The 72089-nt window shown below is 45.7% G+C and overlaps 1 protein-coding gene across 1 annotated transcript; it reads left to right on the forward strand.

The window, feature by feature from the left end:
- Window positions 1–20536: 20536 nt before the first annotated feature.
- On the forward strand, window positions 20537–36466 carry LOC141082406 (uncharacterized). Its single transcript, XM_073566346.1, has 3 exons — window positions 20537–20824; window positions 29032–29122; window positions 35812–36466. The coding sequence occupies exons 1-3, from the start codon at window positions 20537–20539 to the stop codon at window positions 36411–36413; spliced, it is 981 nt and encodes a 326-aa protein (XP_073422447.1). The 3' UTR covers window positions 36414–36466.
- Window positions 36467–72089: the final 35623 nt, after the last annotated feature.

Here is a 72089-nt window from a genome sequence, read left to right on the forward strand (position 1 = left end):
GTCTCTGTCCATATCCATCCTTGATGGGTAAATCAGGAAAATTCTCTTCTGTAGAAGATCTTCACTGAGAGGATCCGATATTGTAGAGACCTGAATGAGAAGAAGATGATCCGATGTAACATCATAAGAATCCTGTGTAATAATACAATTACTGGAGATAATAATGGAAACATATGAGGAGATTTATTATCTTACAGGGTTTAGTTTTCTTCCCTGACATCTACTAATAAAACCTATATATTTAGGCCACAGACAACAAGCAGTTTCCTCCTCGGAGTCGGCAGCTGAACACGTTCCTCATAGACTCATCTTCCATAACGCTAATTCTCGTCTCATTACCGACACTGGAATCGGCATTAGCAATACTGCAGGAGATATTCATTACACGCGACATGAGAAATAACTCCTTCATGATGAGGACGACATCTTCATCTTCTACTGCGGCTCTAGAGACAGATGTGGCCAGAGTCGGTCACTGCCTCCATCCCCACCGGCCGTCTATATGAAGGTTTCCCGTCTTCCCCGCACTGGAGTCTTCTATCATGTTAGATCTCAGCTCTGAGTCACACACAGAAGTTTGAGGCTTTTAGAAAAGATTTTTTGTTTCCACAAACACAATGGACAGAAATGATCTGATCCCAAAGTCTCCATGTACAGTGATTTATGGGGTTTATTTCTGGCCTTAGGCTTTCCTATATTACAAGAAAAACTCCAGAAAAAGCCGATATTAAAATGTTTCTAAAGAAAAATTGGCTCCAACAATTCTTGTAAGAAGAAAACAATATGCAAAAAGCAGAAGACACATTTTACAATAATTAACATGTTGAACATCTATTAAAAAGAAATTAAGCTTTTTGTGCCCCAGAACATAGATGTACTTTATTATACTCTATTATCCTGTACACAGTGGAATAGATAGAAATCACAGATCACACAGCAATAGCTGGAATTGGACCCTCCAACGTAAAGAAAAAAAATCTCTCTATCTTTATTGTAACGGCCGTCTGCGAATCTGGGCTGCAGTAGGAACAGCACCCCGAGTAACCCCAAGACCCTTAACCCCTATACAGGGATCTGGAATTGTAGCAAGGCCCAGGGGTAGCTGTTTGGTGGAGCAGTGGACCAGAGCAGGACAGCCACCAAGGTGTTAAAACTAAAACCCGTAATTGAGGTCAGGAGGCAGGAGTCTGAGGCCGGAGGGCAGCAGAGGTGCAAAATCAGCAGGCAGAGGAAGAGTCAAAAATCTGGGCCAAGGTCAGTAAAACCAGAAGGGCAGCAAAGGTACAGAATCAGCAGGCAGCAGAAGGGTCAGAAATCCAAGCGAAGGTCAGCGTCAAAATATCGGAAGAGAGGCAGAGGTAGAAAAAAGGCAGGCAATAGAATGGTCAGAAATCCAGGCTGAGGTCAGAGTTAACTATAGCAATTCACACAGTAACACGCAGGGGAACCAAGAATATATCCGGCGGCTTGAAGGACGAGTCCCAAGGTATTTGAGGGATCAGGTCATCCCTCACAGGATCCCGGACTGATGATGTAATTACAACCGCCCCCAGGACCAGGCCAGTTGGTGATGCAGTAAGCCCTACATGACTGACAGAGGGGCGGAGCCTGCGCCCACCAGATGCCTGCGCAGGAGCCTCTTCTCTGTCACCACCCTCACCCAGGGGTGAACCACGTTTCCTCCCAGTGGCCGAGGCAGGAACAGCCATCCCCGAATCCGACGGCGAACCGACGGTCCGGCTCCTCCTAGTGGCCGAGACCGGAACATCAGGCCCCGGTCTGGCGGCGACGTATCAGTCCGGCGCCTCCTAGTGGCCGAAGCCGGACCAGCAGGCCCCGAATCTGGCGGCGACGTGACATATATACACGGTTCAAAAAATAAAGGGAACACTTAAACAACAGAGTATAACTCCAAGTAAATCAAACTTCTGTGAAATCAAATGGTCCACTTAGGAAGCAACACTGACTGACAATCAATTTCACATGCTCTTGTGCAAATGGAATAGACAACAGATGTAAATTATTGGCAATTATCAAGACACCCTCAATAAAGGAGTGGTTCTGCAGGTGGGGACCACAGACCACATCTCAGTACCAATGCTTTCTGGCTGATGTTTTGGTCATTTTTGAATGTTGGTTGTGCTTTCATACTCGTGGTAACATGAGACGGACTCTACAACCCACACAAGTGGCTCAGGTAGTGCAGCTCATCCAGGATGGCACATCAATGCGAGCTGTGGCAAGAAAGTTCAAGGGAAGAGTCTTGAGGAGATCATTTGCATATTCCCAGTGCCTTCTGGGATAAGTGAAGAGTCTCCGCGAGCTCAACGATCACTGGGTTTTGGCCGTTGCAGCTGAAAAGAGGAAATCGGAAAACCAGGGGAAGAGTCTTGAGGAGATCATTTGCATATTCCCAGTGTCTTCTGGGATAAGTGAAAAATCTCTGCGAGCTCAACGATCACTGGGTTTTGGCCGTTGCAGCTGAAAAGAGGAAATCGGAAAACCAGGGGAAGAGTCTTGAGGAGATCATTTGCATATTGCCAGTGCCTTCTGGGATAAGTGAAGAGTCTCCGCGAGCTCAACGATCACTGGGTTTTGGCCGTTGCAGCTGAAAAGAGGAAATCGGAAAAACCGTCTCAAGATGGAAGAGGCCAGGAGCCATTTGGTGAGCTGCATTTCTTGCTACATGTTCACAGACTTACCAGTGGAAAAGCCAAACTTCACATGCCACAAATGCAAGCTTGTGACCCTGTTGGAGGAAAAGTTGCAAAATCTCGAAGAGAGGTTAGCTACGTTGAAGATCATTAAGGAAGGTGAAGAGATCTTGGACAGAGCAGAATTATCTCTTCATGTTACAGAAAGAGAAGACATTCGAAGTGCACCTGAATAAACAGAGGAATGGAGACATGTGACCCAGAGAAGCAGGAGGATCAGGAGGCAGTCAGCACCCACACTGCTCAGTAACCAGTACCAGGCTCTCACGCAGGAAAACGATGAAGAAATACATCAGGATAAGACTTTGCCAACAAACAGCAACCTTGTACGCCTTCAGAGTCCTCCTGGATGGAGAAAGAAAAATGTTGTGAAGAAGAAACGGAGCGTGGTGGTCATGGGGGATTCCCTGTTGAGAGGAACAGAGGCCGCTATCTGCAGACCGGATATATCTTCAAGAGAAATGTGCTGTCTTCCAGGTGAAAAAATATCAGGACTCTTCAGACCTACAGATGACTACCCATTCCTGCTACTACATGTGGGGACAAATGACACCGCAAGAAACGACCTGGAAACCATCTGCAGAGACTTTGAAGACTTAGGCAAGAAAGTGAAAGAACTGGGAGCGCAGGTGGTCTTCTCTTCCATCCTCCCAGTGGATGGCCATGGAACAAGGAGGTGGAATAAGATTCTGCAGGTGAACAACTGGCTACGTCGATGGTGCCGTCAGCAACGATTTGGATTTCTGGATCACGGAGTGAACTACTTATACGATGGACTACTTGCTAGAGATGGGGTGCACCTTACGAAGACAGGAAAGCATGTATTTGGAAGTCGCCTTGCTACACTTGTAAGGAGAGCTTTAAACTAGAACCACATGGGAAGGGAAGCAAAAGACCAGAAAAAGCCATACACCTGACAAATGCTATTGAGAACTCTGCTATTAGAAGTGGAAAGGAAGAACAAAGACGAAAGAATCTAATTAATAAAAATATTGGAGAAAGAGAAACCTATCACAAACTAAAATGTTTCTATACTAATGCACAAAGCATGGGCAACAAACAAGGAGAATTGGAACTACTAACACAGGAAAAGAAAAATGATGTCATTGGAATCACTGAAACTTGGTGGGACAATACACATGATTGGAATACAAGACTAGAAGGATACAACTTACTTGCAAGAAACAGACTTGATAAACGAGGAGGGGGTGTCGCATTGTATGTTAGAAACGCGTATATCTGCACAGAGATTGAAGCTTCAGAGACTGGGAGTTCTGTGGAAACTGTTTGGGTAAGAATACAAGGACAGAACAATGGAAAGGACACCATTGTAGGCATTTACTACAGGCCGCCTGTGCAAGCTGAAGATATGGATGAACTCTTTATGCATCAAATGGCCAAGTTCTCCAAAAAATATGACATAGTTGTCATGGGAGATTTCAACTATCCAGACATTTGTTGGGAATCTCTCTCAGGCAAAACTAACAGGTCAAGGAAATTCTTATCCTCTCTTGCTGACAACTTTATCTTCCAAAAGGTAAGGGAGAAAACAAGGGGAACTGCTACCTTGGATCTAATCCTTATAAACAGGGAGGAAATGGTTGAGGAGGTAAAAGTGGCTGGTACTCTAGGAGGTAGCGACCATGCTATTTTAGAATTTTGGATAACTAGAGGCGGAAGACCTGTGAAGACTCAGACGTTAAGGTTAGATTTCAGAAAGGCAGATTTTAAGGGATTCAGAAAGAGAATTGGAGGGATCCAATGGCTGGATATCCTTAAAGACAAAAATGTCCAGGAAGGATGGGAAATCTTGAAAAATGAAATTCTCAAAGCACAGTTGTTAACAATTCTGAAAAGAGGGAAGAATAGGAAGCATTTAAGGAAACCAGGATGGATGGACACAGAACTTAAGCACATGCTAAAAAGGAAGAAAAAAATGTTTATAAAATGGAAAGAGGGAGGCATATCTAAAGAAGAATATAATGCTGTCTGCAGAACCTGCAGGGCACAAATCAGATTATCTAAAGCTGAAAATGAATTGAGGCTTGCAAGAGATGTCAAAAGCAATAATAAAGGATTTTGGGGATATGTCAAAAGTAAAAGAAAAGTCAAAGATGCTATAGGATTTTTACAGGATGAAAATGATGAAATGGTAAGACAGGATGTTGAGAAGGCCGAACTTTTAAATTCCTATTTTGCATCTGTTTTCTCTCAGAAAGGAAATGTAACATCAACTGTTCTTCACTGTCCTATTAAGGGAATAGAAGAATCCAGGATATCTATAAACAGAAAGATAGTGAGGAAACACTTAGCTAACCTAAATGAATTCAAGTCTCCAGGTCCAGATGAATTACACCCCAGAGTACTGAAGGAGATAGCAGAAGAAATTTTTGAACCCCTCTCCATAATCTTTGAAAATTCTTGGAGAACAGGAGAAGTGCCAGAAGACTGGAGAAGAGCAAATGTTGCTCCTATCTTCAAAAAGGGGAAGAAGGTGGACCCAGGCAACTATAGGCCGGTGAGTCTGACTTCTATACCAGGAAAGATCTTTGAACAAATTATTAAACAACATGTATGTCAATACCTGGATAAGAATGAAGTGATTAAACAGAGTCAGCATGGGTTTGTAACTAATAAGTCATGTCAGACTAATTTAATTTCCTTCTATGACGGTATTACTGATTGGGTGGATCAAGGAAATGCTGTAGATATAGTATATCTTGACTTCAGCAAAGCATTTGACAAAGTCTCTCATACAATCCTTATTGAAAAAATGATTAAGTATGGAATGGACAAGGCAACTGTTAGGTGGATTCATAACTGGCTTAGTGATCGGACCCAAAGAGTGGTCGTAAATGGCTGCACATCCAGTTGGAAGAATGTCTCAAGTGGGGTACCACAGGGCTCTGTCCTGGGCCCTGTATTGTTCAACATCTTTATCAACGATTTAGATGAAGGAATTGAGGGTAAACTGATTAAATTTGCTGATGACACAAAGCTAGGAGGGATAGCTAATACTAGAGAAGAGAGAGAGAGGATTCAAAAAGATATAAATAAACTGGAGCAGTGGGCAGCAACTAACAGAATGGTTTTTAACAGGGAGAAATGCAAAGTACTACATCTGGACAATAAAAATGAAAAAAGCATATATAGAATGGGAGGAATAGGGCTAAGTGACAGCACATGTGAAAAAGACTTGGGTATACTAATAGATCACAGACTGAATATGAGTCAACAGTGTGATGCAGCAACAAAAAAGGCAAATGCAATTCTAGGATGTATGGGAAGTATTAACAGAAGCATACAGTCTAGATCACGTGAAGTAATTATTTCCCTCTACTCCTCTTTGGTCAGACCTCATCTGGAATATTGTGTCCAGTTTTGGGCACCACATTTTAAAAAAGACATCAACAAACTGGAGCAAGTTCAGAAAAGAGCGACCAGAATGGTGACCGGTCTGCAAACCCTGTCTTATGAGGAAAGGTTGCAGGATTTGGGAATGTTTAGTTTGCAAAAGAGAAGACTGAGAGGAGACTTAATAGCTGTCTACAAATATCTAAAGGGCTGTCACATTGTGGAAGGATCAACTTTATTCTCATTTGCACAAGGAAAGACTAGAAGCAATGGGATGAAACTGAATGGGAGGAGACACAGATTAGATATTAGAAAAAACTTTTTGACAGTTAGAGTGATCAATGAGTGGAACAGGCTGCCACGAGAAGTGGTGAGTTCTACTTCAATGGAAGTCTTCAAACAGAGGCTGGACAGACATCTGACTGGGATGATTTAGCGAATCATGCTTTGAGCAGGGGGTTGGACAAGATGACCCAGGAGGTCCCTTCCAACTCTACGATTCTATGATTCTATTCTATGTGTCTGTCAGCGTAGTGTCCAGAGGCTGGAGGCGCTACCAGGAGACAGGCCAGTACACTAGGAGATGTGGAGGGGGTCGTATGAAGGCATCAACCCAGCAGCAGGACCGCTACCTCCACCTTTATGCAAGGAGGAACAGGAGGAGCACTGCCAGAGCCCTGCAAAATGATCTTCAGCAGGCCACAAATGTGCATGTGTCTGCAGAAATGGTTAGAAATTGTCTCCATGAGGATGGTCTGAGGTCCGGACGTCCACAGATGGGGGTTGTGCTCACAGCCCAACACCATACAGGACGCTTGGCATTTGCCATAGAACACCAGGATTGGCAAATTCACCACTGGCGCCCTGTGCTCTTCACAGATGGAAGCAGGTTCACACTGAGCACATGTGACAGCCGTGACAGAGTCTGGAGACGCCGTGGAGAGCGATCTGCTGCCTGCAACATCCTTCAGCATGACCGGTTTGGCAGTGGTCAGTAATGGTGTGGGGTGGCATTTCTTTGGAGGCCACACGATGTTGGGCTGTGAGCACAACCCCCATGGAGACACAATTGTGCCTTTACCTGGAGATAAATTCCCAGTGGGGGCAATTTCCAAAATGCAATAACTTAAGTGGGGAATTCAGCTCTTTTCACACTTAAGGGATCTGTATATGGAGACTACAAACTACAGTGGGAAAATAAGGATTTGTTACGCTGCTAATTTTGGGGCTAAAGTCACATTTTTGTGAGGAAATAAAGTAAAATTGTCATTTTTTCCTTCCACATTGCTTAAATTCCTGTCACACTGTCTGAATTCAGAGATTGTCCTGTCAGAAAGGAGAATACAGGGAGTGAAAGGGTTAATAGGACTCACAGGAGGAACCGGCCCAGAAAGCAGAAGGTCCAGGAGTGTCCGCCACATATATGACTGCTCTGTGTGCACAGGACCTGTGATGAGGTCACAGGAGGGGAGGAGTCAGGGGTCACATGATCAGGGGCCTCAGTGTGTGCAGGACTCAGTGTGCTGGAGCGCTCCCGATAATCAGCTGCGTGTGTCACGCTGTGTGATAGTCACAGCACCTGCATGGAGGGCGACACATGCAGCTGATTGTCGGGAGCGCTCCAGGGAACCGGGGTCCCGATGCAGCTATTCGGTAAGTGATATTAGCCAATAACAACTTCTCCGACGATATTCGATCATCTCTAGTAATAACAGCTCAAAGAAATTCACCAAACTTTTCATTAAGTTTAATAGTAAGACCCTATTAAATATTGAGCACCAGCGGGATGAAGCATTGACAGCGGTATGTAAAAGTGTGGGCGCCCCGGGTCAAAATGACTGCTATTGTGAGTAGTAAGATGAAGATGAAATGATCTCTAAGAGGCCGAACCTCTAAGATCACACATGGCCTTTGTATTTTAGGCAAAAATAATAATAAAATATATATATATAGACTTTTTTACAATTTCATAATTGCAAAAAGGAAAAAGGGCGATGCAAAACTTTGGGCACCTTTAGGGATTTGTGTACTCAGATAATTTTGATCAAGATTTCACACCTTAATTAGCTTGTTAGGGTTATGGTGAGATCACATGGTGACCAGGAGCTACAGTCTGAGGAAAGGGTTAAAAAGCCTTCACTAGACCCCTGTACAGCTGTATAATGGGGCCCAGGCTTTATAGTGAAGGGACAGGAGTGAGGGCCTGTTCCCAGGAGCTACAGTCTGAGGAAAGGGCTAAAAAGCCTTCACTAGACCCCTGTACAGCTGTATAATGAGGCCCAGGCTTTATAGTGAAGGGACAGGAGTGAGGGCCTGTGCCCAGAAGCTACAGTCTGAGGAAAGGGCTAAAAAGCCTTCACTAGACCCCTGTACAGCTGTATAATGAGGCCTAGGCTTTATAGTGAAGAGACAGGAGTGAGGGCCTGTTCCCAGGAGCTACAGTCTGAGGAAAGGACTAAAAAGCCTTCACTAGACCCCTGTACAGCTGTATAATGAGGCCCAGGCTTTATAGTGAAGGGACAGGAGTGAGGGCCTGTTCCCAGGAGCTACAGACTGAGGAAAGGGCTAAAAAGCCTTCACTAGACCCCTGTACAGCTGTATAATGAGGCCCAGGCTTTATAGTGAAGGGACAGGAGTGAGGGCCTGTTCCCAGGAGCTACAGTCTGAGGAAAGGGCTAAAAAGCCTTCACTAGACCCCTGTACAGCTGTATAATGAGGCCCAGGCTTTATAGTGAAGGGACAGGAGTGAGGGCCTGTTCCCAGGAGCTACAGACTGAGGAAAGGGCTAAAAAGCCTTCACTAGACCCCTGTACAGCTGTATAATGAGGCCCAGGCTTTATAGTGAAGGGACAGGAGTGAGGGCCTGTTCCCAGGAGCTACAGACTGAGGAAAGGGCTAAAAAGCCTTCACTAGACCCCTGTACAGCTGTATAATGAGGCCCAGGCTTTATAGTGAAGGGACAGGAGTGAGGGCCTGTTCCCAGGAGCTACAGTCTGAGGAAAGGGCTAAAAAGCCTTCACTAGACCCCTGTACAGCTGTATAATGAGGCCCAGGCTTTATAGTGAAGGGACAGGAGTGAGGGCCTGTTCCCAGGAGCTACAGTCTGAGGAAAGGGCTAAAAAGCCTTCACTAGACCCCTGTACAGCTGTATAATGAGGCCTAGGCTTTATAGTGAAGAGACAGGAGTGAGGGCCTGTTCCCAGGAGCTACAGTCTGAGGAAAGGACTAAAAAGCCTTCACTAGACCCCTGTACAGCTGTATAATGAGGCCCAGGCTTTATAGTGAAGGGACAGGAGTGAGGGCCTGTTCCCAGGAGCTACAGACTGAGGAAAGGGCTAAAAAGCCTTCACTAGACCCCTGTACAGCTGTATAATGAGGCCCAGGCTTTATAGTGAAGGGACAGGAGTGAGGGCCTGTTCCCAGGAGCTACAGTCTGAGGAAAGGGCTAAAAAGCCTTCACTAGACCCCTGTACAGCTGTATAATGAGGCCCAGGCTTTATAGTGAAGGGACAGGAGTGAGGGCCTGTTCCCAGGAGCTACAGTCTGAGGAAAGGGCTAAAAAGCCTTCACTAGACCCCTGTACAGCTGTATAATGAGGCCCAGGCTTTATAGTGAAGGGACAGGAGTGAGGGCCTGTTCCCAGGAGCTACAGTCTGAGGAAAGGGCTAAAAAGCCTTCACTAGACCCCTGTACAGCTGTATAATGAGGCCTAGGCTTTATAGTGAAGAGACAGGAGTGAGGGCCTGTTCCCAGGAGCTACAGTCTGAGGAAAGGACTAAAAAGCCTTCACTAGACCCCTGTACAGCTGTATAATGAGGCCCAGGCTTTATAGTGAAGGGACAGGAGTGAGGGCCTGTTCCCAGGAGCTACAGACTGAGGAAAGGGCTAAAAAGCCTTCACTAGACCCCTGTACAGCTGTATAATGAGGCCCAGGCTTTATAGTGAAGGGACAGGAGTGAGGGCCTGTTCCCAGGAGCTACAGTCTGAGGAAAGGGCTAAAAAGCCTTCACTAGACCCCTGTACAGCTGTATAATGAGGCCCAGGCTTTATAGTGAAGGGACAGGAGGGAGAACAGTGGAGAAAGGAGCCAGAAGAGTCGGACTGCCCATCACTAACCTGCAGAGCCGCACTCCACATATATGACTGCTCTGTGCGCACAGGACCTGTGATGAGGTCACAGGAGGGGAGGAGTCAGGAGTCACATGATCAGGGGCCTCAGTGTGTGCAGAACTCTGCTGTGCTGGTTGTCATGGTGCTGGATGAGGGGAAGTTTCTGTGTGGGGTCAGGAGGGGTTTACAGGGTGGATGTCGCAGAGCCATGTGTGTACGAGGTGTACGGAGCGGAGCGGAGCCGTGTGTGTACGAGGTGTAGGGAGCGGAGCCGCGTGTGTACGAGGTGTACGGAGCGGAGCCCTGTGTGTACGAGGTGTACGGAGCGGAGCCGTGTGTGTACGAGGTGAGCGGAGCCGTGTGTGTACGAGGTGTACAGAGCGGAGCCGTGTGTACGAGGTGTACGGAGTGGAGCCGTGTGTGTATGAGGTGTACAGAGCAGAGCCGTGTGTGTACGAGATGTACGGTGCGGAGCCGTGTGTGTACGAGGTGTACGGAGCGATGCCGTGTGTGTACGAGGTGTACGGAGCGATGCCGTGTGTGTACGAGGTGTACGGAGCGGAGTCCTGTGTGTACGAGGTGTACGGACCGGAGCCGTGTGTGTACGAGGTGTACGGAGCGGAGCCATGTGTGTACGAGGTGTACGGAGCGGAGTCCTGTGTGTACGAGGTGTACGGACCGGAGCCGTGTGTGTACGAGGTGTACGGAGCGGAGCCGTGTGTGTACGAGGTGTACGGACCGGAGCCGTGTGTGTACGAGGTGTACGGAGCGGAGTCCTGTGTGTACGAGGTGTACGGACCGGAGCCGTGTGTGTACGAGGTGTACGGAGCGGAGCCGTGTGTGTACGAGGTGTACTGAGCGGAGCCCTGTGTGTATGAGGTGTACGGAGCGGAGTCCTGTGTGTACGAGGTGTACGGAGCCGAGCCGTGTGTGTACGAGGTGTACGGAGCGGAGTCCTGTGTGTACGAGGTGTACGGACCGGAGCCACGTGTGTACGAGGTGTACGGAGCGGAGTCCTGTGTGTATGAGGTGTACGGACCGGAGCCACGTGTGTACGAGGTATACGGAGCAGAGCCGCATGTGTACAGTACGAGGTGTACGGAGCGGAGCCGCATGTGATCGACGTGTTCACAATTCTGCATGTCATATTTGTGTTTTTAATCCGTTTTTTCCTTGCTTTGCATGGTTTGGGAGACCCTACCCCTCTCTTGCATGACGTGCACATAAGAGCTGTCTCAGACCACAAGCCCATACTAGGGAGCGGCCTGTCTGAATCCTGTTCATATTAGACACTGTTAACATGTTCAGGTTTTTAATATATTAGATAGGGACTGCTTCGATAGGGGTTACCTTGACGTGGTGGAGCAGCTTGATGTACATTTTTTTGCGCAAAAAAAGTTTCAACTAAATACCCTGTATTTGTTATCCAGCACTTGCTGATTACTGCCATTTTTTTTTGCAGAGTATTTTTGCAAATCTGTCATTCTGTGTTTTCTTGTTGTATCTCAGTTAGTGGGTGGTGTGAGCATTGTCTGATTGACGTGTTCACAATTGTGCATGTCACATGCTATGGAGCGGCCTGTCTGAATCTTGTTCATATTAGACACTGTTCACATGTTCAGGTTTTTAATACATTAGATAGGGACTGCTTCAATAGGAGTTACTGTTGTGAGCTCATTTTCTCGTTCACCTTTGATGTCCGATGAACTCCCTCTGCTGGTGAAAGGAGGTGGTGAAACTGATTTGGATGGGAGAAACCTATCACCTGAAGAGGTGGATTGCGATTGGACATCCGGAATCTCTGAGTGGACATGAGGCAGCCGACGCCCTGTAGGGTTGCTGGTGATTTCTCTGCTCTGAGCTCTGGCCTCCAGTTCATTTCCTGTCTTCTAAAGCTAAGTTTTGCTCTGTTATTGTTCCATGAGGTTTTGTCTGATTTGCTTAGTTTTGTGTTCTGCCAGCCCCGGCTGGGGCTCTACTGAATTTCCATTTTTGTCCCTGATCGGTTAAATCTCTTTTGCTCTGTCTTCAGAATATATCGGAGTGCTGATATAGGGATTTTGAAGTCTAGTGACTTCAGGGCCGTTTTTCCTATCAGACGTGTTGGGACATTTTTGGTAGGGTTTTTTCTGTCCTTTCCTATTTAGTTAGTTGGGCCCCATCGTTTACTTTCCTGTCTTTCTGTCTGTGTTTGTGTTTTCATCTGTTTTCACCGACAATACATGTTGGTGGCTGTCTATTGCTTTGGGGTCTGCTCTGGGGCAGTTTAGATTTCCCCTTTCTTTCTTTAGGCTTATTTAGTTCTCCGGCTGTGAAGAGGCATCTAGGACCACCGTAGGATCACTCCATGGCTACTGTTAGTTGTTGTGAATAGGATCAGGGGTCTGCAATCCGCTAGCTACCAACCTCTCTGGTTTTCTGGACTTAGCTTGCATTTTTGTTTTTTCCTCCTCCGGTGACTCAAAATAACAGAATCACCAGCCATACCACAGATCCTAGGGTACTCAATAGCAGGAAAGAATTGTAAAAAAAAAAAAAAAAAAGTGTCAGAATTTTTATTTTTTTTTAATGTATATTTTTTCCTCTTTTTCTCTGGGGCCGTAGGACGAATATTTTCTTGATGGAGATTAAGCAATTGTCTGATCGTGTGGAGCAGCTCGCTGCTCAAGTGCGGGGAATTTCCGCCTATCTTGCTCATTCACATGCTGCTGAACCAAAGATTCCTACACCTGATGTATTTTTTGGGGATCGGTCTAAATTTTTGAATTTCAAAAATAATTGTAAATTATTTTTTGCCTTGAAGCCTAACTCGTCAGGGAGCTCCGCGCAGCAGGTTAAAATTGTCATCTCTTTGCTGCGTGGCGATCCCCAGGATTGGGCGTTTTCTTTGAAACCAGATGATCCTATTCTGACTAATGTGAACGCATTCTTTCAAGCTTTGGGGTTGTTGTATGATGAACCTAATGCCATTGATCAGGCTGAAAAGACCCTGCTGGCATTGAGCCAGGGTCGTGATTCTGCAGAATTGTACTGTCAAAAATTCCGAAAGTGGGCAGTACTTACTACCTGGAATGATAATGCCTTGGCTGCTCTCTTTCGGAAGGGGTTGTCAGAAGCCGTAAAAGATACTATGGTGGGATTTCCTGTTCCCTCTGGTCTTGACGATTCTATGTTATTAGCCATTCAGGTTGATCGGCGTTTGCGCGAACGCAAAGCTGCACGAGAGGTGTTGCCACCTGTTGAACAAATGTCTGAACCTATGCAATGTGATAGAGTTTTTTCCAGAGAGCAGCGTCAGGAGTTCAGAAGGCGTAATAAGTTGTGTTTTTTCTGTGGAGATGCCTCGCATATTATTTCTGTCTGTCCTAAACGAGATAAACGCTTTGCACACATGTTTTCTGTTGGGGGTGTTCAACCTAAGTTTCTTCTGGCTATTACTCTGATATGCTCCCTGTCCACATTTTCCGCCAAGGCTTTTGTGGATTCGGGAGCAGCCCTAAACCTAATGGACTTGGATTTTGCTAAACGTTGTGGATTTCCGATGACACCTCTGCAGAAGCCTATCCCTTTGAGGGGGATTGATGCTACTCCTTTGGCTAAAAATAAACCCCAGTTTTGGACCCAGGTGGTAATGCGGGTCGCCCCAGACCATCAAGAAAATTGCAGATTTTTGGTGTTGCATAATCTGCATGATACTATTGTTCTGGGGTTTCCCTGGTTGCAGATTCATAATCCAGTGTTGGATTGGAAATCTGTGTCTGTGGTGAGTTGGGGTTGTCGATGTGCCTTTAGTGAGGCTCCGGTGTTTTCCACCTCTCCTCAGTCGCATGATGTTCCTGATTATTTGGCGGACTTTTATGATGTATTTAGTGAGAATGAGTCTGCGTCTCTGCCTCCTCATAGGAGTTATGACTGTGCAATTGAACTGAGCCCGGGGTGTAAATTTCCCAAGGTTCGGCTCTTCAATTTATCTGTACCCGAGCACGAGGCTATGCGATCCTATATTAAGGAGGCGTTGGAGACGGGTCATATTAGACCATCCTCGTCACCCTTAGGTGCCGGTTTTTTTTTTGTAGCCAAAAAGGATGGATCATTAAGACCTTGTATTGATTATCGTGCCCTCAACAAAATTACTGTTAAATATCAGTATCCGTTACCCCTGATTTCTGATCTATTTTCCAGAGTTAAAGGTGCTTGCTGGTTTACCAAGCTTGACCTCAGGGGGGCAAAAAAATGTACATCAAGCTGCTCCACCACGTCAAGGTAACCTGTTATGAATGAGTCACCGGAGGAAAAAACAAAAATGCAAGCTAAGTCCAGAAAACAAGAGAGGTTGGTAGCTAGCGGATTGCAGACCCCTGATCCTATTCACAACAACTAACAGTAGCCGTGGAGCATTCCTACGGTGGTCCTAGATGCCTCTTCACAGCCGGAGAACTGAATAAGCCTAAAGAAAGAAAGGGGTAATCTAAACTGCCCCAGAGCAGACCCCAAAGCAATAGACAGCCCAAAACATGTATTGTCGGTGAAAACAGATGAAAACACAAACACAGATAGAAAGACAGGCAGCGCAAACGATGGGGCCCAACTAACTAGACAAGAATCTAGTATCTTCTCAACCTCATATTCCACATTACCTTCAACCAATACAAAGTCAGGAGGTGCCACCACAGGAACTACTGGCTCAACAAACCTCTTCAACAGAGACTTATGAAACACGTTATGGATCTTAAATGTAACAGGAAGAGCCAATCGAAAAGAGACCGGATTAAGAATCTCCAAAATCTTGTAAGGTCCAATAAATCTAGGTTTAAACTTTGGTGAAGCCACCTTCATAGAGATATTCTTTGATGACAACCAAACCATATCACCCACCTTAAACCGGGGACCAATGGTCCTATGCCGGTTGGAAAACCGCTGGGCCTTTTCCTGAGAGAGAGACGGCGTTTAATACTCCGGAGGGACATTTTGAGTACCTGGTGATGCCTTTTGGGCTCACTAATGCCCCTTCTGTCTTCCAGTGCTTCATGAATGATATTTTCCGGAACTTTGTGGATAAATTTTTATCATCTATCTGGATGATATTTTGATCTTTTCCAGGGATTGGGACTCTCATGTGGAACATGTTCGGACTGTGTTCCGGATTTTGAGGGAGAGTTCCCTGTGTGTCAAAGGATCTAAATGCCTTTTTGGAGTACAGAGGATTTCTTTTTTGGGATTTATTTTGTCCCCGTCAACTATTGAAATGTACCCGGCCAAGGTACAGGCCATTCACGATTGGATTCAGCCCACTTCTTTGAAGGCCCTCCAGAAGTTTTTGGGTTTTGCTAATTTTTATCGGAAATTTATAGCAAAATTTTCTAGTATTGCCAAGCCATTGACTGATTTGACTAAAAAGGGTGCTGATGTGTTAAATTGGTCTCCGGAGGCTGTTTCTTCCTTTCAGGAGCTGAAGCGAAGATTCACCTCCGCCCCGGTTTTGCAGCAACCTGATGTCTCACTTCCATTCCAGGTAGAGGTGGATGCTTCTGAGATTGGTGCAGGAGCTGTTTTGTCCCAAAAGGATCCTGTAACTTCTAAAATGAATCCCTGTGCTTTCTTTTCCCGAAAGTTCTCTCCATCTGAACGTAACTATGATGTGGGGAATAGGGAACTGTTAGCCATGAAATGGGCATTTGAGGAGTGGAGACATTGGTTGAAGGGAGCTAAGCATCAAGTCGTGGTCCTCACTGACCACAAGAATTTGATTTACCTAGAGTCGGCTAAGGCTAGTTTCACACTTGCTTTTTTTTGCAGCGCGTTTTTCCCGCAAAAAAACGCATTGAAAAAACGCATACAAAAGCATACAACTGCTGCGTTTTTTTCAAGCATTTTTATGAGCATGCATGAAAAAAACGCAGCGTTTTTAAGCGTTTGTATGCGTTTTTAGTGCGTTTTTACCGCGTTTGCGTTTTTATCCAACATTTTTAGGTGGCCCCTCACACTACCCAAACCATGACTTTACTAACCCTAACCCTGACCCTAACCCTAACCCTGACCCTAACCCTGACCCTAACCCTTAACCAAATCATACTTAACCCTAACCCAAACCCTAAACCCTAACTAACCCTAACCCTGACCCTAACCCTAACCCTGACCCTAACCCTGACCCTAACCCTAACCCTGACCCTAACCCTTAACAAAACCATACTTAACCCTGACCCTAACCCTAACCCTGACCCTAACCCTTAACCAAACCATACTTAACCCTAATCCTGACCCTGACCCTAACCCTAACCCTAACCCTGACCCTAACCCTTAACAAAACCATACTTAACCCTAACCCTGACCCTAACCCTAACCCTGACCCTAACCCTTAACCAAACCATACTTAACCCTAATCCTGACCCTAACCCTGACCCTAATCCTTAACAAAACCATACTTAACCCTAACCCTGACCCTAACCCTAACCCTAACCCTGACCCTAACCCTAACCCTGACCCTAACCCTTAACCAAACCATACTTAACCCTAATCCTGACCCTAACCCTGACCCTAATCCTTAACAAAACCATACCTAACCCTGACCCTAACCCTAACCCTGACCCTAACCCTGACCCTAACCCTAACCCTAACCCTGACCCTAACCCTTAACAAAACCATACTTAACCCTAATCATGACCCTAACCCTGACCCTAACCCTTAACCAAACCATACTTAACCCTAACCCTGACCCAAAACCCAACCCTAACCCTGACCCTGACCCTAACCCTAACCCTAAACCCCCTTAACTAACCCTAACTCTAATCCAAACCCCTAAATTCCATGGTTAAAAAAAAAAACGCATATGCAAAAAAACGCATACATGAGCATGCCAGTGCGCACATATGCGCATCCATAGGCTATAATGGCCATTTTTAGCGCAAAACGTGCGCATATGTGCGCATGCGCTTTTTTGCAGGGCCAAAAAATGCAACATGCTGCGTCTGGAAAATCCAATCGCACACCCCAAAAAAACGCAGCGCATGAAAATCGCATACATGCGCTTACAAGCGCGCAGGTATGCGCACCCATGTTAAATATAGGGGAAAAAACGCATGCGCACATGTGCGCTTTTTTCCAGCGCTAAAAAACGCAAATGTGAAACCAGCCTAAGCGCTTGAATCCTAGACAGGCTAGGTGGGCCTTGTTTTTCACACGTTTTGATTTTGTGGTCTCTTTTCTTCCGGGCACTAAGAATGTCAAGGCAGACGCCCTCTCTAGGAGCTTCTTTGCTGATTCTCCTGTGGTGACCAAGCCTGCTACCATCTTAGGCGAAGGGGTAGTTCTTTCTGCCATCTCGCCCGATTTGAGACGTGCTCTGGAAGAGTTCCAGGAGGACAAACCTGAGCGTTGTCCTAGTTGAAAGTTGTATGTTCCTGACCAGTGGAAGAAGAGAGTGATGTCTGAAGTTCATTGCTCTGCTTTGGCTGGTCATCCAGGTATTTTTGGTACTAGAGATCTGGTGAGTCGGTTTTTTTGGTGGCCCTCCTTGTCTCGTGATGTCAGGAATTTTGTGCAGTCCTGTGGGACGTGCTCCCGGTCTAAATCGTGTTCTCGCTCTAGTGGGTTGTTGATGCCTTTGCCTGTCCCCAAGAGGCCATGGACCCATATTTCAATGGATTTCATCTCTGATATGCCTGTCTCTCAGGGGATGACTGTTATTTGGGTGATTTGTGATAGGTTCTCTAAGATGGTTCATCTTGTACCACTCCCTAAGTTGCCGTCTTCCTCTGAGTTGGTGCCCCTGTTTTTACAACAGGTGGTTCGTTTGCACGGGATTCCTGAGAACATTGTATCTGACAGAGGAGTCCAGTTTGTGTCTAGATTTTGGAGAACTTTCTGTTCCAGGCTGGGAATTCAGTTGTCCTTCTCCTCTGCTTTTTACCCTCAGACCAATGGGCAGACAGAGAGACCAAACCAGACCTTGGAGTCATATTTGAGATGTTTTATTTCTGCTGATCAGGATGATTGGGTTTCATTTTTGCCCTTGGCCGAATTTGCTTTAAATAATAGAGCTAGTTCTGCCACTTTGATGTCACCTTTTTTTTGTAACTTTGGGTTTCATCCTCGATTTTCTTCAGGGCAGGTGGAGCCCTCTGCCTGCCCAGGTGTTGACACTGTGGTGGAGAGAATGCACCAGATCTGGGACCAAGTGGTGGATAAGTTATCTCTCTCCCAGGAAAAGGCCCAGCGGTTTTCCAACCGACATAGGATCACTGGTCCCCAGTTTAAGGTTGGTGATATGGTGTGGTTATCATCAAAAAATATTGTTATGAAGGTGGCTTCTCCTAAGTTTAAGCCTAGATTTATTGGACCTTACAAGATTGTGGAGATTATTAATCCGGTCTCTTTTCGTTTGGCTCTTCCTGTCACATTTAAAATCCATAATGTGTTCCATAAATCTTTGTTGAAGAGGTTTGTTGAACCTGTTGTTCCGGGGGTGGCACCTCCAGTCCCTGTATTGGTTGAAGGTAACATGGAATATGAGGTAGAGAAAGTACTGGATTCTCGTCTGGCTAGACGGAGACTCCAGTATTTGGTTAAGTGGAAGGGTTATGGTCAGGAGGATAATTCCTGGGTCTCTGCCTCTGATATTCATGCCAAAAGATTGGTGCGTGCCTTTCATCGGGCTCACCCTGATCACCCTGGTGGCGTACTTGAGGGTTCGGTGACCCCTCCTCAAGGGGGAGGTACTGTTGTGAGTTCATTTTCCCCTTCATTACTGAGGCCCAAGGAACTCCCTCTTCTGGTAAAGAAAGGTAGTGAGCCTGATTATCAAACATCTGAGGCTGATGATGATGACTGGCTGAGTGGAGTTACTGACTGGATATAAGGCTGCCGACGCCCTTCTGCCCTGCGGGTGATTTCTCTGTGGGATCCTTGGAGACCAGTCTGAATTCCTGCTCCTCTAAAGCTAAGTTTGCTTCTCGGCCTTTGGTGCTTTGACTTTGTTTTTCTGGATTTCTGCCATTTTTGCTGGGGTGTGCTGAATTCATTTAGCTCTGTCTTCTGAAAATACCTGAGTGCTGATTTAGTTTTTGAAGCCTAGCTGCTTCAGGGCCTTTTTCATATCAGCTTGTTGGCTTATGTCTTTGATAGAGTTTTGGCAGATTGCAGACAGCAGCCTTCCTGTCCTTTCCTATCTAGGTAGTTTTGGGCCCCATCTTTGCTCAGTCTATCTTTCTGTCTGTGTTAGTATTTTCATCTTGCTTCACTGTCATTATATGTTGGGGGCTGCCTATTGCTTTGGGGTCTGCTCTGGGGCAGTTTAGATTTCCCCTTTCTTTCTTTAGGCCTATGTAATTCTCCGGCTGTGATCGAGGGGTCTAGGGCATCGTAGGAACCCCCCACGGCTACTGCTAGTTGTGTTGATAGGTTCAGGGGTCTGCAATCTGATAGTTGCCAACTTCTCTGGTTTTCTGGACTTAGCTTGTATTTCTGCTTTTGCCTCCTACGGTGACTCATTCATAACACCCTGTATTTGTTATCCAGCACTTGCTGATTACTGCCATTTTTTATTGCAGAGTATTTTTGCACATCTGTCATTCTGTGTTTTCTTGTTGTATCTCAGTTAGTGGGTGGTGTGAGCATTGTCTGATCGACGTGTTCAGAATTGTGCATGTCACATTTGTGTTTTTAATCCGTTTTTTTCCTTGCTTTGCATGGTTTGGGAGACATGCACATAAGAGCTGTCTCAGACCACAAGCCCATACTAGGGAGTGGCCTGTCTGAATCCTGTTCATATTAGACACTGTTCACATGTTCAGGTTTTTAATACATTAGATAGGGACTGCTTCAATAGGGGTTACCTTGACGTGGTGGAGCAGCTTGATGTACATTTTTTTTGCGCAAAAAAAGTATCACCTGAATACCCTGTATTTGTTATCCATCACTTGCTGATTACTGCCATTTTTTATTGCAGAGTATTTTTGCAAATCTGTCATTCTGTGTTTTCTTGTTATACCTTGCAATGAGCCAACTGTAAGACAAAACCTGGAAAAAATCAACTCCGTGGAACAGAAAAGGGATCTGGTCTGAGCTGGACTTTAGGTTATTTATGAAAGAGGAAGAAATTGAGGATTTAAAGGACCAAGCAAGAATCTCTTGGAGGAAAGACTGCAAACAACAGGCAGCATTCATTGGACATCCAGAGACCTGAGCATCCAAAGCTAGGACCATCCTGCAACCCCAAACAACCTATAGGCTTCTTACAAATTAACCCTCTTAGAAATAAGGATTATAATTACTATATAACCACAAAAATGGAAAAACAAAATTTAGAAGGAGTAAATGAGCAAAGCACAGAGCTGGAGACACAGGACACCTGGGGGTCAGACATGGAGACTACACATGGGCAGAGGAGCAGTAAAGCTAGGAAAGGAATCACAATCAGAGAGAAACCAGAAACTCTTATTGCTGATTACACCAAAGAGGAAGATAAAAGAAAAACCAACCTGCTATTCTACACAGATCAACTCTCGGCCTGGCACACCACCCTGTGCAAACATTATAAATATATATTTAAGTGCAACACTAATAATGGCCGGCAGATTAAAATCAGAAGCCAAGCAGATGATGACACCAACTCACTTACCATAAGCCTATACAACAATGGCACCGTCATGGTGCAAGGGACGAGGACAATCTGCAGCAGTTTGAAAACCATTTTACTCATATCAGAGAACAGGCACAAATCTTTAAAAAACAACCCCTAGAGGCCACTTCTAATGCTCACATCTCTACAGAGATCTCTAGGTTCAGCTCCTCAACCCCCAACACTTCACACCTCTCCCCTGAGGCCATCAGAGACTGTCTATCCCAATTAGAAAGAGAACCACTCCAAATTAGGGAAGAGCTTCAAAGAAACTCGCATAGAAATGCAAATGACCAAGTAACAAGTGAGATCAATAAACTGAAATGTGAATACAAGTCAGCTCTACAGAAGATAAGAGAAGAAATGCGTGAATTACAAAATGACAATGAGAGACTCAGAAAGGAGATCGCAGAACTAAAAACACAGACCCCTCACCATCTGACCCAGCAGGAGGCAAAGGAAGCAAGCCAGAGAGCAGACAACATGGCCTCCACTGACCAGAATGTGAAGATGCCAAATAACAGCACAACAATAACCAATACGACCAATCCTGAAACCAATAAAAGTGAACCAGAAACGAGAGAGATAGAAAAGAGAAGAGAACCAACCACCAGCAAAGCCAGCATCACAGACCCCCATCAGCGGCCACTTAAACCACCCCAGACATCACAAAGTCCTGACATTGTCCTAATAATGGACTCAAATGGGAAGTACCTAAATACACGATGGCTATTCCCAGGAAAACGGGTCAGAAAAGTTCACTGTGCAACTATTGAACAGGTGACAGAGGTCATCAGTAATCCACGGTTTAACAACCCAAACCATATTATCATACAAACAATCTGCCAGACCAGCACCAGCAGATCGCAGGACAACTTATCCAATTAGCAAAGACGGCAAAACTAAAATTCCCAGACAGCAAAATCATTCTGTCATCTCTGCTCCCAACAAAGGATATATCCAGGCAAACCCCCCAAAGTATCAATATGGAACTGACAGAAAGGGTCAAGACTGTCCCAAACGTGACCCTGGCACAACACCTCCAACACCTTTCCATAAACCACCATCACCTGTATGATAATAAACACCTCAACAAACAAGGGGTCAGCCTCCTGGCCAAAGAGCTGAAAGACATTATACTAAACAGAGGACCGAGGCCTGGACTCAACAGTGACCATAATCACACTGAAAGAGCCCCAACAATAAAAAGGCAGAAAACCCCAATCCTATCTCCAGAAGCTGGAAACAAAGCTCTTCACCCAAAATCAGACCATCAGAGGTGGAGACCTCCACGGAGGGGTCCACCGACCCCACACAGATACATGCAGAGCAGAGATATGAATGAGATAAAGACCCTGCTCAGCGCACTATGCAGGAAACTAATGTGACTGGATGGAACCAAGCACATCTACAGAACAGTCAGAAATCCAGTTTGATCTACACAGCTATACTCATTACAAGGTATATACACCCAAGATATATAGAAACATGACTTCACTTACAATCAGCAGCTGGAATATTCAGGGTCTCAACACCTCGACCTTTGGATGTAAAACAAATGACCCTGACATTATACAAAGACTGAGAAATATAGACGTTCAGATCCTCCTGGAAACATGGACCAGAGCCGAAAACGAATCTCTGGTGCCCATCGGATACAGGGAAATCTCTGTCCCTGCCCTGAAAAATAAAAACATCAAACAGGGCCAGAGCTCAGGAGGAATACTGATCTGGTATAAAGAGGAGCTCCACCAGTACATCAAACCGGTGAAGAGAGGAGGCAGCCACATATGGATCAGGATCAGCAGCTCCATCCTCACCTCTCAGTCTGATGTCCACCTCTGCGCCACCTATATACCACCACCAGAGTCACCCTACTTCAATCCAGACTGCTTCGAGATCCTACAAAGAGAAGCCGCCCACTATCAGGGCCTGGGCAAAGTTCTCATCTTTGGAGACCTCAATGCAAGAACAGGGAGAGAAAACTACAGTACAGTCAACAAAAGTGGTAAAAAGCTCCTGAACGTATGTAGAAGTTTAGGACTTCATATTCTTAATGGACAAACCAAAGGGGACTCCTTAGGGAGGTGTACACTAAACTCCCATGTTGGGAGAAGTGTAGTAGATTATGCCATTACAGATATGAACCTGGCAAATATCAGCGCCTTCATAGTCTCCCCACAAACGCACCTGTCAGACCACAGCCAACTTCTTCTGTACCTGAAATCTACAGAGAAACCATCCACTCAAAAGCCACAGCAGAGTGGCCTCTTCACCCGGCCTCCATCCTAAAAAATGGCACAAAATGTCAGCATTAAAGTATAAAGAGGCTCCCAGCAGACCTGAAATACAGCGGATGCTCCACCACTTCTACAACTATGAGTACCAGCCTAACCCAAAGGGAGTGAGTCAAGCTGCCAAAGACCTCAACAATATATTCTATGCAATGGCCAGACTGTCCGACCTTAAAAAATCAACTACAAGAGACCAAAATAAAAACAGATCAATGGATGGTTTACAGAGAATGTAAAGCCGTATGGAAGACCCTGAGAACAGCCTCAAACAAGAAACACAGAGACCCCAACCACCCGGGTCTGAGGGAAGCCTATGAAACTATACAAAGGTAGTACAAAACCATCCTCAGGAGGAAGAAGCAGAGTTACATCTCTACCAAGCTCAACCAACTCCAAGATGCCCTCCAAGACAACTCTTTCTGGGAACTATGGAACCACATGGGCACAAAAGACAAGAAAACGCAACATCCATATCCAAAATGGCAACATCTGGCTCCAGTACTTCAGAGACCTCTATAAAGACATTCCAAAGGAAGAACTAAGCCAAGAACAGGAAAGCATAATGGCAAAACTAAAAGCAATGGAGGAAAAAGTAAAAAATTTCCAAAACCCCGTGGATACACCTATTACATTACAGGAAGTAGCAGAGAGAATCTCTTCCATAAGATGTAGAAAAGCCGGTGGCCTGGATGGAATCCTACCAGAAATGCTGAAGTACAGCCCACCAGAAATACAGGCCGCAATGGTTAAACTCTTCAATATTGTGCTAAGTGCCGGCTACTTCCCTCGTACCTGGAACCAAGGCCTCATCACACCCATCCACAAGAATGGGGACAGGTATGACCATGCCAACTGCAGAGGAATATGTGTCAGCAGCAACCTGGGAAAACTGTTCAACAGCATCCTGAACAAGAGGATCCTCAGTTTTCTCACCGAGCACAACGTCCTCAGCAAGAGCCAAGCAGGGTTCATGCCAAACCACCACACTAACGACCACATCTATACCCTGCACAGCCTCATTCAGAGACACGTCCACAATACAAAGAACGGGAAGATATACGCCTGTTTCGTAGACTTTAAAAAGGCATTTGATTCGGTGTGGCACCCAGGCTTATTCCTGAATCTGCTGGAGAGCGGAATAGGAGGAAAGACCTACGATGTTATCAAAAGCTCCTACACCGAGAACCTCTGCAGTGTGAGTGTGAACGGTAGAAGAACGGCCTATTTCCGGCAGAGCCGTGGAGTCAGACAAGGCTGTAGCCTAAGCCCAATGCTCTTCAACATTTACATCAACGAGCTGGCTACCGCTCTGGAATCTTCCACAGCACCAGATCTAACCCTCCATGATGTGCAGGTGAAATTCCTGCTGTATGCAGATGACCTGCTGCTTCTGTCACCAACCGAGAAAGGTCTCCAAGAAAACCTGAAAATCTTAGAGAAATTCAGCTCCACCTGAGCACTACCGGTCAACGCAAAGAAAACCAACATCATGGTGTTACAGAAGAGAAAGAGAAAATCAGACCAGCACCCTTCATTTTTCCTCAACAACTGCGCCCTTACAGGAATGGACAAATATACCTACCTGGGCCTAGAGATTCACCGGTCAGGGAGCTTCAAACAAGCCATAGAGACCCTGAAAGACAAGGCCTGCAAAACCTTCTATGCCATCCGAAGGAAACTGCTATCTGAAGCCACCAGTGAGGCTCTGGTTAAAAATCTTCGAATCTATCATTGCCCCAATTCTCCTGTATGCCAATGAAGTCTGGGGCCCTCACACCTAAACAGACTGGTCAAGGTGGGATTCCAGCCCAACAGAAATATTCCACCTGGTATTCTGCAATCACCTTCTCCAAGTCCATCGGAGCACCTCCAACAGTGCCTGCCGGGCCGAGCTGGGCAGATTCCCTCTACACCTAACGATTCTAAAGAGGGCACTGTCATTCCGGGCTCACCTACAAAGGAGCAATCCAAGCTCCCATCACCATAAAGCCCTGACACATGTAGGTGAAACAGAAAAACCAGGACCCTCGGAACAGCTCACCCAAACCCAACCTGACCAGAACACCAATCACAGCAACCTAACAAAAGCCGGAATCAGGAAGATGGTAGACGAAGGCCAGGAGAGGTACGTAAGTGACTGGAAGAACGACATTATCAGCTCACAGAAACTGACCATGCACCAGAGTCTACAGAGAGACTACAGACTGGCCCCATATCTGGAGAGACTCCCGAACCCCAGAGACCGCAAGATCCTGAGCCGGTATAGACTCAGTGCCCACAGTCTGGCCATCAAATCCGGCTAACACAGGCAGAGCTACAAGCCCAGGGAGGAAAGACTGTGCCAACACTGTGAACAGGAGGCCCTGGAGGATGAGACCCACTTCCTGCTACACTGCTCCAAATACTCAGCAGTGAGGGACACTCACTTCAGGAGACTCTCACATCTCTTCCCGGATTTCATCACCATGGAGGAAGAGAAAACATATATCCTGCTGGGGGAGAAGAGAGAGCAGTGGAGATAGCAGGGCAGTGTGTGAGCGAATGTCATAGACTGCGAGAAAGAGAACTATGATATGCCATGGACTTCTATAGCCCCTACCCTGAATCTGCCCCATGCCCCCCATTCAACTTCCCTATGCCATGGACTTCTATATCCCCATCCTGGATCTGCCCCCATCCACCTTTCCTACAACCCCTACCCAACATCCCTACAGTCCCTATCCCTATTCCCTTTTGTACACTTGCTTTGGCAAAACTAATGTGTATTTAGTCCTGCCAATAAAGCTTCCTTGAATCTTGAATCGTGTACACAGGGGTCTGCGACCAAAGCTGGGGGTATACGGGTGTATACAGCGTACACAGAGGCGCCTGTGACCGAAGTTGGGGTATACAGGTGTATACAGCGTACACTGAGGGATCTGCGACTGAAGCTGGGGGTACACGGGTGTATACAGCATACACAGAGGCGTCTGCGACTGAGGCTGGGGGTATACGGGTGTATACAGAGCACACCTCGTACACACACTGCTCTGTACACCTTGTACACACGTGGCTCCGCTCCGTACACCTCGTACACACGCGGCTCCGCTCCGTACACCTCGTACACACACGGCTCCGCTCCGTACACCTCGTACACACGCGGCTCCGCTCCGTACACCTCGTACACACGCGGCTCCGCTCCGTACACCTCGTACACACGCGGCTCCGCTCCGTTCACCTCGTACACACGCGGCTCCGCTCCCTACACCTCGTACACACGCGGCTCCGCTCCGTACACCTCCTACACACACGGCTCCGCTCCGTACACCTCGTACACACACGGCTCCGCTCCGTACACCTCGTACACACAGGGCTCCGCTCCGTACACCTTGTACACACACGGCTCCGCTCCGTACACCTCGTACACACACGGCTCCGCTCCGTACACCTCGTACACACAGGGCTCCGCTCCGTACACCTTGTACACACAGGGCTCCGCTCCGTACACCTCGTACACACAGGGCTCCGCTCCGTACACCTCGTACACACACGGCTCCGCTCCGTACACCTCGTACACACACGGCTCCGCTCCGTACACCTCGTATACACACGGCTCCGCTCCGTACACCTCGTATACACACGGCTCCGCTCCGTACACCTCGTACACACACGGCTCCGCTCCGTACACCTCGTACACACACGGCTCCGCTCCGTACACCTCGTACACACACGGCTCCGCTCCGTACACCTCGTACACACACGGCTCCGCTCCGTACACCTCGTACACACGGCTCCGCTCCGTACACCTCGTACACACACGGCTCCGCTCTGTACACCTCGTACACACACGGCTCCGCTCCGTACACCTCGTACACACACGGCTCCGCTCCGTACACCTCGTACACACACGGCTCCGCTCCGTACACCTCATACACACACGGCTCTGCTACATCCACCCTGTAAACCCCTCCTGACCCCACACATAAACTTCCCCTCATCCAGCACCATGACAACCAGCACAGCAGAGTCCTGCACACACTGAGGCCCCTGATCATGTGACCCCTGACTCCTCCCCTCCTGGGACCTCATCACAGGTCCTGTGCACAGAGCAGCTGTAGAAATCTCCGGCCTCGGGGGTCTCACCAGACTTCGCTCTTTTCTTGCAGGGGCCGCAGTGGATTTCATCCTGGATCCATAGAGCTGAATAGAGGAGCGATGTTCCTTCACTCTGATGGTAATTGATGGTGACGTTTGTCCAACGTCCACGTTACCGAGTAAATCCCCACAGGACTGCAGCCGGTAAAGACCCCGATATCCACAGGTGTCCCCTCTAATTGGGGGAAAGGGATAGAAAAACCTCTTATCCCGAGGGGAAACCCTGTACATGGAGACATCGGCCTCAGATCTCTCCTGTCCTGTTCTTCCAGAAAAGCCTCAAACTTCTGTGTGTGACTCAGAGCTGAGATCTAACGTGATAGAAGATTCCAGTGCGGGGAAGACGGGAAACCTTCATATAGACAGCCGGTGGGGATGGAGGCAGTGACCGACTCTGGCCACATCTGTCTCTAGAGCCGCAGTAGAAGATGAAGATGTCGTCCTCATCATGAAGGAGTTATTTCTCATGTCGCGTGTAATGAATATCTCCTGCAGTATTGCTAATGCCGATTCCAGTGTCGGTAATGAGACGAGAATTAGCGTTATGGAAGATGAGTCTATGAGGAACGTGTTCAGCTGCCGACTCCGAGGAGGAAACTGCTTGTTGTCTGTGGCCTAAATATATAGGTTTTATTAGTAGATGTCAGGGGAGAAAACTAAACCCTGTAAGATAATAAATCTCCTCATATGTTTCCCTTATTATCTCCAGTAATTGTATTATTACACGGGATTCTTATGATGTTACAACGGATCATCTTCTTCTCATTCAGGTCTCTACAATATCGGATCCTCTCAGTGAAGATCTTCTACAGAAGAGAATTTTCCTGATTTACCCATCAAGGATGGATATGGACAGAGACAAGATGGCGGAGAGGATATTACACCTCACCCTAGAGATCCTCTTCCGTCTCACTGGAGAGGTGAGAGATTCTGATGATGTCACATTACATCATTCTTATCTATGGGAATAACGGACAGAACTGGAGAGGTGAGGACTCTGGAAATGTCTGTAATGAGATTTATTAATGTGTCCCTCCATAACCAGGATTACACAGTGGTGAAGAAGACCTCTAGTGATCACTGTCAGGACCCTGTGTCTGAGGGATGGGGAAGACCCCTGAGCCCAATCACGGGGCCTCCACCTCACCCCCTGATCCATGAGGACATCAATCACCAGAAGATCCTAGAAATCATCTACAAGATGATTGAGCTGCTGACTGGAGAGGTGACACTGCTGGGAATGCTGGGACATTATACAGTAACACTATGTAGGGATCGGGGGATGACGGTATCATTGTATGTGTCAGGTTCCTATAAGGTGTCAGGATGTCGCTGTCTATTTCTCCATGGAGGAGTGGGAGTATTTAGAAGGACACAGAGATCTGTACAAGGACGTCATAATGGAGGTTCCCCAGCCCCTCACATCACCAGGTAATAGACAGGACTAAATACACACGGCCTATAATTATCTGTATGTAGAGAATGAATTCAGTCCCTGTATGTGTTTCCTCCAGATCTATCCAGTAAGAGGACAACACCAGAGAGATGTCCCCGTCCTCTTCTTCCACAGGACTGTAAACAAGAAGATCCCAGTGCTCCTCAGGATCATCAGGTAGATGGAGAGAAGGTGTCAGGAGATCTCCCCTATGATGTGTAGACGGCTGTGAAGGTCTTGTGCTCAGTCTTGTTTTATCCACCAGTATTATATGTTTTATACTTGTGTAATGAGAACGGTGGAGATGGCAGGATTAGAGCTGATCATAGATGGGACTTCTCCATCTGTCTGTGACTTTTACAATATTTGTTTCAGAGTGAAGATCTGACCCATATTAATACTACAGAGACATATGTGAGGGGTGATGAGCGGTGTAATGAGGAGATTCCCACATATGACTACCCAGGTGAGTAGTAACCACTGAATGCAGAGAAGTCACAGATTCTTCTCAGTCACCGGCTGTGGCTGCTTTATCGGTGGTGTAGTCCGGCCGTATTACCATGATCACCATTTTGCCTCTAGACCACAACATTCTCCTCACCCAAAACTGTTCAAATGACTTTGGGCATTGAAAGCACTTTTCTATAGAACTTACCACCTGGAGGATGCACCTACCCCCTGGTATTAGTGTGAGGGTGATCCCTTAAAGCGAGATCTATATGATTGCTTGTACTGACCCAATATAGGCCGAGTGTGCGCTTAAAGAGTCACACTGAGCACAGAGTTAGATGTCTACTCCTTTCTCAGCAAAGGCTTGCACACAACTGAAGTTTATTCTCAAGACAAAGAGACAGGAAATGGGTGTCACACAATCTTCTGAGGAGCCAGTGTCAGTCTATGATAGGTCCATTTCAGCTTCACCTCCATATATGGTATCCAGTATCTCAGCTTCTGCATTCCAAGGATTCCTTCCAGGGTGTTGTCTGAAGACACAGACGCCATCTTGGTACACCATATCCGAACTGACTTATATAAGGTTTAATAATTGACTTCATTAGCCATTCTCTCCTTCACATTAGGAGACGCGGACCATTACCTGCCCAGATTTGTAACTATAAAGTCAAATGACAGCGTACGTAGAATGTGCTGACAAGATAGAAAATCACTTGAAGAAAAATATTATGCTGGGCCTGTAAGAGAAAGCGGAGGGTAATGATGCTGTTGGCTTCCTAGATCCCTGAGATCTTATCATAGTAACATAGCAACATAGTTTTGAAGGCTGAAGGGTGACCTTATGTCCATCCAGTTCAGCCTATTTTTAGTGCAGCTGTTCTGCATTGTTGATCCTGGGGAAGGCAAAAAACCCACACAGTAGAAGCCAATTTTCTCCATAGGGAAAAAAATTCCTTCCCCTAAGGCCTCTTTCACACATCAGGTTTTCGCCGTCAGGCGCGATCCGGCACTTTTGACAAAAACCGGATCCGGCGAAATGCAATGCCGGATCCGGTTTTCCCCCCCATTGACTTGCATTTGCGCCGGATCGGGCCGGATGGCCATGCATTTCATTCGGTTTTCGCCGGATGTGTCTCCGGCGAATGTCTCCGGCAATGTGTCTCCGGCGAAAACGCCGGACACGCCGGATCCGGCGTGTCCGGCTTTTTCACACAATGAAAGCCTATGAGCGCCGCAATGCGCCGGATCCGGCGATGGCCGGATCCGGTTTTTTGGGTCTGAGCATGCTCAGTAGCTCTGCCCACAAGACACATATATAAAAGCATGACAGTGGGACCCTCAGCCACACCCAACATGCCACCCAAGACAGCAACCAGACGCAGGAGAAGGCAGGAGACCACTGCAGCACCATCAGCACCACCACCACCACCCCAAATGGAGCAGCATGCTGAACAACGGGAGGGGAGTCCAGCAGCAGATGAGAGAAGGTAATTATCAAATCCCCCATTCCTCAAAACTAGGGCCAAGGAATATCAAGATATTCATTGGCCCTTTGTTTCTCTTTATTCAACAGCCGCCCAAGAGATGCAGCAACAGCACCCACAGCCATGGAGTCTGGCCAGCAAGAGGACAGCACATTTTCTTCTGGGAGCCCTCCCTCGCATCGTCAGCGTTTGACGGTAAGTTTTTATTTCCAAAATCTATCATCTCTGTAATATATGTCTATTCATTGCCTTTTATTTCAAAACAGGAATCACAAGCTGAAGAGGAGCTCTGAGAAGAAGGAGGAGGGGTGGACAGACACCTGGAGTGGGCTCACAATTGGTAAGTTTTTTGCATCAAACACAGAAACACAACATCACACTACACACAACACATAGAAAACAATGTACCGCAGACCTCACACAGCAAACAAATGCCAACATCCAAACACATAAATTTTTTTCTTTTCTTCTCTAGTCTTCCCAATCTGGTGCTCGGCCAAGAGGTCCTCGCAGTGCCTCCCAGGGTCGTCGGCGACAGGAACGCGGCGGTCACCAGCGTGTAAGTATAATATTTAAGTGAAATTTTGGTACACTTTTTATTTCATGTCTTAAGTGTGGTGACTAATTTTGCTATTTTTCTCTTTTACTTTAACAGCCTTCACAGTGTGCTCCCGACTCGGACGGTGAGGATGGAGGAATTGATGTGGACCACCTCATCGATCTCGTCAGAGAAAGGGAGCCGCTATGGAATATGGCTGACCACCACCATGCTGACCTGATTGTTACCCGACGACTCTGGGAGGAAATCTGTTCGCTCCTTGTGGCCCGCTGGGAGGACCTCGATGCTCGGGCCCAGATTAAAGAGCGTAAGTATATACAGTACCGGTTGCTTGATGTAAACCAGTGTTTCCCGAACTCCAGTCCTCGTGGTCCCCACGGATCATGTGTTCAGGATTTCTATTTACTATGGAAATCCTGAAAACATGACCCCTGGGGACCATGAGGACTGGAGTTTGGGAAACACTGATGTTGTATACTAACCACTTTGTCCATTCTCGTTTCAGGGGAGAGAATTGTGAAGCGGTGGCGGTCTGTGAGGGATCGTTTCAAGAAGGAGTTCAATAAAGAGATGCGGGCCCCGAGTGGATCTGGAGGACGCAGGAGCAAGTACAAGTACGCACGAGCCCTGTCGTTCCTCCGGGATACAATGGTCACCAGAAGGTAAATATTACACACCACATGTAAAAAAAAAATGTTTAGATGTAAAAAAAAATTTTCAGCCAGGGCCATACCATGTCACTATTTTAATTGTTTTTTTTTCTCTTTATTCCACAGCACGGTGAGCAGCACTCAGGAGCCTGCACGATTGGACCCTTCTTAGGCGATCCCTGAGGAGACCGGCACCGAGGGACACTTCGACCGCCCCAGTAAATCTGCACCTTCCCAGCCTTCCCACACATTCAACCCATCTGTCCCATCCACCAGCACAGGAGCATCGTGGCCGCCTACATTACATGAAGCTGCTGGTGTGGAGATCGCTTTCCCTTTACCCCACCCTTCTGCCCCTGCCACCTCTAGTACACCTGCGGGTACTGTGCGGCAGCGGCAGAGGGGTCAGGAAAAGACTTATGAGCCAGAGTTCTTGCATCTGAATGCATCTTTCCAGAACTGTCTAAAAGTCTTGTCAGAGCAAATCTCCGCAGGCTTTCAGCAGATCAACGCCAGCATTCTGGAGGTGAAGACACTTCTGCAAACCATGCATTCAGAAGCAAGATCTTCGCCAAACCACACCTTTTTCAGGTCTGTTGTGGAGCGCATGGAAACGCTCTCTCCTAGCCAGCAGATGCATGTAATGCATTCATGCCACGGTGCTCTCCAGCAGGTTACCTCCCAACCTCCTCCTCCCACCCCAGTAGTTCCTCCACCTGCACCCCCTCCAGCCACTTTCCATCCTCCCCCTCCTATTACGTACCAGCCACCTCCCCAGTACCAGCAACCTCCCCAGTACCAGCAACCTCCCCAGTACCAGACATCTCCCCACTTCCAGCAACCTGCCCCGTACCAAACTCCTTCCCCGTACCAAACTCCTTCCCCGTACCAAACTCCTTCCCCATACAACTTGCCATCAACATCATCTGCTCCTACAGTCCCTGCCCAACCCTCCACTCCACCGCCCACCACCTCTTCTGCCTCCCACATGTCCACCCATTCTGTAGCTTTTTCCACACCTTCACCTCTAACTGTTCCTTCCCCACCACGATCCCAGTCCTCTCTCCACACTCCCAGTGTCGAAGTGTCCCGCAGCCCCTCCAGCAGTATTTCCACCCCACACTACACAGATTTGTAATGTGTGTTTTGTAATAAAAATGCCCAGTTTTTTTTCAAACCTTTATTAAAAAAGTTTTTTGCACTTTAAAAACATTTTACAAAAAAAAAATATTTTAAATAAAAGTTAAATTATCGTTTCACAATGGTTGTCTGTCATTTCTTTCTGCGGCGAACTATGTTTAAAAAAAAGGTTAAATACAGGGTATTTCAAAGGTAAAAAGGTATTCAAAACCAGGTATATAACTGTGGGTAAATTTTAGCTTTTTGCCACAGTTGTGTTCCTGGTTGCGTTTGAAGCAAAGTATTTCACCTAAAAAGTTGTGTTTATTGTTGGTGATTTCCTAACAATGTACACAACTTTTGTTAAAAGGTGAAATACTTTGCATAAAACACAACCAGGTACATACCTGTGGCCTAAAGCTAAAAATAGAGACCATGACAAGATAGCCAACTTTGGTTGGCAAAGGTATATACTGTTGGTACAGAAGGTACACAAGTTTGGTTAGGGCACAAATCTTTCACACTCTGTCATCCTGCCAGTGTACTCTGCCTTGAGATGACATAAAGTATAGTGCAAAATTGTCCCTCATTACTGAAACCGTCACAGAACTTCTAGTGGTAATGTCATGGTAATCTTGCAAGGTGGTTTCTTCAGAGGTGTCCTCAATGGAAATGGGTTCCTTGCAGATAACAAAATTGTGGAGTACCACGCAAGCTTTGATCACCTCGTCAAAAGTTTCTATCTTGAGGTTGATCGCAGTCAATAGGACCCGCCATTTGGCTGTCAGAATACCAAAGGTACATTCAACCATTCTTCTTGCTCTTGTGAGGCGGTAATTAAAAATGCGTTTTGTTCTTGACAATCCTCTGCTACCGTACGGTTTCAAAAGGTGTTCTGACAGCTGGAAGGCTTCATTCCCTACACAGACAAATGGCATAGGTGGACCAGATGTTTGCGGCAGCGGTCTAGGGGGTGGGAACTGGAAGGTGTTTCCATACAGTTTACGCCCCATGGCAGACAGTTTGAAAACTTGAGAGTCATTGGAGCGGCCATAGGCCCCAATATCAACAGCAATAAATTTGTATTCTGCGTCAGCGATGGCCATGAGGACAATTGAAAAATATTTCTTGTAATTGAAATATTCCGATCCCGATCCGGCTGGCTTTACAATGCGGATATGTTTCCCGTCCACAGCGCCCAAGCAGTTGGGAAACTGACATATCTGTAGAAACTTTTCAGAAATTTCAATCCACCTCTCTGTTGTGGGCTCTGGTAAAAACTCTTCAGCTAAGGAGTCCCACAGTGCACGGCATGTGTACTTCACTATTCCAGATATGGTGGAAATCCCGAGTCTGTACTGGAAATGCAGTGACGAAAGGGATTCTCCAGTTGCAAGAAATCTGTGGGGAATTAAAAAACAATCAATTAGTTTAAAATCACAGCATTACATACCAAAACTCAGCTATAACACTTGGAGATACAAACTACCACCAACAAGATTGCAGTGAAAGTGTGCTCTGAAGCGAGCAGATCCAATAAATGTGGCTTACCTTAAAGTCACCATCAGACGCTCTGCGGGTGAAACAGAGAAGCGGCAATAGGTGTCCGATTTTCTTATGAGGTGTGCAATGCGCTCCACCAAGTAATCAAAATTCTCCATTTTTTCCGAACATATGCGAAAAATTTCTCCGGGTTTCGTCTAAGGTCCATGCAGAGTGTAGAATAGACCCCACGCATCATTCTCTTGGCTCTGATGGGGTGGATCCACAAACGTCGTCTACGATGCCTGATGCGCTGCTGTCTCGCTCTCTCCTTCTCCAGAACAATCACCCTCAAACGATTCGCCTCCGCTGTAAAATCCGCCAAATCCTTCAAAATATTTCCAATCACAACATCCATCTTCGCCAGTAACTTGCTCTTCTCTCCAACCTGCACTTTCTCCTTTACAACCTGTCAAAGAAGGGCTGTAGGAACACGCTATATATAGTTTTCCAGTAGCCAATCCCGTTCGGAAGGCCACAAGGGGCGATTTTAAAAACCGGATCCGGCGTAATCCGTCGAAAAACGGATCGAAAACCGGATGAGACGGATTTGGTTTTGGCTATCAAGCGCAAGACGGATCCGGCAGAAAACCGGATCCGTCACATCCGGTTTTACTAAACATTTGCCGGATCCGGCGCTATGGCACGACGCCGGAACGCGCCTGACGCCGAAAACGTGATGTGTGAAAGTAGCCTTAAACGAGGGGTACCAGCAATTTAGACCACGTGTGTAGGAGAAGTGAATATTTTGATTCTACAGCAACTTTCCGGAAATTAACACGCAGTGGATGTTGGAGTGGAAATTACACATTTGCCATTTTCTTACCCAGCACATAGTGCCCAAATTGTTCTCCAGGAGACATCGCAAATTAAGTGGATTCTTCTCACTATAATATTGCTAAATACAGGGATCCTAAATGTTGTTTGCGCACACTGCAAGACTCCGAAGTGAGAGCGGATTTTGCTGGATTGGTTTATGGAAACCTTGTTGCTTTTCAACAGCCTTTGAGCCACTAATAGTGCGGGAACCTCTGTTTTTCCATTGACAGATGATGGACCTGAGTGGGGACTTGTTTTTGTGAGATGAGAATTGGTATTATTTTCATCTACATATCATTAATTGGTTTCTTTATATTTGACATTTGGGAGGCAGAATGAACAAACAGTTGAACACCACACACTACTGGCTCATCCAACAAGGTTTTCTATTAGACTGTGAACTGTCATTGTCTTGGTAAATAATTAAAGCTTTTACATAGCTTGCCATTTTTATTGACAGTTTATGTAGAAATGTTCAAAAATATAAAACTCAAGGATATTTTATTAAAAATGTTTTTTATCTTAGCAGATGACTGTACCGGGAGATCAGAGGGACAGCTGACATCTTCAATTTTTAAATCTGATCATCTTGAGATCCTTCAAGATACAACTAAAGTGATTGCTGTTACTCCAGATATACCATCATCCATTCACAGCAAAGATCTGTCATCGGATCCTATGAAACAGGTCCCATCTTCTGATTCATTACTGATTACTAAGGAAAATCAAAGTCACAATAGAGGCAATAAAAAACAAACTGCTCCTAAAGCAAATAAATCATTTACATGTTCAGAATGTGGGAAATGTTTTAACAAGAAATTTCATTTTGTTACTCACCAGAGAACTCACACAGGGGAGAAGCCTTTTGCCTGTTCAGAATGTGGGAAATGTTTTGCATATAAATCACTGCTTGTTACTCACCATAGAACTCACACAGGGGAGAAGCCTTTTTCATGTTCAGAATGTGGGAAATGTTTTAACTGTAAAGGGAATCTTACGCAACACCAAATAACCCACATAGGGAAGAAACCTTTTTCATGTTCAGAATGTGGGAAATGTTATAAGCGTAAAGGGAATCTTGAGCAACACGAAACAACCCACATAGGGGAGTTGCCTTTTTCATTTTCTTAATGTGGGAAATATTTTACTTGGAAATCAACTGTGAATAAACATCAGAGACGTCACATAGGGGAGAAGCCTTTTTTATGTTCATAATGTTGGAATAGTTTTAACCAAAATTGAATCTTCTTAAATGGGTTTTCTCTTGTCATTCCTCATGTTTGCTGACAAAAGGATAAAACTAAACATTATTAATTCCAAATGTAAAACTATACCCATAATTCACCCCCTGAAGGTTAGTCAGTAGGTGACTAATAGAAAAAACATATACCCCACATCTCAGTACAGAGGGTGAGGTGACGTATACTCACTCTCCAAGCCTCTCATTTCTATGGGTTTCATTGTTCTCACCAAAGGCGACTCATCAGGAGACTATTTAATATTGACCTATATAACTAAAATCATGTATCATGTTTTCCGAAACAGTCAGAAAACTAGCCACATGTAGGCAGACCCCAGACCTCAGACTATATACTGTGTAAGTTTATAAGCCACTCCAGTGTCAGGAATAGATAGTATGTGACAATACAGCATAATTCTTGTGTTTTTTCTCCTATAGTGACTGCCCTAGTTTGGTAATGTAACTGCTGTTAATTAGTATTGAAAAAACAATCATAGGGTCCCATTAAAATTCAATACTTTATTAAATACAAAAATATAAAGACGGGTACAGTACAATGGTAAGGGCAGGGAATATTGCACACACCTAGTGGTCACACAAGAAATACGGGCATCCGGACCAAGCGCCTCTGCAACTACACATGTATTACATAAACAATGTAAGGTGATGCAGGCTGCATTAACATACAAATAATTAATCATATGGCACGAATAGAATCTAATTGGCACCAAAAGCAACCACCCATCATAATGATGTAAGGACACATGTACTATAGTAAGAGCGAGTGCTCATATAACAAAATGCATTGTATTACAAGGACAGCCGTCCATAGAAAGAGTAGAAGCATGCTAAGCTGACTCCCAGCAGTTGCAGGTGCAACTCGAGCAAATATACTAACACTTCAAGCAGCCAAATAATCAAGCATCATCAATGCAGTACTATTACCTGAAAGTGACAGGAGGTGTTGGCAGAGGAGCTGGACCGTCAGCCCTTCCCCGACGCGCGTTTCGGAGCGAACAAGCTCCTTCCTTGTCCCGGTCCCGCTCCTCTGCCAACACCTCCTGTCACTTTCAGGTAATTGTACTGCATTGATGATGCTTGATTATTTATATGTTAATGCAGCCTGCATCACTTTACATTGTTTATGTAATACATGTGTAGTTGCAGAGGCGCTTGGTCCGGATGCCCATATTTCTTGTGTGACCACTAGGTGTGTGCAATATTCCCTGCCCTTACCGTTGTACCGTACCCGTCTTTACATTTTTGTATTTAATAAAGTATTGAATTTTAATGGGACCCTATGACTGTTTTTCAGTGTTTTCTTAGCATGCTTTTTGCAGTTGGCCCTACACGTATCTATTAATATACACATGTTTGAGTGGCAGGTGGCAATTTGCCTTATAATTAATATTGATTTCCCTCATACATGGGTTATGTTTGCCACTATTTGCTTATATCTTGTTAATTAGTGCTGCAGACAAATTGTTCTAGACGGCCCAATTTGTACCACTCAGGGAAACCTTACCTGCTCCAAAGGTCATTTGCAGCTTCTAACTAATGGCCATGCTGCGGTCTGTCAGGGAATGAGTGTAATATCGTTATAAAGGCTAGGGATATGTGCAGTCATAATGTCTGGGAGATCTGTGCCATTATTTAGTATGAATATGGAAATTATCTCTGAAAGGTAAGTGTTCCCTGATGAATGAATGATGAATCCAATGAATATTCATTTCTCTTAAGTAGCGGCACACGTGACCGCCGGCAGCAGCAGGAAGCCAGTGGCTGACACTGCGTGCTACTGATGAGGAAGGAATACTCACTGCTCTCTGTACGCACAGTCCTGGTGAGTACTCCGGCAGCTGTGCTCTGCTTGTGAGCAACGCATGACGTCCCTGACATGTGCTACTTACAAGTATAAAGCAGTTGCTGGCACCGGAGCAGATGCTGCAAGGGAGCGCAGGATAGGTAAGTGTAATATTTTGTGGGGGGTTTTTTATGTTTTCTGATGGGGCCATACATACCAGGATGGGGGTGGTGGGCAATTATAAGGATTGCGCCATGCATATCAGGACCGAGATGGGGGCCCTCCATACCAGGATTAGATGGGGCCATGCATACTAGTATAGGGATGAGGGCGATAATTCCTGCCACGATAGGAATGAACGTCCATGCATACCAGGATAGGAATTAGGCGCCATGCATATCAGGGTAGAGATGAGGGATCCATGCATACCAGGATACGGATGAGGTGGCCATGCATACCAGGATAGGTATGAGGGGGCCATGCATACCAGGATAGGTATGAGGGGGCCATGCATACCAGGATAGGTATGAGAGGGTCATGCATACCAGGGTAGGGATGAGGGGCCATGCATACCAGGGTAGGGATGAGGGAGCCATGCATACCAGGATAGGGATGAGGGGGCCATACATACCAGGATAGGGATGAGGGGCCATGCATACCAGGATAGGGATGAGGGGGCCATGCATACCAGGGTAGGGATGAGGGGGCCATGCATACCAGGGTAGGGATGAGGGGGCCATGCATACCAGGATAGGGATGAGGGATCCATGCATACCAGGATAGGGATGAAGGAGTCATGTATACCAGGATAGGGATGAGGGGGTCATGCATACCAGGGTAGGGATGAGGGGGCCATGCATACCAGGGTAGGGATGAGGGGGCCATGCATACCAGGGTAGGGATGAGGGGGCCATGTATACCAGGATAGGGATGAGGGGGCCATGTATACCAGGATAGGGATGAGGGGGCCATGTATACCAGGCTAGGGATGAGGGGGGTCATGCATACCAGGGTAGGGATGAGGGATCCATGCATACCAGGATAGGGATGAGGGGGTCATGTATACCAGGATAGGGATGAGGGGGTCATGCATACCAGGGTAGGGATGAGGGGGCCATGCATACCAGGGTAGGGATGAGGGGGCCATGTATACCAGGGTAGGGATGAGGGGGCCATGTATACCAGGATAGGGATGAGGGGGCCATGTATACCAGGATAGGGATGAGGGGGCCATGTATACCAGGCTAGGGATGAGGGGGTCATGCATACCAGGGTAGGGATGAGGGGGCCAGGCATACCAGGGTAGGGATGAGGGGGCCATGCATACCAGGGTAGCGATGAGGGGGCCATGCATACCAGGATAAGGATGAGGGGAACATGCATACCAGAATAGGGATGAGGGAGCCATGCATACCAGGGTAGGGATGAGGGATCCATGCATACCAGGATAGGGATGAGGGGGCCATGCATACCAGGGCAGGGATGAGGGGGCCATGCATACCAGGGTAGCGATGAGGGGGCCATGTATACCAGGATAGGGATGAGGGGGCCATGTATACCAGGGTAGGGATGAGGGGGCATGCATATCGGGGTAGAGATGAGGGGACCATGTATACCAGGATAGGGATGAGGGGGCCATGTATACCAGGATAGGGATGACGTGGCCATGCATACCAGGGTAGGGATGAGGGGGCATGCATATCGGGGTAGAGATGAGGGGACCATGCATACCAGGATAGGGATGAGGGGGTCATGCATACCAGGGTAGGGATGAGGGGGCCATGCATACCAGGGTAGGGATGAGGGGGCCATGTATACCAGGGTAGGGATGAGGGGGCCATGTATACCAGGATAGGGATGAGGGGGCCATGTATACCAGGATAGGGATGAGGGGGCCATGTATACCAGGCTAGGGATGAGGGGGTCATGCATACCAGGGTAGGGATGAGGGATCCATGCATACCAGGATAGGGATGAGGGGGTCATGTATACCAGGATAGGGATGAGGGGGTCATGCATACCAGGGTAGGGATGAGGGGGCCATGCATACCAGGGTAGGGATGAGGGGGCCATGTATACCAGGATAGGGATGAGGGGGCCATGTATACCAGGATAGGGATGAGGGGGCCATGCATACCAGGGTAGGGATGAGGGGGTCATGCATACCAGGGTAGGGATGAGGGGGCCATGTATACCAGGATAGGGATGAGGGGGCCATGCATACCAGGGTAGGGATGAGGGGGCCATGCATACCAGGGTAGGGATGAGGGGGCCATGCATACCAGGGTAGGGATGAGGGGAACATGCATACCAGGATACGGATGAGGTGGCCATGCATACCAGAATAGGGATGAGGGGAGCCATGCATACCAGGGTAGGGATGAGGGGGCATGCATACCAGGGTAGGGATGAGGGATCCATGCATACCAGGATAGGGATAAGGGGGCCATGCATACCAGGGCAGGGATGAGGGGGCCATGCATACCAGGGTAGCGATGAGGGGGCATGTATACCAGGGTAGGGATGACGTGGCCATGCATACCAGGGTAGGGATGAGGGGGCGTGCATATCGGGGTAGAGATGAGGGGGCCATGCATACCAGGGTAGCGATGAGGGGGCATGTATACCAGGGTAGGGATGAGGGATCCATTCATACCAGGATAGGGATGATTGGGCAATGCATACCAGGGCAGGGATGAGGGGGCATGCATACCAGGGTAGGGATGATTGGGCAATGCATACCAGGGCAGGGATGAGGGGGCATGCATACCAGGGTAGGGATGAGGGGGCCATGCATACCAGGGTAGGGATGAGGGGGCCATGCATACCAGGATAGGGATGAGGGGGCCATGCATACCAGGATAGGGATGAGGGGGTCATGCATACCAGGGTAGGGATGAGGGGGCCATGCATACCAGGATAGGGATGAGGGGGCCATGCATACCAGGATAGGGATGAGGGGGTCATGTACACCAGGATAGGTATGAGGGGGTCATGTACACCAGGATAGGGATGAGGGGGTCATGTACACCAGGATAGGGATGAGGGGGTCATGTACTGTACACCAGGATAGGGATGAGGGGGTCATGCATACCAGGGTAGGGATGAGGGGGTTATACATATCATGGTAGGGATGAGGGAGCCATGCATACCAGGGTAGGGATGAGAGGGCATGCATACCAGGGAAGGGATGAGGGATCTGTGCATACCAGGATAGGGATGAGGGGGCCATGCATACCAGGGCAGGGATGAGGGGGCATGCATACCAGGGTAGGGATGAGGGGGCCATGCATACCAGGGTAGCGATGAGGGGGCATGTATACCAGGGTAAGGATGACGTGGCCATGCATACCAGGGTAGGGATGAGGGGGCATGCATATCGGGGTAGAGATGAGGGGGCCATGCATACCAGGGTAGCGATGAGGGGGCATGTATACCAGGGTAGGGATGACGTGGCCATGCATACCAGGGTAGGGATGAGGGGGCATGCATATCGGGGTAGAGATGAGGGGGCCATGCACACCAGGGTAGCGATGAGGGGGCATGTATACCAGGATAGGGATGATTGGGCAATGCATACCAGGGCAGGGATGAGGGGGCCATGCATACCAGGGTAGCGATTAGGGGGCATGTATACCAGGGTAGGGATGAGGTGGCCATGCATACCAGGGTAGGGATGAGAGGGCCATGCATACCAGGGTAGGGATGAGAGGGCCATGCATACCAGGGTAGGGATGAGGGGGCCATGCATACCAGGGTAGCGATGAGGAGGCATGTATACCAGGGTAGGGATGAGGTGGCCATGTATACCAGGGTAGGGATGAGAGGGCCATGCATACCAGGGTAGGGATGAGAGGGCCATGCATACCAGGGTAGCATCTCCATTTTTCATGGTCTCGGGTTAGGTGAGGGCTTATTTTTTGTGTGCTGAGCTGACCTTTTTAGTGATACCATTTTGGTGCAGATACGACCTTTTGATCATCCGTTATTGCATTTAAATGCAATGTTGCAGCGACCAAAAAAAGTCTGTGGCGTTTTGACTTTTTTCTTGTTACGCCATTTAGCGATCGGGTTAATTCTTATTTTATATTGAGAGATCAAACGATTCTGAACGCGGTGTTACGAAATATGTCTATGGTTTTTTTTAATTGTTTTAGTTTGAATGGGGCAAAAAGAGGGTAATTTGAACTTTTATATTTTTTTTTATTTTTTTTTTTACCGCATCGTATCTTAATTAACCAGATGACTATTTTTAGTAGACGAAGAATAATAGAATGTTATCTGTATGTTGGCTTTCAAATTTAAGTGTAGATTTCTGGTTGGTCAAGAAAACAGACTTTTCTTTGTGTCAGCCGGTAATACTGACTTTTATTGTGCACTTATCCTTGATCACTAGTGATGATTGCTGATATGCTAATTATGCATTGTGTTATTGTAAAATAATGCTTCTCCTGTAAAATACTCAGGACTAGTTACCAGATAAAAATATAGTGGTTTATTTGGATTCCATCAAAGTAAAAGATTATTACAGAAAAACATAAAAATAGGTGAAAGAGAGATTGTCCATTAGTTCATAGCAAAGAAAAATGTATTCTTCTTCTCTCCGGGATCCTGAATAGCAAATGGCTGCTGTCTCTCAGTTCGTCTTCTCACATAGCCGTTAAGTGACATACCAGCTGTCTGTCCATTCAATGCTATATCCATGCAGCGATGACATCCTCGCGTCTGTGTCTCATGATGAGGAGGGAGTAAGAGCGACCTCTACAGTTAGCCATGAATTATATACGTCTCCTAAAGCACGTGGTCTCTACATATATGGAGCTGTCTTTCTACCATGAGCCAAGCTTAAAAATAGCCTATGTCATTTCAGCTAGCAATGTACAGAACTGGGTGTAATAAGAAATATTTAACGGATTATTAATATTTAACAATTCCCCCTTTTGAGGGAGACCGACATTAATTGGAACCCTCAAAATATAACAAGATCTTTTTTCTTCTTTTCTTCTTCTTTGACAAAATAATTTAATATCAATAATAATAATAATAATAATAATATCAGATTACTGTTATAAGTACTCAATGACATAATTGATGTGAATTCATGTTATGGTAATCTGTGAACAATATTCATATAGAATATGTATAATTATACTTCCCTAAGTCTAAATTGAAGCATCTCAGGTCCAGTCATCATCATCTGATGTCATCTGGTCTTCATTTTGATGTCTTCTGTCTTCTTCTTGGTTCTTTTAAAAACACAGTTTTTCTCTATCATATAGATGTTGTAGAAATCGTGTTGTGTATAAAATCAAAGTTCATAAATTCAAATGTTAATACGAAAACAAAGTCTATGCAGCTTTAATATCTGTGCAGTGTCATCTTTAAAAACCTGGGCTTACATTGGCTCGCCTTGGATATTCTGGAATCCTCCACCGGTACTGGTCTTTGAACAGGTGTGACGTCTTTGGTCAGCAAAGCAAGGGTTAAATTGACTCTTCCTTGCTAAACATAGCACCATAACCAGTCCTTGTCCTAATGCACAGGACACAGGTCAGGGTTGGGGTTTTCCTGACAATTACCTTATTGTTCACCAGCCTTCATCGAAGCTTTTCAGGTGATTGAAACCTCTGGAACTTGGTAAGAACGTGATAACACAGTTCATCTCAGCATCATAGGATCATCGTCCTCTGGTTGTCAGGTTAGACACTTTAATTGTGGCTGTCAGTGATGGATACTGCACTTGTGGCTGTCAGTGGTGGATACTGCACTTGTGACTGTCAGTGGTGGATACTGCATTTGTAATTAACACAGTCTATTACTCAGTAATCATAGCTTTGTTACCTTCTGGGACTTCTGGATCGCGGCATTCTTCTTCTTGCAACTGGTAAGAATCAATAAAGTTTAGAAATATGAAAAGTCTTTATTAACGTAATTTCAGTATCTTGCTTGAAGTCTTCATTCCCTATTCTATACCAAATCTGGTAATTTTCCTATCCTATAATATCACAGCGTACCATAGCAATCAGTAATATCCATATAATTATTATCAGAATTTGTACTGTATATGGATTTCAATATTTGAAATAATAATCCAATAATAAGTGATAATACACTATTATCCATATTTTTTCCATGTGATACAACATTTTTTTATGTCATAGGTGTAATTACCTTTTTCAACCCATAGGTGTCACTGTGTTTTATGTAACCAGTGTTATCATCTTTATTAATAAGGAATAGATTTATTATACTAATAATATGTAGGAATGTATAGCCATGAACCAAAATAAGAATATATGAGTGAGCGAATGAATGAATAAAAGAATTGTTGCATATAACTCAGAAGTGAAACATTTTTCTTTGTAATGAAACCGTATCATTGTTATATTTAATGAAGCAAAATTCTATAGTAGATATTACTTTACTATTGATGAAAGAAAAAATAAAAATGTAAGAATTAAAAATAAAAATAGAATAAAAAATTGAAAATTAAAAATAAGAATAAGAATAAAATTAAAAATAAGAATAAGGCCTTTATGTTGATGCAGAGTAGTTATGTCTTCAGTAACATATACCCTTAATATTTCCATGATCTGGATTATTTCATAATTGTCATAAACTTGTGTTACCAAAATATTCAAATTATGCAACTTTGCATATAATATTCCTCTTACTGTAAAGAAATGACTCTTTATAATACTTAATGTTATTATACCCAATACTTATACCATTGAACCTTATTTATATTTGTTCTTTATTAAAATGTGTGAAGAAGAGGTATTAATCAAATGTGATGATGTAGTCAGGATCAAAAACATATTTTCCCCCTTAATACCAAAAAATATTGTTTCATAAAATAATTCATTTATCAAAACCAAAATTAAAATAATTAATTTATAAATTATGTGAATTTATACTTGCTTATACCATTATTTGTCTGAAGATGTGTAACCATCAAAATTAATTTGAATATCATAAAATTATCCTTTGGAAAAATTAATTTAAATGTAGATTTCCTTAAACCATTTTGATGTGCGATTGCACTTATCCACAATTAACTAAATCAAGAAATAATAATTACGATAGAAATATAGAAATATATGTTGTATAGATAATATTTCATTATATATCCTAATATTCTAATAATTTATCTGATCTGCATATTTCTCCTAAAGATAAAAGCTTTTGGGGGTTTTTTTTTTCTCTCTCATTCAGAATCCTGAGGCCTCTTACAAACGTATCACATCACTCGCTCAGCAGCTGCTCATACACTCAGTCACTGTCACTCAGACTGTGTCACATATTTAAGTTTAAACCAAATACCTCACATACGAAGGTGTGATGAATACACGTATTTTAACCCAAATTATCCTAATTATCAATGCATTGTAAACTATTTAAATTTAGTCTTAATATTTCTTTGAATATTCCCCAAATACACATGACATAAGTATATATTGTATAGCTATACTTCATTTAGGCCTGGAAAAAAAAATTCCATTGGTTTGCAAAAGTTGAGACCCCCTTAAAAATTATTTTCCTAAGAACAGGGACATAGTATACTGGTATACTTGTATTATTAGAACAAGGTTCAATTTCACATGCTGTGGTTGTCATTCAAGCCATGCAGTTAGTTATATGCATACACACAGAACACATTTTAAAATGCAATTAGTTATTTCCTTTTAAGGGTTAGATATATATAAAATCATGCAATTATTGCAACTTCCTGTGTAAATAAAGGCATAAATCCTTGGAAGAGAATTTTTCCGGATTAAGTCCTGCTTTGAAATGAAAATTCTAAGGAAACATAAAAGAGAAGGTTAATATCATATTCATATTCTAAATATTATTACTGATGTAGATTTTAATTTTCATTAAAAAATACAGTTCTACTATTTCTACTTCTGCAAACACTCTATATATACTGTATGAATATGTATATACAAACTATAGAACTACAGGATTATACTCTATAAAATAATTACATATAACTCACTAATTGTATAACACTTTTACACAATATATATAATTACTTTTTCTAGCCAATTCCTAAACCCATACTTATTTCTCTGCAAAAAATATCCTGAAAAGTTCTTGCCATTTTGAAGCTGATAGATTCTTGGAGCAGAGTATTCAGTTTACAGGCCATGATGTCACTCACCACCTGCTTCTGTCTGTCAAATTCGGCCATCTTTGTTACAGAAAGAAAATTAGAACTCATCATTTTTCTTAACTCAATTTGTGTCTTTTCGGTGATCCTTTGCATCATTCCATATGGCTTATAACAAACATGTGATTTTTTTCGTTCTTCATAGATTTGATTTTGGGGAAAACTCATTTTAGAAGGCTTTGCTAATACCGGCTTCTGATAAGATTTTACTCTGCCTGTCTTCACAAAATTAGCACAATTTACTTTCCTCTCACGATTCTCGTGTTTTCTGGCAAAATCAAGGGATTGCGCACATTCCAATAAAGAATCTTTTTGTGACGCAATAACACGAGATGCAGGATTTAAAAACCAAAATTTGCTTACAAAACTCCTTATGAGGGACTGTGTTTTGACATTCTCCATGACCGTTCTATACAAGCGGTGAAATATAGACATGAATGTGTAGGTACATTCCTTCCGACCAATCCTTAATTTTTGAAGAATATCAATATCTGGATGATTTTCATTTGATGAACAAAAAATAAGAATCTTTAATCTGTCCTTATCATTTAAATTCTCATGTGTTTCACCAGATAACTTTAAAGATAACCTCCTGGAAAAGGTTACAGAGATCCACATTTTGAACAACTGATTCTTCTCCTCGTTAGATAAATCAAATTTATCAACACAACTTTCAAAAACCTCAGAGTTTCTACAAACATGGATTGTATTGTCATATGCAGGAATTATTTTGCATATCTTTAGCAAACTTTTCCTTACTTTACTTCGGATTTGGGCCTGTGAGTCGTCTATTTTTAGTGGTACGTCTTTCCCTTGTACGTCCTCTACTTCAGTTCTGAAGTCTCCTCCTACTTCTCCATCTTGTTCCACGTCTGCAAGGTCACCTTGAATGGCTGCTGCTACTTGTAACTGTTTCTCCACATTACAGTGAATCTCGGGAACATCACTATTTCCCTTCACACAATCATTTTTGGATTTCTCTGACACAGATCTATGAAATATATCTACCATCAGTAAAATATTTTTTAATCTCTTTCTCTATTGAAGAACTTACAATCTAACTTCTGATTCTCGAGTTCACACTCGGCATATAAACTTAACCATAAAACTTCTGAATTAGAATTGTCTACAGACTTAAATTTCAATTTACTCTGCTTAGCATAAGAATTAATGACATCCATTTTATCTTACCTTGAAATGTCTCAGCTTGTTCCTTTGATGGACAACGCTGGGTTCCGGTCTTCACACGTCTGGCACTTTGGCACTTGTAGTACTTCTCAATCTATCTGGCAATTCTTAGTCCTCACGTCTAGGTTCTGTCTGATTCTTGTGAATAGTGGAGTTCCTGACAACTTGCACATATGACGCTAGCAAAGTTCAATCCCCCTTTTGGGCAAGTTGAGGGAAATCCGCAAAAAAAAATACAAAAATTCAGATCTGGCTGGCTCTCCAATGTAAAATAATGCTTCTCCTGTAAAATACTCAGGACTAGTTACAGATAAAAATATAGTGGTTTATTTGGATTCTTCCATCAAAGTAAAAGATTATTACAGAAAAACATAAAAATAGATGAAAGAGAGATTGTCCATTAGTTCATAGCAAAGCAAAATGTATTCTTCTTCTCTCCGGGATCCTGAATAGCAAATGGCTGCTGTCTCTCAGTTCGTCTTCTCACATAGCCGTTAAGTGACATACCAGCTGTCTGTCCATTCAATGCTATATCCATGCAGCGATGACATCCTCGCGTCTGTGTCTCATGATGAGGAGGGAGTGAGAGCGACCTCTACAGTTAGCCATGAATTATTTACGTCTCCTAAAGCACGTGGTCTCTACATATATGGAGCTGTCTTTCTACCATGAGCCAAGCTTAAAAATAGCCTATGTCATTTCAGCTAGCAATGTACAGAACTGGGTGTAATAAGAAATATTTAACGGATTATTAATATTTAACAGTTATGGAGCCAGTTTGTTGATTTCTAAAGCAGAGAGGGAAAAACTATGCAAATATTTTAAATAATCTAATAATGCTACTTGATTTCATCTCCATTCTTACCCTTTATGTAAATACTGAATGGGGGACACTTGTTAAGTCTAAAAATAGGTGACATGCCTCTGTATAAAGAGACTGAGAGAGAGAAACAGCCAGAGAGATTCTGCCAAGACATCTATACATCCAAAGGACAAGAGACAGGACAGCAGCCATTTTACATCATGGCTCCATCACGAGGGACACGGATCTATCATTCTACGGGAAACAACCTAGGGGTTTTCAGCCTCAGTTGGAAGAATACAGATCTGCTCCATTGACCATTGCAGAACCATGGATACGTTTGGAGAAGCGAGGTTGTGATCATTGGATCAACTGGCCTTATCGGGACTGTCATCTTCCTACGCTTGTCGTTACCTCCTCTCTGTGTGTGCCAAAGGTGAGGTAGTGACTCTGGAAGATCTGATGTCACAGCAGCTATTATCCCGGCGGGTCAGTGGAAGGGGGAAACTCTGTAATTTGCCCCATAAGTAGTACTGTGCTGGGACTGTTCTATGTGTTATCTGCCTGTTTTGTGGTACAATAAAGCATTGCCCACACTGTTTTACCGTCACCCTGTGTTGTCTGAGTAGCGTTTTGCCCATGTTAAAAGGAGAGTGGGAGTTCGGCGGGATGATCCCTGGTCCATGCGTTTTCGGCTAGTGGGTGGCGCTCTTAGCATTCCGGCAGTGACAAGCATAGACTTCTGCTGGAGGCCTCAGGTTGTCATGCCAACCCATCGTTGACCCACGATCATGTGACGTGGTCACTAATGGGCGGGATTTCCGGCGCACTTGCTGACATCCGCCAGAAAAGATGTGGGCTCAGCGCTGGAGCCGACAACAAAAGGAGGGAGTCTGACATCGGCATACACTTACACCCGATGTCGGTAAAGGGTTAAAGGGAATTGTTTTTACAGAGACAGAATTGGTAATCAATCATGTGTACATACAAATAATTGCAAAAATACACAGCTTCTAATGATAAATAGTATATAGTTACCACAAGAAAATATAATTTGTGTAAACCATGTGTAGATATAAAAATTCAGGCAAATGTCAAATGTAGCGCCATCTAGTGGCTATGTGCAGAAGTGCCATCATAGAGTAACATGTATCCTACAGTCATGGCCAAAAGTTTTGAGAATGACACAAATATTATATTTTCACATGATCTGCTGGCCTCTGGTTTTTATGTGTGTTTGTCAGATGTTTTTATCACATACAGAAATATAATTGCAACAATATTATGAGTAACAAAAGGTTATATTGACAGTTAGAATGAGTTAATGCGGATACCGCTATGGACGGGATGGTGGGGGAGGTGGAATACCTACAGAGGACTCTCTCGGATCATGGTCCTATGGTGGTCACGCTTCTGGTGAGATCTGCTCGGGGTCAGAGGGGAGGTTGGCGTCTACACCCGACGTGGCTTAAAGTGGTGGACATGGGTGGCATAACCAAAGAGCTAGAGCACTTCTTCCAAATGAACGAAGGGAGTACTGAGGCCACAACGGTATGGGATGCCATGAAGGCATTTATGAGGGGACTTTTTATAAGTGAGATTGCGAGGTGTAAGACCAAAACTAAATTGGCAGATCAACAAATAAAGGATGACCTGACAAGAGCGGAGGCAGACATGATTTTGGCGCCAATGAGTGAAGCTCACAATAGACTAAAATTGGCTCAGGAGGCAGTTGATAAACTGCACATGATGCAAGCTGAGAGGAAAAGGGCATTTCAGCAAGCTCAATTCTTTGAAGAAGGAGAGAGTAGGTCACTTGTTGGCGGTGATATCTGCGGCACAAAGGGAGTCTTCCAGGGTGTATAAACTGAGAGATCAAACAGGGGCGACTCTGACAGACACAAAGGACATACTGGAGGTCTTCAAGGCATATTACATGGCACTGTACACTTCGAGAGCACGGGACACAGAGGGGGATGTGGAGAAATTTTTGGAAGGCATTTCACTACCTAAATTGTCTGAGGAAGATAGGTTGAGGTTGGAAGAACCTGTGAGTGTGAAGGAGGTGGAATGTTCAATACTGTCTATGCCCAATAACAAATCACCGGGAGCTGATGGTCTACCTGGGGAGGTGTACAGGGAGTTAGTGGAACTGCTGGCTCCGAAATTGAGATCTGTGTTTGATGAGGCTTTAGTGACGGGGGCACTGCCGAGATCAATGGAGGAAGCAGTGATAGTGGTTCTGCCGAAGGAGGGAAAAGATCCCATGGATGCGGAGTCGTACAGGCCCATTTCGTTGTTGACAACGGATGTCAAAATACTTGCTAAGATCCTGGCCACCTGGCTCACCGGGGTTGCGCATACCATTATACACGAGGACCAGTCGGGCTTTATGCCTAACCGCTCCACGGCTGTTAACTTAAGAAGATTATTTCTTAATATGCAACTGCCTGCTGATAAAGGTGGCAGGAGAATAGTGATGTCATTGGATGCTAGGAAAGCATTTGATAGCGTGGAATGGCAATACTTATGGAAAATCATGGAACTGATGGGATTCGGCCCCGCGTTCATGGCCTGGGTGAAGTTATTGTACTCATCCCCAAAGGCGGTAGTTAAGGTGAATGGAGAACAGTCCGGGATGTTTGACTTGCATAGGGGCACAAGGCAGGGGTGTCCGCTGTCCCCGCTATTGTTCGCGGTGGCAGTGGAGCCCCTGGCGGCCAAGATTAGAGCTGAGAGGGGAGTGGTCGGATTTAAATTTGGGAAGCTGGAAGAAAAAATATCATTGTATGCCGACGACATCCTGTTGTTTTTGGAAAGTGCAGGAGAGACACTGGGGTGCGCGATGGATGTAATTAAACAATTTGGGAGCATTTCGGGACTGGAGATAAATTGGCACAAGTCTTATGTCATGGCTGTGGATAGAGCAATAGAAGCGGAGGAGATAGATGAGAGGGGGAAACAACTCCAGCTAGTTTCACAGTTTAAATACCTAGGGATATGGGTAGCTCTTCCACTGTCCCGATTCACGGATCTGAATTTGGTTCCTCTGCTAGAGAAATTTAAAGGGAAAATAGGTGCATGGTGCAAATTGGCTTTAACGGTAACGGGTAGAACTAACCTGATTAAGATGGTCCTTATGCCACAACTAATGTACGTTTTGCACAATTCGCCGATATGGCTACCAAAAAAACGGTTTCGGGGCATTGATTCTATCTTCAGATCCTTGATATGGGGCAAGAAGCAGGCACGGATTAAATTTGGAACTCTGCAAAAAGGAAAGGAAGAGGGAGGACTGGCCGCACCAAATCCATGGGTCTATTTCTTGGCAGTACAGGGCCAGCATGTCAGGGGATGGAGAGAGCTCGATTGTGGAGGAGCAGCTCACCGGGTGCTGGTACATGTGACGGGGAGACGCCCACTTATCCAGGGTCTAGAGGATGGTACCTTTAAGAAACTGGGAGCACCATATCCTACCATAGGCATGATTCAGAAGGTATGGGACACCATTAAAAGGATCAGAGGGGTGGATGAGCTGACTAGGTACTCACCGGTGTGGGACAATGAGCATCTGCCGGAACTTAATAAGCTGTGTCAAATGGGCAATTGGAAGGCGAAAGGAGTAAGATATGTGTGCCAGCTGCAGAGTGGAACGGACCTGAAGACCTTTGAGACATTGAGAGAGGAATTTGATTTGCCTTCGGTATGGGGGTTTCAAAACTATATGCTTCGACATGCTTGGAGGGCACAGTGTAGATTGGGAGCCATGACGGTTCAGGGCGACATTGTACTAGAATTTGTGTGTATGAAAGGAGGGACGAGGGGAGTTATATCGAGCATATATCATGATCTACTACACTCCTATCTGGGGGACAATCACCTCACTGCAAAGAGTAAATGGGAGAGGGAGGTGGGTACCCTCACAACAGAACAATGGGAGACTATTCTTGAATATGTCCCGAAGATCTCTCTAAGCGGGCAGGCACGGCTCTCCCAATTATATGTAATACATAGAACATACAAAACACCGCTGGTCCTATTCAAGGCGGGCTTGAGGGGAGACTCTAGCTGCCCTAGATGTGGCACAGACCAGGCCGGACTGTTACATATGTTATGGTCGTGTCCGCGGCTGGTGGCATACTGGCTGGTCGTTATCAACAAAATTGAGAGAGCTTATGCATGTACGCTCGACAGGAATCCGGTGCTGTGTGTTTTGGGGGAGGTGGATGGGATACCTGTCTCAGAACATTACAAAGTGGCAATAGCGAGGTTGCTGTATGTGGCACGCAAACTAATAGCACGAAAATGGAAGGATTCGGAACCCCCCACTAGGAGGGAATTTATTGCTCAGACACGTACGGTAATGCATTTAGAGGAAAGCATTTACAGGCGAAGGCATGGTGAAAGCACTTTCGAAAAAATATGGTCCGCCTGGATGGCGGTGATATGATTGCTAAGACTCTCAAGTATACCCGGCATAAGGAGTATTGGGGGAGGGGGGAGGGGGGATGGCTTTGATTGTATTACTACAAGATATGTGAATTGTTACATGTATATTGATATCCACTGTTTATTGTTTAAAATCTTTTGAAACCTAAATAAAAATAACTGGTTTAAAAAAAAAAAAAGAATGAGTTAATGCAGCAAGTCAATATTTGCAGTGTTGACCCTTCTTCTTCAGGACCTCTGCAATTCTCCCTGGCATGCTCTCAATCAACTTCTGGATCAAATCCTGACTGATAGCAGTCCATTCTTGCAAAATCAATGCTTTTATTTTGTCTGAATTTGAAGGTTTTTGTTTGTCCACCCGTCTCTTGATGATTGACCACAAGTTCTCAATGGGATTAAGATCTGGGGAGTTTCCAGGCCATGGTCCCAAAATCTCTATGTTTTGTTCCCTGAGCCATTTAGTTATCACCTTTGCTTTATGGCAAGGTGCTCCATCATGTTGAAAAAGGCATTGTTGATCGCCAAACTGCTCTTGGACGGTTGGGAGAAGTTGCTCTTGGAGGACATTCTGGTACCATTCTTTATTCATGGCTGTGTTTTTAGGCAAGACTGAGAGAGAGCCCATTCCCTTGGCTGAGAAGCAACCCCACACATGAATGGTTTCAGGATGCTTGACAGTTGGCATGAGACAAGACTGGTGGTAGCGCTCACCTCATCTCCGAATAAGCCATTTTCCAGATGTCCCAAACAATCGAAAAGGGGATTCATCAGAGAAAATGACTTTACCCCAGTCCTCAGCAGTCCACTCCCTGTACCTCTTGCAGAATATCAGTCTGTCCATGATGTTTTTTCTGGAGAGAAGTGGCTTCTTTGCTGCCCTCCTTGAGACCAGGCCTTGCTCCAAGAGTCTCCGCCTCACAGTGCGTGCAGATGCACTCACACCTGCCTGCTGCCATTCCTGAGCAAGCTCTGCACTGCTGGTAGCCCGATCCCACAGCTGAAACACTTTTAAGAGACGGTCCTGGCGCTTGCTGGTCTTTCTTGGGCGCCCTGGAGCCTTTTTGGCAACAAGGGAACCTCTCTCCTTGAAGTTCTTGATGATGCGATAGATTGTTGACTGAGGTGCAATCTTTCTAGCTGCGATACTCTTCCCTGTTAGGACATTTTTGTGCAGTGCAATGATGACTGCACGTGTTTATTTAGAGATAACCATGGTTAACAGAAGAGAAACAATGATGCCAAGCACCAGCTTCCTTTTAAAGTGTCCAGTGGTGTCATTCTTACTTAATCATGACAGATTGATCTCCAGCCCTGTCCTCATCAACACCCACACCTGTGTTAATGGAGCAATCACTGAAACGATGTTAGCTGGTCCTTTTAAGGCAGGGCTGCAATGATGATGAAATGTGTTTTGGGGGATAAAGTTCATTTTCTAGGCAAATATTGACTTTGCAAGTAATTGCTGTTAAGCTGATCACTCTTTATAACATTCTGGAGTATATGCAAATTGCCATTAGAAAAAATGAAGCAGTAGACTTTGTAAAAATTAATATTTGTGTCATTCTCAAAACTTTTGGCCATGACTGTAAGAGAGAGTCACTATCAAGGTGGAAATGAGATTAAAGAGAAGGTGCTATGATTTTTGATAATTTTCATTTTTACAATATATTATCTAAAATGATGGTTTTTTTGCTTGACTCTGTTCTGTTTATGTTTTTTTATACTGTTTTAGTGCAGCCACTGGGCGCTGCCATTTTACCTTGCAGGTCTGTATTGACTGCTGAACATCACTTTCCATCCTCAAATACGGCAGTCCCTGGGCATAGGAGACAGCGATCGGATGCCGACCCTATCTCTAACATTGCAGCCGCATCAGCTGTGATCTGGGTACACCTCTGTGGGCTGCTCAATTCACAGCTGTAGTTGTGGCTAGGCGCCATTTTATTAGAGGCCAGCGCTATCCCCTGAGCTCCATTTACACCTTATCGCTAGCCCTATTATACCTGATGCTGTACTGTTCACTTCCGGCATAACAGGTCTTGGATGGTCACGTTGCGCCTACCAGATGAGCTGGAGGAGATCAGGACAGGATACCGGACGAGCTCCTAGAGGCCTGACGAGCTGCTGCCTGCTGTAGACCCGACGAGCTGCTGCCTGCTGGAGACCCGACGAGCTGCTGCCTGCCGTAGACCCGACGAACTGCTGCCTGCCGTAGACCCGACGAACTGCTGCCTGCCGTAGACCCGACGAGCTGCTGCCTGCTGGAGACCCGACAAGCTGCTGGAGACCAGAGGTACTGCTGGAGACAAGACGACCTGCTGTATACCAGGGGTGCTGCAGCAATGACAGGAGTGGGGTGGTGACATCATCCACTGGTAACTATCATGGCTGCAAAGGTGAAGGGCCATGAATACTGCTTTTTGTACAGAGGCAAAAATATGAGAGGTGGTTGATGGTATGTGTCAGGGGGGAAGAAGCATATGGAGGTTGTGCGTGGCATATACAGGGGTGAGCTTGAGTTTGTGCATGGCATATACAGGGTGAGCTGGCATATGGAGGTTGTGTGTGGCATATATAGGGGTGAGCTGGCATATGAAGGTTGTGCGTGGCATATATAGGGGTGAGCTGGCATATGGAGGTTGTGCATGGCATATACAGGGGTGAGCTGGCATATGGACGTTGTGCATGGGACACTGCTCAGTGCGTGTGATGACAGGAGCTGCTAGTAATACCGCCAGTCAGCCCTTTATTGTTCTCACTCGTACAATACGCCTTCCATGGCCTTCATTGAGTATGATTCCTTCAAAATTTCCACCTCCAACACACACAACAATTCCCCCACAGTGAACTCACACAATGTGCCCCTGCAATACCCAACACGTGCACAGTAGGATGACTCTACAGTGTCCATAACACAGTATGATGCTGCAACCGTGTCCACAACATATTATCATGTCCCCACTAACACCGTATGATGCTGCAACCGTGTCCACAACATAGTACAACATAGTATCAAGCCCCCACAACCTCCAACACAGTATGATGCTGCAACCATGTCCACAACATAGTATCATGCCCCCACAACCACCAATGCAGTATGATGCAGCAACCGTGTCCATCACATAGTATCATGTCCCCACAACCACTAACACAGTATGATGCTGCAACCGTGTCCACAACATAGTATCATGCCCCCACAACCACTAACACAGTATGATGCTGCAACCGTGTCCACAACATAGTATCATGCCCCCACAAACACTAACACAGTATGATGCAGCAACTGTGTCCACAACATAGTATCATGCCCCCACAACCACTAATGCAGTATGATGCAGCAACCGTGTCCATAACATAGTATCATGCCCCAACCACTAACACAGTATGATGCAGCAATCGTGTCCATAACATAGTATCATGCCCCCACAACCACCAACACAGTATGATGCTGCAACTGTGTCCACAACATAGTATCATGCCCCCACAACCACTAACGCAGTATGATGCAGCAACCGTGTCCAAAACATAGTATCATGCCCTCACAACCACTAACACAGTATGATGCAGCAACCGTGTCCACAACATAGTATCATGCCCCCACAACCACTAACACAGTATGATGCAGCAACCATGTCCATAACATAGTATCATGCCCCCACAACCACTAACACAGTATGATGCAGCAACCGTGTCCACAGCATAGTATCATGCCCCCACAACCACTAACGCAGTATGATGCAGCAACCGTGTCCACAATATAGTATCATGCACCCACAACCACTAAGCAGTATGATGCTGCAACTGTGTCCACACCATAGTATCATGCCCCCACAACCACTAACAGTATGATGCAGCAACCCTGTCCACAATATAGTATCATGCCCCCACAACTACTAACACAGTATGATGCTGCAACCGTGTCCACAACATAGTATCATGCCCCCACAACCACTAACACAGTATGATGCTGCAGCCGTGTCCACAACATAGTATCAAGACCCCACAACCACTAACACAGTATGATGCTGCAACCGTGTCCACAACATAGTATTATGACCCCACAACCACTAACACAGTATGATGCTGCAGCCGTGTCCACAACATAGTATCGTGCCCCCACAACCACTAATGCAGTATGATGCTGCAAGCGTGTCCACAGCATAGTATCATGCCCCCACAACCACTAATGCAGTATGATGCTGCAAGCGTGTCCACAGCATAGTATCATGCCCCCACAACCATTAACAGTATGATGCAGCAACCCTGTCCACAATATAGTATCATGCCCCCACAACCACCAATACAGTATGATGCAGCAACCGTGTCCATAACATAGTATCATGCCCCCACAACCACTAACATAGTATGATGCAGCAACTGTGTCCACAACATAGTATCATGCCCCCACTACCACTAACGCAGTATGATGCTGCAACCGTGTCCACAGCATAGTATCATGACCCCACAACCACCAACACAGTATGATGCTGCAGCCGTGTCCACAACGTAGTATCATGCCCCCACAACCACTAAGCAGTATGATGCTGCAACCGTGTCCACACCATAGTATCATGCCCCCACAACCACTAACACAATATGATGCAGCAACCGTGTCCACAACATAGTATCATGACCCCACAACCACTAAGCAGTATGATGCTGCAACCATGTCCACAACATAGTATCATGCCCACACAACCACTAACGCAGTATGATGCTGCAACCGTGTCCACAACATAGTATCATGCCCCCACAACCACTAACAGTATAATGCAGCAACCCTGTCCACAATATAGTATCATGCCCCCACAACCACTAACACAGTATGATGCTGCAACCGTGTCCACAACATAGTATCATGCCCCCACAACCACTAACACAGTATGATGCTGCAACCGTGTCCACAACATAGTATCATGCCCCCACAACCACTAACACAGTATGATGCTGCAACCGTGTCCACAACATAGTATCATGACCCCACAACCACTAACACAGTATGATGCTGCAGCCGTGTCCACAACATAGTATCATGCCCCCACAACCACTAATGCAGTATGATGCTGCAAGAGTGTCCACAGCATAGTATCATGCCCCCACAACCACTAATGCAGTATGATGCTGCAAGCGTGTCCACAGCATAGTATCATGCCCCCACAACCATTAACAGTATGATGCAGCAACCCTGTCCACAATATAGTATCATGCCCCCACAACCACTAACACATTATGATGCTGCAACCATGTCCACAACATAGTATCATGCCCCCACAACCACTAACACAGTATGATGCTGCAGCCGTGTCCACAACATAGTATCAAGACCCCACAACCACTAACACAGTATGATGCTGCAACCGTGTCCACAACATAGTATCATGACCCCACAACCACTAACACAGTATGATGCTGCAGCCGTGTCCACAACATAGTATCATGCCCCCACAACCACTAATACAGTATGATGCTGCAAGCGTGTCCACAGCATAGTATCATGCCCCCACAACCACTAACACAGTATGATGCTGCAACTGTGTCCACAACATAGTATCATGACCCCACAACCACCAACACAGTATGATGCTGCAACCGTGTCCACAACATAGTATCATGCCCCCACAACCACTAGCACAGTATGATGCTTCAAGCATGTCCACAGCATAGTATCATGCCCCCACAACCACTAACACAGTATGATGCTGCAACTGTGTCCACAACATAGTATCATGACCCCACAACCACTAACACAGTATGATGCTGCAACCGTGTCCATAACATAGTATCATGCCCCCACAACCACTAACATAGTATGATGCAGCAACTGTGTCCACAACATAGTATCATGACCCCACAACCACTAACACAGTATGATGCTGCAACCGTGTCCACAACATAGTATCATGCCCCCACAACCGCCAATACAGTATGATGCAGCAACCGTGTCCATAACATAGTATCATGCCCCCACAACCACTAACATAGTATGATGCAGCAACTGTGTCCACAACATAGTATCATGCCCCCACTACCACTAACGCAGTATGATGCTGCAACCGTGTCCACAGCATAGTATCATGCCCCCACAACCACTAACACAGTATGATGCTGCAACTGTGTCCACAACATAGTATCATGACCCCACAACCACCAACACAGTATGATGCTGCAACCATGTCCACAACATAGTATCATGACCCCACAACCACCAACACAGTATGATGCTGCAGCCGTGTCCACAACGTAGTATCATGCCCCCACAACCACTAAGCAGTATGATGCTGCAACCGTGTCCACACCATAGTATCATGCCCCCACAACCACTAACACAATATGATGCAGCAACCGTGTCCACAACATAGTATCATGACCCCACAACCACTAAGCAGTATGATGCTGCAACCATGTCCACAACATAGTATCATGCCCACACAACCACTAACGCAGTATAATGCTGCAACCGTGTCCACAACATAGTATCATGCCCCCACAACCACTAACAGTATGATGCAGCAACCCTGTCCACAACATAGTATCATGCCCCCACAACCACTAACACAGTATGATGCTGCAGCCGTGTCCACAACATAGTATCATGCCCCCACAACCACTAATGCAGTATGATGCTGCAAGCGTGTCCACAGCATAGTATCATGCCCCCACAACCACTAATGCAGTATGATGCTGCAAGCTTGTCCACAGCATAGTATCATGCCCCCACAACCATTAACAGTATGATGCAGCAACCCTGTCCACAATATAGTATCATGCCCCCACAACCACTAACACATTATGATGCTGCAACCATGTCCACAACATAGTATCATGCCCCCACAACCACTAACACAGTATGATGCTGCAGCCGTGTCCACAACATAGTATCAAGACCCCACAACCACTAACACAGTATGATGCTGCAACCGTGTCCACAACATAGTATCATGACCCCACAACCACTAACACAGTATGATGCTGCAGCCGTGTCCACAACATAGTATCATGCCCCCACAACCACTAATACAGTATGATGCTGCAAGCGTGTCCACAGCATAGTATCATGCCCCCACAACCACTAACACAGTATGATGCTGCAACTGTGTCCACAACATAGTATCATGACCCCACAACCACCAACACAGTATGATGCTGCAACCGTGTCCACAACATAGTATCATGCCCCCACAACCACTAGCACAGTATGATGCTTCAAGCATGTCCACAGCATAGTATCATGCCCCCACAACCACTAACACAGTATGATGCTGCAACTGTGTCCACAACATAGTATCATGACCCCACAACCACTAACACAGTATGATGCTGCAACCGTGTCCACAATATAGTATCATGCCCCCACAACCACTAACACAGTATGATGCTGCAACCATGTCCACAACATAGTATCATTACCCCACAACTACCAACCAAGTATGATGCTGCAGCCGTGTCCACAACGTAGTATCATGCCCCCACAACCACTAACGCAGTATGATGCAGCAACCGTGTCCACAACATAGTATCATGCCCCCACAACCACAAACACAGTATGTTGCTGCAACCGTGTCCACAACATAGTATCATGCCCCCACAACCACCAACACAGTATGATGCTGCAACCGTGTCCACAACATAGTATCATGGCCCCACAACCACTAACGCAGTATTCAACTGTGTCCATAACATAGTATTATGCCCCCACAACCACTAACGCAGTATGATGCAGCAACCATGTCCACAACTTAGCATCATGCCCCCACAACTACTAATGCAGTATGATGCAGCAACCATGTCCATAACATAGTATCATGCCCCAACCACTAACACAGTATGATGCAGCAACCGTGTCCATAACATAGTATCATGCCCCCACAACCACCAACACAGTATGATGCTGCAACCGTGTCCACAACATAGTATCATGCCCCCACAACCACTAACGCAGTATGATGCAGCATCCATTTCCAAAACATAGTATCATGCCCCCACAACCACTAACACAGTATGATGCAGCAACCGTGTCCATAACATAGTATCATGCCCCCACAACCACCAATACAGTATGATGCTGCAACCGTGTCCACAACATAGTATCATGCCCCCACAACCACCAATACAGTATGATGCAGCAACCGTGTCCATAACATAGTATCATGCCCCCACAACCACTAACATAGTATGATGCAGCAACTGTGTCCACAACATAGTATCATGCCCCCACTACCACTAACGCAGTATGATGCTGCAACCGTGTCCACAGCATAGTATCATGCCCCCACAACCACTAACACAGTATGATGCTGCAACTGTGTCCACAACATAGTATCATGACCCCACAACCACCAACACAGTATGATGCTGCAACCATGTCCACAACATAGTATCATGACCCCACAACCACCAACACAGTATGATGCTGCAGCCGTGTCCACAACGTAGTATCATGCCCCCACAACCACTAAGCAGTATGATGCTGCAACCTTGTCCACACCATAGTATCATGCCCCCACAACCACTAACACAATATGATGCAGCAACCGTGTCCACAACATAGTATCATGACCCCACAACCACTAAGCAGTATGATGCTGCAACCATGTCCACAACATAGTATCATGCCCACACAACCACTAACGCAGTATGATGCTGCAACCGTGTCCACAACATAGTATCATGCCCCCACAACCACTAACAGTATGATGCAGCAACCCTGTCCACAACATAGTATCATGCCCCCACAACCACTAACACAGTATGATGCTGCAACCGTGTCCACAACATAGTGTCATGCCCCCACAACCACTAACACAGTATGATGCTGCAGCCGTGTCCACAACATAGTATCAAAACCCCACAACCACTAACACAGTATGATGCTGCAACCCTGTCCACAACAAAGTATCATGACCCCACAACCACTAACACAGTATGATGCTGCAGCCGTGTCCACCACATAGTATCATGCCCCCACAACCACTAACATAGTATGATGCAGCAACTGTGTCCACAACATAGTATCATTCCCCCGCAACCACTAACGCAGTATGATGCAGCAACCATGTCCACAACATAGTATCATGTCCCCACAACCACTAACGCAGTATGATGCTGCAAGCGTGTCCACAGCATAGTATCATGCCCCCACAACCACTAACACAGCATGATGCTGCAACTGTGTCCACAACATAGTATCATGACCCCACAGCCACCAACACAGTATGATGCTGCAACCATGTCCACAACATAGTATCATGACCCCACAACCACCAACAAAGTATGATGCTGCAGCCGTGTCCACAACATAGTATCATGCCCCCATAACCACTAAGCAGTATGATGCTGCAACCGTGTCCACACCATAGTATCATGCCCCCACAACCACTAACACAGTATGATGCAGCAACCGTGTCCACAACATAGTATCATGACCCCACAACCACTAAGCAGTATGATGCTGCAACCATGTCCACAACATAGTATCATGACCCCACAACTATTAGCGCAGTATGATGCAGCAACCGTGTCCACAACATAGTATCATGCCCTCACAACCACTAACACAGTATGATGCTGCAACCGTGTCCACAACATAGTATCATGCCCCCACAACCACTAACACAGTATGATGCTGCAACTGTGTCCACACCATAGTATCATGCCCCCACAACCACTAACGCAGTATGATGCAGCAACCGTGTCAACAATATAGTATCATGTCCCCACAACCACTAACACAGTATGATGCAGCAACCGTGTCCACAACATAGTATCATTCCCCCACAACCACTAACACAGTATGATGCAGCAACCGTGTCCACAACATAGTATCATGCCCTCACAACCACCAACACAGTATGATGCAGTGTCATGTCCGCCATGTCCGTCATGTCTGCCATGTCTGTTTTGCCTCATGACCCTGGAGCGGTGTGCACGCGCATCTCATGTCTGCTATCCTGCTTGTTCCCTAGAGCAGTGTACGCACTCACCTCATGTCTGCTGAGCTGCAAGATGCCTGCGTTTCTGCTTTGCCTTCTGTGATCTTCTCGTCATGTCTAGAATCCCTGATCATGTTTCTTTCCTAGGATCCTGCACTGTCTGGTTCTGCAATCATCTCGTCATGTCTGAAACCTTGATCATGTGACGTTTCCTAAGATCCTGCACTGTCTGGTTCTGTGATCATCTCGTCATGTCTGAAGCCCTGATCATGTGACTGCACTCTGTGATCCTGGAGCATCTGAACTAGGAAGTTCTCCCCTGGTCCTGACCCGGAAGAGGAGGTGCTATGCCCTATATTAGACGGCCCCTTCCTATGCTCAGGGCCTAAGTATTGTGTGGTGTCCCTGCATGGCTGCTTGGTCTGTGGGGTTGCTCCCTCTATTCTGTGCCCTTGCACTCTGCTCTGTCGTTCGTCTCTGCACACGCTCCGTGCTCGTATTCCGTCTCTAGTCTTGTCTTGTGTTTGTCCTTCGTGCCATGTTTTGTCTCTGCTCTGCTTGGCCTTGTAGTCCTTTCTAGCTCTGATTCTGTTCTGTGCGTCAGTCTAGCTCCTGTTCCTTGCTCCGTACCTTGTCTCGCTCTGCCTTGTTTCTCCCTATGTTCTCTGCCTTTGCTTGCTCTGCCTCTCTCTCTCCTTTGGTGCTCTGTAGTGCTCCCTGGCACACGCACCATTCCTCCTCTCTTTCCTTTTGTGCTCTTTTCCATGTCTAGTCCCAAGGCTCTCCCTTGGCCCGGCTCTGGGCTTCGGCCTACGCTCTGCTGCTAGCTCTGTTCTTGCTCCGTGTTTCTGTCTATGCTTCCGTTCCTGGTTCCGTACTCTGCCTTAGCTCTGCCTGGTTTCTTGTCTTGTCTTCCCTTTCTGCTTCGTATGCTCTTTGCATGCGCCTGGCCTTCCTAGCCTCCTGTTTGTGCCTCAGCCGTGCCGGCCCTAGCCGTGCCTGCCTGCTTGTGCCTCAGCCGTGCTCGTCGGTCAGTGACAGCTGTGTCGCCTGCCATGCCTCAGTCGGGTTCGCTGGAGTCTTGCCCGTCTGTCAGTGCCGCAGCTCGATCAGCTAGCCAGTGCCCCAGCCGTGCCCTCTGTGCTCCCTTGCACTTCACGCTGTTTTCGCACTGTGCTCTGCGTGCTCTCTAAAGCACGCGCAGGCCCTCGCCTGCCCATGGCATACCTCCCCGTGCTTTTGTAAAAGTATGCGCAGGCTTTGCCATGTTCCCTGTCGTGCCCTCTTGCACGCACAGGCCCTAACCCTGTCCTGGAACCCTGACCTTAGCGTGTCTCTACACACGCACTCTGTCTTGAACCTTGTGCCTTGTCGTGTCTCTACACACGCACTCTGTCTTGTACCTTGGGCCTTGGTGTGTCTCTACACACGCACTCTGTCTCGTACCTTGTGCCTTGGCGTGTCTCCACACACACACCCTGTCTTGTTTTGTGAACCCTGGCGTGTCCCCTACACACGCACCTAGTCTTGAACCCTGGCATGTCACCTACACACGCACCTTGCCTTGCACCTAGCCTTGAACCCTGGCGTGTCACCTACACACACACCTTGCCTTGCACCTAGCCTTGAACCCTGGCGTGTCCCCTACACACGCACCTTGCCTTGCACCAAGCCTTGGACCTCGGCGTGTTCCCTAACACGCACCATGCCTGGATATCTGTCGTGCCTCCTTGCCTGAAACCTGGTTTGCCTGCCGGATGCCCGGAACCTGCCGATCGCTGCCAGAGATCATGAGCTGGATGACTGCGGCCTGACGTCCGGAGCTGATGTCCGCAGCCTGATGCCTTGATGATGTCGATCGTTGCCAGCAGTCCGGAGTCCGATGCCATCGTGCCGTTACCTGTACCTAGGCGTGCCACCTGGCACGTACCATGCTATGGACCTTGGCGTGCCCACGCACGCAACTTTCCGTGATTGCTTTCTCACGTTTTTACACTGTATGTGATCCTGAGTTATCCTAATGAAGATACCTTGCACCTACGTCTTGTCTTGCTTCCTGCTCGTCCTTGTCTTCAGACACTTGCACATAGTGTTCCCCTGAGCCGGCCGTCTGGTCCCAGCAGTCGCGGTGGCTCACCCCCTTGGTCTTTCCCCTGACACTCCCTGTATAGGGGGTGAATTCTCACAAGGTCAGCTCGCCCTCGGTGGGTGGGTGCCACGACCCAGAGGGTCCACTCAAAAGATGGGCTCAGCAGGAGCTAAGTCCGTAACATGCAGCAACCGTGTCCACAACATAGTATCATGACCCCACAACCACTAACACAGTATGATGCAGCAACAGTGTCCACACGATATTATGATGCCCTCACAACCACCAACACAGTATGATGTGACCACTGCACACCCCATTCATTGTGATACTGCAAAAGCCCCCTCCAACGCAGTATGTTGTCCCCACAGTGCCCCTAACACAATATTTAACCCTGCACCAGACGCTGCTTTGCTGCGTCTGGCGCAGGGTGTCTAGAATCTGTGCAGGGTGCAATGAAATCTCAAGACTCTCAAGGGATTCTAGAGAGAAATGTGCTGCCCAGTGTCAGAAAGCTTGGTCTCAGTTGCAGGTCATGGGTCTTGTAACCGGATAATGACCCAAAACTCACAGCTAAAAACACCCAAGAATGACTAAGAGGAAACATTGGACTATTCTGAAGTGGCCTTCTATGAGCCCTGACCTACAGTTAGGTCCATATATATTTGGACGGAGACAACATTTTTCTAATTTTGGTTCTAGACATTACCACAATGAATTTTAAACAAAACAATTCAGATGCAGTTGAAGTTCAGACTTTCAGCTTTCATTTGAGGGTATCCACATTAAAATTGGATGAAGGGTTTAGGAGTTTCAGCTCCTTAACATGTGCCCCCCTGTTTTTAAAGGGACTCAAAAGTAATTGGACAGATTAATAATTGCAAATAAAATGTTCATTTCTAGTACTTCGTTGAAAACCCTTTGTTGGCAATGACTGCCTGAAGTCTTGAACTCATGGACATCACCAGACGCTGTGTTTCCTCCTTTTTGATGCTCTGCCAGGCCTTCACTATGGTGGTTTTCTGTTGCTGTTTGTTTGTGGGCCTGTCTGTCTGAAGTTTAGTCTTTATCAAGTGAAATACATGCTCAATTGGGTTGAGATCAGGTGACTGACTTGGCCATTCAAGAATATTCCACTTCTTTGCTTTAATAAACACCTGGGTTGCTTTGGCTTTATGTTTTGGGTCATTGTCCATCTGTAGTATGAAACAACGACCAATCAGTTTGGCTGCATTTGGCTGGATCTGAGCACCCAGTATGCCTCTGAATACCTCAGAATTCATTCGGCTGCTTCTGTCCTGTGTCACATCATCAATAAACACTAGTGACCCAGTGCCACTGGCAGTCATGCATGCCCAAGCCATCACACTGCCTCTGCCGTGTTTTACAGATGATGTGGTAGGCTTTGGATCATGAGCTGTACCATGCCTTCGCCATACTTTTCTCTTTCCGTCATTCTGGTAGAGGTTGATCTTGGTTTCATCTGTCCAAAGAATGTTCTTCCAGAACTGTGCTGGCTTTTTTAGATGTTTTTTAGCAAAGTCCAGTCTAGCCTTTTGATTCTTGATGCTTATGAGTGGCTTGCACCGTGCAGTGAACCCTCTGTACGAGGGGCGATCCAAAAGTAATGATAATCGGTTATTTCTATTGCACACAGAAATTAAAATAAAATGTTTTCTTCTCTGTTAGGTACCCACTAGTCCAGGAAAAAAAAATCACTTAAATAGGCCACGATTCCCGGGAGCTACATTCATTTGAGTATGAACTGCCAAGGAGTGAACATCAAAATGGAAAAAAACGAGCTCAGAGCTCTCATCAAATACCTCTGTTTGAAAAAAATGTCTACCAAAGACATACACAGCGACTTGGAGGAAACATTGGGGGACTCTTCTCCTCCGTATTCCACAGTTGCACGCTGGGCCAAGGAATTTAAGCTGGGAAGAACATCGACAGAAGATGAACATCGCGAAGGACGCCCATCCACTTCCCTCAATGAAGAAAACGTGAAAAAAGTTGAAGAAGTTGTGTTGGCAGATCGAAGAGTGACTATCAGGCATGTAAGCTGAGGTCACAGGGATCTCATATGGCAGTATTCAAAGAATCCTTGCAAAAGAATTGCATATGAGAAAGGTCTCCGCGCGTTGGGTGCCAAAAATGTTAACCGACGAGCAAAAGAAGAAACGAGTTGACATTTCAATAGCAAATCTCGAAAAGTTCCAAGCAGACAAGGAGAATTTTTTGTCACGTTATTTGACCATGGATGAGACCTGGATCCACCACTTTGATCCCGAAATTAAACAACAATCGATGACATGGAAACGAGCCGACGAACCGACGCCAAAGAAATTCAAAGTGTCAAGCTCAGCAGGGAAGGTTATGGCGTCCGTTTTTGGGATGCTGAAGGAATTATTATGGTGGACTATTTGGAGAAGGGAGCCACTATTACGGGCTCCTACTACGCAGAACAAATAAGAAGATTGCGGGAGGCTATCAAGGAGAAAAGGCGTGGCAAACTGCGGGCTGGAGTGGTTTCACCAAGATAACGCACCGGCTCACAAAGCTGCAGTTGCCATGGCTACCATTCAAGAAGCGGGCTTTGAACTGGTGGATTCGCCAGATCTAGTCCCCAGTGACTTCTTTCTCTTTCCTCGGCTCAAGGAACACCTCCGGGGCAAGAAATTTGACGGCAATAGCGACGTGATAACCGCTGTTGGAGAGTTTTTTGAGGGTCAAGATCAAGAATTTTTTTTTAAGGGAATTTTAAGTTTAGAAAAGAGATGGACTAAATGTATAGACTTGTTAGGAGACTATGTAGAAAAATAAAAAAAATTTTTGACTATATTCATTGTGTTTATTATTGATTATCATTACTTTTGGTTCGCCCCTCGTATTTACTTTCATGCAATCTTCTCTTTATGGTAGATTTGGATATTGATATGCCTGCCTCCTGGAGAGTGTTGGTCACTTGCTTGGCTGTTGTGAAGGGGTTTCTCTTCACCATGGAGACTATTCTGCGATCATCCACCACCGTTGTCTTTTGTGGGCACCCAGGTCTTTTTGCATTGATGAGTTCACCAGTGCTTTCTTTCTTTCTCAGGATGTACCAAACTGTAGATTTTGCCACTTATAATGTTGTAGCAATTCCTCGGATGGGCTTTTTCTGTTTTTGCAGCTTAAGGATGGCTTGTTTCACCTGCATGGAGAGCTCCTTTGACCGCTGGTTTCCTTCACAGCAAAACCTTCCAAATGCAAGCACCACACCTCAAATCAACTCCAGCCCTTGTATCTGCTTAATTGAGAATGACATAACGAAGGGATTGCCCACACCTGTCCATGAAATAGCCTTGGAGTCAATTGTCCAATTACTTTTGGTCCCTTTAAAAACAGGGTGGCACATGTTAAGGAGCTGAAACTCCTAAACCCTTCATCCAGTTTTAATGTGGATACCCTCAAACGAAAGCTGAAAGTCTGAACTTCAACTGCATCTGAATTGTTTTGTTTAAAATTCATTGTGGTAATGTCTAGAACCAAAATTAGAAAAATGTTGTCTCTGTCCAAATATATATGGACCTAACTGTACATTATGAGGCCCCTACACTGTAAGAATCTTCTACATCCCCCCACACAGTTTGATGCCTCCACAGCCCCACAAAACAGTATGATGGCCCCCACTGTACCCCATACACAATGTGATGGCCCCCAAAGTCTCACACACCGTATGATGGTCCCAGCTGCCTCCAATATAAAGTATGATTTCCCCCACAGTTCCCTACACAGTTTGATTACCCCCACAGTCCCCTCACACAAAATTGAGACCCACACACACAGCATGATGTCCCCATAACTATGTACACAGTATCGTGACCCCCACAATTCCCTCCACAGCACACACAGTATGATTGCTCATACTCAGCATGCTGGTTCCATTCCAAAAGAATTGACTGACAAAATTGTTTATAGAATCATAGAATCATAGAATCGTAGAGTTGGAAGGGACCTCCTGGGCCATCTGGTCCAACCCCCTGCTCAAAGCAGGATTCGCTAAATCATCCCAGTCAGATGTCTGTCCAGCCTCTGTTTGAAGACTTCCATTGATGGAGAACTCACCACTTCTCGTGGCAGCTTGTTCCACTCATTGATCACTGTCAAAAAGTTTTTTCTAGTATCTAATCTAGTCTCCTCCCATTCAGTTTCATCCCATTGCTTCTAGTCTTTCCTTGTGCAAATGAGAATAAAGTTGATCCTTCTACAATGTGACAGCCCTTGAGATATTTGTAGACAGCTATTAAGTCTCCTCTCAGTCTTCTCTTTTGAAAACTAAACATTCCCAAATCCTGCAACCTTTCCTCATAAGACAGGGTTTGCAGACCGGTCACCATTCTGGTCGCTCTTTTCTGAACTTGCTCCAGTTTGTTGATGTCTTTTTTAAAATGTGGTGCCCAAAACTGGACACAATATTCCAGATGAGGTCTGACCAAAGAGGAGTAGAGGGAAATAATGACTTCACGTGATCTAGACTGTATGCTTCTGTTAATACATCCTAGAATTGCATTTGCCTTTTTTGCTGCTGCATCACACTGTTGACTCATATTCAGTCTGTGATCTATTAGTATACCCAAGTCTTTTTCACATGTGCTGTCACTTAGCCCTATTCCTCCCATTCTGTATATGCTTTTTTCATTTTTATTGCCCAGATATAGTACTTTGCATTTTTCCCTGTTAAAAACCATTGTGTTAGTTGCTGCCCACTTCTCCAGTTTATTTATATCTTTTTGAATCCTCTCTCTCTCTTCTCTAGTATTAGCTATCCCTCCTAGCTTTGTGTCATCAGCAAATTTAATCAGTTTACCCTCAATTCCTTCATCTAAATCGTTGATAAAGATGTTGAACAATACAGGGCCCAGGACAGAGCCCTGTGGTACCCCACTTGAGACATTCTTCCAACTGGATGTGCAGCCATTTACGACCACTCTTTGGGTCCGATCACTAAGCCAGTTATGAATCCACCTAACAGTTGCCTTGTCCATTCCATACTTAGTCATTTTTTCAATAAGGATTGTATGAGATGCTTTGTCAAATGCTTTGCTGAAATCAAGATATACAATATCTACAGCATTTCCTTGATCCACCCAATCAGTTATTCCGTCATAGAAGGAAATTAAGTTAGTCTGACATGACTTATTAGTTACAAACCCATGCTGACTCTGTTTAATCACTTCATTCTTATCCAGGTATTGACATACATGTTGTTTAATAATTTGTTCAAAGATCTTTCCTGGTATAGAAGTCAGACTCACCGGCCTATAGTTGCCTGGGTCCACCTTCTTCCCCTTTTTGAAGATAGGAACAACATTTGCTCTTCTCCAGTCTTCTGGGACTTCTCCTGTTCTCCAAGAATTTTCAAAGATTATGGAGAGGGGTTCAAAAATTTGTTCTGCTATCTCCTTCAGTACTCTGGGGTGTAATTCATCTGGACCTGGAGACTTGAATTCTCCAGGTCCAGATGACCTGGATGTAACGTTTAAAAAATGTTCTCACCCAGCCCAATTCCTCCAATGCATTTCACCTGTCTGTGCAGGCGCGATCTAGTCTCATCATTGTGCCTTCTGCGCTGACACTCAGATCTACAGACTGAATACAGTTCTACCATTGAATTCCACTGTATTGGCCTCGGATGCAGATACTGGTGAAATGTAGCCACCAGCACAGGGAGGGCAATGTTGCTTGACACCACCCCCACACACTCACGGTCCCATCATGGCTGCATGGTTTGCCGCTGTTAGCTTGAAGCGGGTGGCATACTGCTATCATTTAGACACTTTTGTCCATGAATTAGATAACTTTGTGATCGGTGGGGGTCCAACTACTGAAAGCAGGGCTCTGCAATGAGCCATCAGAATGGAGCGGTGGTGGCACATGCGTTCCACCGCTTCTTGTATTGTCTATAGGATTGCTAGAGAGAATCAAGTACAGCTGTACGCATATGACGGCCATCCAGGCAAAGAATTGAGTGACGGAGGCCACAAGTGTTTCATTGTCCTGTTCTCTGGATCTGTGGGGATCCAATCTGTCTGACTCCCACCAATCACAATGACCAATCCTGTGGAAAATGTGAAGCTAAAGACTGTTTATAGATGGACGGTAGTTTACTGCGAGGTCAGGTGGATCTTCTGCATTGTCTCTAGTGGGTCATCCAGTTGTTAGAAGTAGTGAAGGTAGAAATGACCATTCTCGACCAATAGAAACTTTACAGCATACTAGACTTCTATTGTAGAAAAATAAAAGTCTAGTTGTTATGCGTCTCCATTGACAGATGAGGCTGATTTTGCTTTTCTGTACAGGTTAAAAGAAAGTATACCAATGCGTATACATCAGACGTGATGTTACCACAGCCCTAAACCTGAACTCCAATGCAGGTTCACATTGAAGAGCAGTTTTATAGCTTCACGTAGCTAGAATTTACAGGAAACATTGGAAATTTATTGAGGCTTTTGTTTCAGTTTACCAAGTTTGTACCGTTTCGTGCAGCACTGAAAATTTGGTGCAAAGTACAATAATGCAGCCCGAAAAAAAACCTGACTTCATGCTTCAATTCATCTCATTAATATTATTATTATTATTATACATTTTATAGCGCCATTTATTCCATGGCACTTTACACGTGAAAGGGACAAATATAAACAAGTACAATAAACATGAGCAAAACAAGGTGCACACAAGTACAGAAGGCAAGAGGACCCTGCCGGCAAGGGCTCACAGTCTACAGGGGATGGGTGAGGATACACTAGGAGAGGGTAGAGCTGGTCGTGTGGCGGTTCACTAGACTGAGGATCACCGCAGGTTGTAGGCTTGTCTGAAGAGGTCGGTCTTCAGGTTCTTTTTGAAGGTTTCTGTGGTAGGGGAAAGTCTGATGTGTTGAGGTAGAGAGTTCCAGAGTATGGGGGAAGCACGGGAGAAGTCTTGTATGGGGTTGTGTGTAGAAGAGATAAGAGGGGAGTAGAGAAGGAGATCTTTTGAGGATCAAAGGTTGTGTGTAGGTAAGTACCGGGAGACCATTTTACATATGTATGGAGGAGACAGGTTGTGGATGGCTTTGTATGTCATAGGGTTTTGAACTGGAGCCTCTGGACAAT

Source organism: Dendrobates tinctorius, unplaced genomic scaffold, assembly GCF_039654945.1.
Source record: "Dendrobates tinctorius isolate UK_male_01 unplaced genomic scaffold, ASM3965494v1 ptg000017l, whole genome shotgun sequence".
Lineage (NCBI taxonomy): Eukaryota > Metazoa > Chordata > Amphibia > Anura > Dendrobatidae > Dendrobates > Dendrobates tinctorius.

What these genes read in the sequence shown, in the direction of transcription:
- LOC141082406 (XM_073566346.1), top strand. Translation starts at nt 20,537, where the DNA reads ATGGAGACTACACATGGGCAGAGGAGCAGTAAAGCTAGGAAAGGAATC. An exon ending in ACAACAATGGCACCGTCATG is followed by an intron (nt 20,825 to 29,031) that starts GTGCAAGGGACG and finishes TATTTGTTTCAG; the next exon opens with AGTGAAGATCTGACCCATAT. An exon ending in TCCCACATATGACTACCCAG is followed by an intron (nt 29,123 to 35,811) that starts GTGAGTAGTAAC and finishes TTATCTTAGCAG; the next exon opens with ATGACTGTACCGGGAGATCA.